The sequence below is a fragment of the Carcharhinus amblyrhynchos genome, chromosome 19, assembly GCF_965287045.1.
Source record: "Carcharhinus amblyrhynchos chromosome 19, sCarAmb.v2.hapA, whole genome shotgun sequence".
In the NCBI taxonomy this organism is placed as follows: Eukaryota; Metazoa; Chordata; class Chondrichthyes; order Carcharhiniformes; family Carcharhinidae; genus Carcharhinus; species Carcharhinus amblyrhynchos.
Window position 1 is genome coordinate 1,378,157 of NC_137342.1, and position 72,089 is coordinate 1,450,245.

The window sequence follows — 72,089 nt, forward strand, 5'->3', positions numbered from 1 at the left end:
AACTGAACGAGATAAGGACTTTACCGCTTTCTCATTTCATTAAGCTACTCTCATTGGCAGAATATCAGCCAAATGGCATTCACTGCTCGAACGTATTCCGAGAAACTTTGGAACTTATTGTGGATTACTTCCAATTTGCTGAACTCATGGAGATTAGGACTTTGCCACTTTCTCATTTCATTGTGATGCACGTATTGGCAGAATTTCAGCCAAATGCCATTCTCTACACGAAGGCATTCAGTGAATCTTCGGAACCTTCTGGGGATTTCTTCCAACTTGCTGAATTCATCGAGATAAGAACTTTACCTCTATCTCATTTCATTGAGATACACACATTGACAGCATATCAGCCAAATGGCACGCACCACTCGAAGGTATTCAGAGAAACTTTGGAACCGATTGTGGATTTCTTGCAACTTGCTGAACTCATGGAGATAAGGACTTTACCGTTTTCTCATTTCATTGAGATACACACATAGATAGAATATCAGCCCAATGGCATTCACTGCTCGACGGTATTGAGAGAAATTTGGAACCTATTGTGGATTTCCCCCAACTTGCTGATCTCACCGAGACAAACACTTTACGACATTCTCATTTCATTCAGATACACACACATTGGCAGAATATCAGCCCAATGGCATTCACTGCTCGAAGGTATTCGAAGAGAGTTTGTAACCTATTGTGGATTTCTTAGAACTTGCTGAACTCAATGAGATAAGGACTTTACCACTTTCTCATTTCATTGAGATAAACACATTGGCAGAATATCAGCCAAATGGCATTCACTGCTCGACGGTATTCAGAGAAAATTTGGAATCTACTGTGGATTTCTTCCCACTTGCTGTTCTCATGGAGATGCGGACTTTACCACTTTCTCATTTCATTGAGATACACACATAGATAGAACATCAGCCCAATGGCATTCACTGCTCGAAGGTATTCCGAGAAACTTTGTAACCTATTGTGGATTTCTTCCAATTTGCTGAACTCATCGAGATAAACAATGAACCAATTTCTCATTTCATTGAGATCCACACATTGGCAAATAATCAGCCAAATGGCATTCACTGCCCGAAGCAATTCAGAGAAACTTGGGAACCTATTGTGGATTTCCCCCAACTTGCTGAACTCACCGAGACAAACACTTTACCACTTTCTCATTTCATTGTGATACACACATTGGCAGAATATCAGACAAATGGCATTCACTGATCGGCGGTATTCAGAGGAAATTTGGAAACTATTGTGAATTTCTTCCCACTTGCTGAACTCAGGGAGATAAGGACTTTACCACTTTCTTATTTCATTGAGATACACACATAAACAGAATATCAGCCCAATGGCATTCACTGCTCTGCAGTATTCAGAGAAAAATTGGAAACTATTGTGGATTTCCTCCACCTTGCTGATCTCACCGAGACAAACACTTTACGGCATTCTCATTTCATTGAGATACACACATTGGCAGAATATCAGCCAAATGGCATTCACTGCTCGAAGGTAATCCGAGAAACTTTGGAACCGATTGTGGATTTCTTGCAAATTGCTGAACTCATGGAGATAAGGACTTTACCACTTTCTCATTTCATTGAGATACACACATAGACAGAAAATGAGCCCAATGGTATTTACTGCTCGAAGGTATTCGGAGAAACTTTGTAACCTATTGTGCATTTCTTCCAATTTGCTGAACTCATCGAGATAAACAATGAACCAATTTCTCATTTCATTGAGATACACACATTGGCAGAATGTCAGCCGAATGGCTTTCACTGCTCGAAGGTATTACGAAACTTTGGAACCTATTGTGGATTTCTTCCAATTTGCTGATCTGAAGCAGATAAGGACTTTACCACATTCTCATTTCATTGAGATACACACATAGAAAGAATATCAGCCCAATGGCATTCACTACACGAAGGCATTCAGTGAATCTTTGGAACCTACTGGGGATTTCTTCCAACGTGCTGAATTCATTGAGATAAGAACTTTACCTCTATCTCATTTCATTGAGATACACACATTGGCAGAACATCAGACAAATGGCATTGACTTCTCGAAGGTATTCCGAGAACCTTTGGAACCTATTGTGGATTTCTTCCAATTTGCTGAAGTCAACGAGATAAACACTTTACCACTTTCTCATTTCATTGTGACACACGCATTGGCAGAATGTCAGCCAAATGGCATTCACTACTCCAAGGCATTCAGCGAATCTTTGGAACCTATTGGGGATTTCTTACAACTTGCTGAACTGATTGAGATAAGGACTTTACCACTTTCTCATTTCATTGAGATAAACAAATTGGCAGAATAACAGCCAAATTGCATTCACTGCTCGTAGGTATTCAGAGAAACTTTGGAACCGACTGTGGATTTCTTCCAACTTGCTGAACCCATGGAGATAAGGACTTTACCACTTTCTCATTTCATGAGATTCACACATAGACAGAATATCAGCCCAATGGCATACACTGCTCGACGGTATTCAGAGAAAATTTGTAACCTATTGTGGATTTCTTCCAATTTGCTGAACTCATCGAGATAATCAATTAACCAATTTCTCATTTCATTGAGATACACACATTGGCAGAATATCAGCCGAATGTCATTCACTGCTCGAAGGTATTCAGAGAAACTTTGGAACCTACTGTGGATTTCTTCCAACTTGCTGAACTGAACGAGATAAGGACTTTACCGCTTTCTCATTTCATTAAGCTACTCTCATTGGCAGAATATCAGCCAAATGGCATTCACTGCTCGAACGTATTCCGAGAAACTTTGGAACTTATTGTGGATTACTTCCAATTTGCTGAACTCATGGAGATTAGGACTTTGCCACTTTCTCATTTCATTGTGATGCACGTATTGGCAGAATTTCAGCCAAATGCCATTCTCTACACGAAGGCATTCAGTGAATCTTCGGAACCTTCTGGGGATTTCTTCCAACTTGCTGAATTCATCGAGATAAGAACTTTACCTCTATCTCATTTCATTGAGATACACACATTGACAGCATATCAGCCAAATGGCACGCACCACTCGAAGGTATTCAGAGAAACTTTGGAACCGATTGTGGATTTCTTGCAACTTGCTGAACTCATGGAGATAAGGACTTTACCGTTTTCTCATTTCATTGAGATACACACATAGATAGAATATCAGCCCAATGGCATTCACTGCTCGACGGTATTGAGAGAAATTTGGAACCTATTGTGGATTTCCCCCAACTTGCTGATCTCACCGAGACAAACACTTTACGACATTCTCATTTCATTCAGATACACACACATTGGCAGAATATCAGCCCAATGGCATTCACTGCTCGAAGGTATTCGAAGAGAGTTTGTAACCTATTGTGGATTTCTTAGAACTTGCTGAACTCAATGAGATAAGGACTTTACCACTTTCTCATTTCATTGAGATAAACACATTGGCAGAATATCAGCCAAATGGCATTCACTGCTCGACGGTATTCAGAGAAAATTTGGAATCTACTGTGGATTTCTTCCCACTTGCTGTTCTCATGGAGATGCGGACTTTACCACTTTCTCATTTCATTGAGATACACACATAGATAGAACATCAGCCCAATGGCATTCACTGCTCGAAGGTATTCCGAGAAACTTTGTAACCTATTGTGGATTTCTTCCAATTTGCTGAACTCATCGAGATAAACAATGAACCAATTTCTCATTTCATTGAGATCCACACATTGGCAAATAATCAGCCAAATGGCATTCACTGCCCGAAGCCATTCAGAGAAACTTGGGAACCTATTGTGGATTTCCCCCAACTTGCTGAACTCACCGAGACAAACACTTTACCACTTTCTCATTTCATTGTGATACACACATTGGCAGAATATCAGACAAATGGCATTCACTGATCGGCGGTATTCAGAGGAAATTTGGAAACTATTGTGAATTTCTTCCCACTTGCTGAACTCAGGGAGATAAGGACTTTACCACTTTCTTATTTCATTGAGATACACACATAAACAGAATATCAGCCCAATGGCATTCACTGCTCTGCAGTATTCAGAGAAAAATTGGAAACTATTGTGGATTTCCTCCACCTTGCTGATCTCACCGAGACAAACACTTTACGGCATTCTCATTTCATTGAGATACACACATTGGCAGAATATCAGCCAAATGGCATTCACTGCTCGAAGCTAATCCGAGAAACTTTGGAACCTATTGTGGATTTCTTCCAATTTGCTGAACTGAACGAAATGAGGACTTTACCACTTTCTCATTTCATTGTGATACACACATTGGCAGAATATCAGCCAAATGGCATTCACTACACGAAGGCATTCAGTGAATCTTTGGAACCCATTGGGGATTTCTTACAACTTGCTGACCTCAACGAGATAAGGACTTTACCACTTACTCATTTCACTGAGATAAACACATTGGCAGAATATCAGCAAATTTGCATTCACTGCACGAAGCAATTCAGAGAAACCTTGGAACCTACTGTGGATTTCCCCAACTTGCTGAACTCATGGACATAAGGACTTTACCACTTTCTCATTTCATTGAGATACACACATAGACAGAATATCAGCCCAATGGCATTCACTGCTCGAAGGTATTCGGAGAAACTTTCTAACCTATTGTGGATTTCTTAGAACTTGCTGAACTCAATGAGATAAGGACTTTACCACTTTCTCATTTCATTGAGATAAACACATCGGCAGATTATCAGCCAAATGGCATTCACTGCTCGACGGTATTCAGAGAAAATTTGGAATCTATTGTGGATTTCTTCCCACTTGCTGTACTCATGGAGATGCGGACTTTACCATTTTCTCATTTCATTGAGATACACACATTGACAGCATATCAGCCAAATGGCACTCACCACTCGAAGGCATTCAGAGAAACTTTGGAACCGATTGTGGATTTCTTGCAAATTGCTGAACTCATGGAGATAAGGACATAACCACTTTCTCGTTTCATTGAGATACACACATAGACAGAATATGAGCCCAATGGTATTTACTGCTCGAAGGTATTCGGAGAAACTTTGTAACCTATTGTGCATTTCTTCCAATTTGCTGAACTCATCGAGATAAACAATGAACCAATTTCTCATTTCATTCAGATACACACATTGGCAGAATATCAGCCGAATGGCTTTCACTGCTCGAAGGTATGACGAAACTTTGGAACCTATTGTGGATTTCTTCCAATTTGCTGATCTGAAGCAGATAAGGACGTTACCACATTCTCATTTCATTGAGATACACACATGGAAAGAATATCAGCCCAATGGCATTCACTACACGAAGGCATTCAGTGAATCTTTGGAACCTACTGGGGATTTCTTCCAACTTGCTGAATTCATTGAGATAAGAACTTTTCCTCTATCTCATTTCATTGAGATACACACATTGGCAGAACATCAGACAAATGGCTTTCACTGCTCGAAGGTATTCCGAGAACCTTTGGAACTTATTGTGGATTACTTCCAATTTGCTGAACTCATGGAGATAAGGACTTTACCACTTTCTCATTTCATTGTGATGCACGTATTGGCAGAATTTCAGCCAAATGCCATTCTCTACACGAAGGCATTCAGTGAATCTTTGGAACCTACTGGGGATTTCTTCCAACTTGCTGAATTCATCGAGATAAGAACTTTACCTCTATCTCATTTCATTGTGATACACACATTGGCAGAATATCAGCCAAATGGCATTCACTGCTCGACGGTATTCAGAGAAAATTTGGAATCTACTGTGGATTTCTTCCCACTTGCTGTTCTCATGGAGATGCCGACTTTACCATTTTCTCATTTCATTGAGATACACACATTGACAGCATATCAGCCAAATGGCACTCACCACTCGAAGGTATTCAGAGAAACTTTGGAACCGATTGTGGATTTCTTGCAACTTGCTGAACTCATGGAGATAAGGACTTTACCGTTTTCTCATTTCATTGAGATACACACATAGATAGAATATCAGCCCAATGGCATTCACTGCTCGACGGTATTGAGAGAAATTTGGAACCTATTGTGGATTTCCCCCAACTTGCTGATCTCACCGAGACAAACACTATACGACATTCTCATTGCATTGAGATACACACATTGGCAGAATATCAGCCAAGTGGCATTCACTGCTCCAAGGTATTCCGAGAAACTTTGGAACCCATTGTGGATTTCTGGCAAATTGCTGAACTCATGGAGATAAGGACTTTACCACTTTCTCATTTCATTGAGTTACACACATAGACAGAATATCAGCCCAATGGCGTTCACTGCTCGATGGTATTCAAAGAGATTTTGTAACCTATTGTGGATTTCTTAGAACTTGCTGAACTCAATGAGATAAGGACTTTACCACTTTCTCATTTCATTGAGATAAACAAATTGGCAGAATAACAACCAAATTGCATTCACTGCTCGAAGGTATTCCGAGAAACTTTGTAACCTATTGTGGATTTCTTCCAATTTGCTGAACTCATCGAGATAAACAATGAACCAATTTCTCATTTCATTGAGATACACACATTGGCAGATAATCAGCCAAATGGCATTCACTGCCCGAAGCAATTCAGAGAAACCTGGGAACCTATTGTGGATTTCCCCCAACTTGCTGAACTCACCGAGACAAACACTTTACCACTTTCTCATTTCATTGAGATACACACATTGGCAGAATATCAGACAAATGGCATTCAGTGATCGGCGGTATTCAGAGGAAATTTGGAAACTATTGTGGATTTCTTCCCACTTGCTGAACTCAGGGAGATAAGGACTTTACCACTTTCTCATTTCATTGAGATACACACATAAACAGAATATCAGCCCAATGGCATTCACTGCTCTGCAGTATTCAGAGAAAAATTGGAAACTATTGTGGATTTCCTCCACCTTGCTGATCTCACCGAGACAAACACTTTACGGCATTCTCATTTCATTGAGATACACACATTGGCAGAATATCAGCCAAATGGCATTCACTGCTCGAAGCTAATCCGAGAAACTTTGGAACCTATTGTGGATTTCTTCCAATTTGCTGAACTGAACGAAATGAGGACTTTACCACTTTCTCATTTCATTGTGATACACACATTGGCAGAATATCAGCCAAATGGCATTCACTACACGAAGGCATTCAGTGAATCTTTGGAACCCATTGGGGATTTCTTACAACTTGCTGACCTCAACGAGATAAGGACTTTACCACTTACTCATTTCACTGAGATAAACACATTGACAGAATATCAGCCAAGTTGCATTCACTGCACGAAGCAATTCAGAGAAACCTTGGAACCTACTGTGGATTTCCCCCAACCTGCTGAACTCATGGAGATAAGGACTTTACCACTTTCTCATTTCATTGAGATACACACATAGACAGAATATCAGCCCAATGGCATTCACTGCTCGAAGGTATTCGGAGAAACTTTCTAACCTATTGTGGATTTCTTAGAACTTGCTGAACTCAATGAGATAAGGACTTTACCACTTTCTCATTTCATTGAGATAAACACATTGGCAGAATATCAGCCAAATGGCATTCACTGCTCGACGGTATTCAGAGAAAATTTGGAATCTATTGTGGATTTCTTCCCACTTGCTGTACTCATGGAGATGCGGACTTTACCATTTTCTCATTTCATTGAGATACACACATTGACAGCATATCAGCCAAATGGCACTCGCCACTCGAAGGCATTCAGAGAAACTTTGGAACCGATTGTGGATTTCTTGCAAATTGCTGAACTCATGGAGATAAGGACATAACCACTTTCTCGTTTCATTGAGGTACACACATAGACAGAATATGAGCCCAATGGTATTTACTGCTCGAAGGTATTCGGAGAAACTTTGTAACCTATTGTGCATTTCTTCCAATTTGCTGAACTCATCGAGATAAACAATGAACCAATTTCTCATTTCATTCAGATACACACATTGGCAGAATATCAGCCGAATGGCTTTCACTGCTCGAAGGTATTACGAAACTTTGGAACCTATTGTGGATTTCTTCCAATTTGCTGATCTGAAGCAGATAAGGACTTTACCACTTTCTCATTTCATTGAGATACACACATAGAAAGAATATCAGCCCAATGGCATTCACTACACGAAGGCATTCAGTGAATCTTTGGAACCTACTGGGGATTTCTTCCAACTTGCTGAATTCATTGAGATAAGGACTTTACCTCTATCTCATTTCATTGAGATACACACATTGGCAGAACATCAGACAAATGGCATTCACTGCTCGAAGGTATTCCGAGAACCTTTGGAACTTATTGTGGATTACTTCCAATTTGCTGAACTCATGGAGATAAGGACTTTACCACTTTCTCATTTCATTGTGATGCACGTAATGGCAGAATTTCAGCCAAATGCCATTCTCTACACGAAGGCATTCAGTGAATCTTTGGAACCTACTGGGGATTTCTTCCAACTTGCTGAATTCATCGAGATAAGAACTTTACCTCTATCTCATTTCATTGTGATACACACATTGGCAGAATATCAGCCAAATGGCATTCACTGCTCGACGGTATTCAGAGAAAATTTGGAATCTACTGTGGATTTCTTCCCACTTGCTGTTCTCATGGAGATGCGGACTTTACCATTTTCTCATTTCATTGAGATACACACATTGACAGCATATCAGCCAAATGGCACTCACCACTCGAAGGTATTCAGAGAAACTTTGGAACCGACTGTGGATTTCTTCCAACTTGCTGAACCCATGGAGATAAGGACTTTACCACTTTCTCATTTCATGAGATTCACACATAGACAGAATATCAGCCCAATGGCATACACTGCTCGACGGTATTCAGAGAAAATTTGTAACCTATTGTGGATTTCTTCCAATTTGCTGAACTCATCGAGATAATCAATTAACCAATTTCTCATTTCATTGAGATACACACATTGGCAGAATATCAGCCGAATGTCATTCACTGCTCGAAGGTATTCAGAGAAACTTTGGAACCGATTGTGGATTTCTTGCAACTTGCTGAACTCATGGAGATAAGGACTTTACCGTTTTCTCATTTCATTGAGATACACACATAGATAGAATATCAGCCCAATGGCATTCACTGCTCGACGGTATTGAGAGAAATTTGGAACCTATTGTGGATTTCCCCCAACTTGCTGATCTCACCGAGACAAACAGTATACGACATTCTCATTGCATTGAGATACACACATTGGCAGAATATCAGCCAAGTGGCATTCACTGCTCGAAGGTATTCCGAGAAACTTTGGAACCCATTGGGGATTTCTGGCAAATTGCTGAACTCATGGAGATAAGGACTTTACCACTTTCTCATTTCATTGAGTTACACACATAGACAGAATATCAGCCCAATGGCGTTCACTGCTCGATGGTATTCAAAGAGAATTTGTAACCTATTGTGGATTTCTTAGAACTTGCTGAACTCAATGAGATAAGGACTTTACCACTTTCTCATTTCATTGAGATAAACAAATTGGCAGAATAACAGCCAAATTGCATTCACTGCTCGAAGGTATTCCGAGAAACTTTGGAACTTATTGCGGATTTCTTCCAGCTTGCTGAATTCACCGAGATAAACAATGAACAAATTTGTCATTTCATTGAGATACACACATTGGCAGAACATCAGCCGAATGGCTTTCACTGCTCGAAGTTATTACGAAACTTTTGAACCTATTGTGGATTTCTTCCAATTTGCTGATCTGAAGCAGATAAGGACTTTACCACTTTCTCATTTCATTGAGATAAACACATTGGCAGAATATCAGCCAAATGGCATTCACTGCTCGACGGTATTGAGAGAAAATTTGGAATCTACTGTGGATTTCTTCCAACTTGCTGAACTCATGGAGATGCGGACTTTACCATTTTCTCATTTCATTGAGATACACACATTGACAGCATATCAGCCAAATGGCACTCACCACTCGAAGGCATTCAGAGAAACTTTGGAACCGATTGTGGATTTCTTGCAAATTGCTGAACTCATGGAGATAAGGACTTTACCACTTTCTCATTTCATTGAGATACACACATAGACAGAATATGAGCCCAATGGTATTTACTGCTCGAAGGTATTCGGAGAAACTTTGTAACCTATTGTGGATTTCTTCCAATTTGCGGAACTCATCGAGGTAAACAATGAACCAATTTCTCATTTCATTGAGATACACACATTGGCAGAATATCAGCCGAATGGCTGTCACTGCTCGAAGGTATTACGAAACTTTGGAACCTATTGTGGATTTCTTCCAATTTGCTGATCTGAAGCAGATAAGGACTTTACCACTTTCTCATTTCATTGAGATACACACATAGATAGAACATCAGCCCAATGGCATTCACTGCTCGAAGGTATTCCGAGAAACTTTGTAACCTATTGTGGATTTCTTCCAATTTGCTGAACTCATCGAGATAAACAATGAACCAATTTCTCATTTCATTGAGATACACACATTGGCAGATAATCAGCCAAATGGCATTCACTGCCCGAAGCAATTCAGAGAAACCTGGGAACCTATTGTGGATTTCCCCCAACTTGCTGAACTCACCGAGACAAACACTTTACCACTTTCTCATTTCATTGAGATACACACATTGGCAGAATATCAGACATATGGCATTCACTGATCGGCGGTATTCAGAGGAAATTTGGGAACTATTGTGAATTTCTTCCCACTTGCTGAACTCAGGGAGATAAGGACTTTACCACTTTCTCATTTCATTGAGATACACACATAAACAGAATATCAGCCCAATGGCATTCACTGCTCTGCAGTATTCAGAGAAAAATTGGAAACTATTGTGGATTTCCTCCACCTTGCTGATCTCACCGAGACAAACACTTTACGGCATTCTCATTTCATTGAGATACACACATTGGCAGAATATCAGCCAAATGGCATTCACTGCTCGAAGGTAATCCGAGAAACTTTGGAACCGATTGTGGATTTCTTGCAAATTGCTGAACTCATGGAGATAAGGACTTTACCACTTTCTCATTTCATTGAGATACACACATAGACAGAATATGAGCCCAATGGTATTTACTGCTCGAAGGTATTCGGAGAAACTTTGTAACCTATTGTGCATTTCTTCCAATTTGCTGAACTCATCGAGATAAACAATGAACCAATTTCTCATTTCATTGAGATACACACATTGGCAGAATGTCAGCCGAATGGCTTTCACTGCTCGAAGGTATTACGAAACTTTGGAACCTATTGTGGATTTCTTCCAATTTGCTGATCTGAAGCAGATAAGGACTTTACCACATTCTCATTTCATTGAGATACACACATAGAAAGAATATCAGCCCAATGGCATTCACTACACGAAGGCATTCAGTGAATCTTTGGAACCTACTGGGGATTTCTTCCAACGTGCTGAATTCATTGAGATAAGAACTTTACCTCTATCTCATTTCATTGAGATACACACATTGGCAGAACATCAGACAAATGGCATTGACTTCTCGAAGGTATTCCGAGAACCTTTGGAACCTATTGTGGATTTCTTCCAATTTGCTGAAGTCAACGAGATAAACACTTTACCACTTTCTCATTTCATTGTGACACACGCATTGGCAGAATGTCAGCCAAATGGCATTCACTACTCCAAGGCATTCAGCGAATCTTTGGAACCTATTGGGGATTTCTTACAACTTGCTGAACTGATTGAGATAAGGACTTTACCACTTTCTCATTTCATTGAGATAAACAAATTGGCAGAATAACAGCCAAATTGCATTCACTGCTCGTAGGTATTCAGAGAAACTTTGGAACCGACTGTGGATTTCTTCCAACTTGCTGAACCCATGGAGATAAGGACTTTACCACTTTCTCATTTCATGAGATTCACACATAGACAGAATATCAGCCCAATGGCATACACTGCTCGACGGTATTCAGAGAAAATTTGTAACCTATTGTGGATTTCTTCCAATTTGCTGAACTCATCGAGATAATCAATTAACCAATTTCTCATTTCATTGAGATACACACATTGGCAGAATATCAGCCGAATGTCATTCACTGCTCGAAGGTATTCAGAGAAACTTTGGAACCTACTGTGGATTTCTTCCAACTTGCTGAACTGAACGAGATAAGGACTTTACCGCTTTCTCATTTCATTAAGCTACTCTCATTGGCAGAATATCAGCCAAATGGCATTCACTGCTCGAACGTATTCCGAGAAACTTTGGAACTTATTGTGGATTACTTCCAATTTGCTGAACTCATGGAGATTAGGACTTTGCCACTTTCTCATTTCATTGTGATGCACGTATTGGCAGAATTTCAGCCAAATGCCATTCTCTACACGAAGGCATTCAGTGAATCTTCGGAACCTTCTGGGGATTTCTTCCAACTTGCTGAATTCATCGAGATAAGAACTTTACCTCTATCTCATTTCATTGAGATACACACATTGACAGCATATCAGCCAAATGGCACGCACCACTCGAAGGTATTCAGAGAAACTTTGGAACCGATTGTGGATTTCTTGCAACTTGCTGAACTCATGGAGATAAGGACTTTACCGTTTTCTCATTTCATTGAGATACACACATAGATAGAATATCAGCCCAATGGCATTCACTGCTCGACGGTATTGAGAGAAATTTGGAACCTATTGTGGATTTCCCCCAACTTGCTGATCTCACCGAGACAAACACTTTACGACATTCTCATTTCATTCAGATACACACACATTGGCAGAATATCAGCCCAATGGCATTCACTGCTCGAAGGTATTCGAAGAGAGTTTGTAACCTATTGTGGATTTCTTAGAACTTGCTGAACTCAATGAGATAAGGACTTTACCACTTTCTCATTTCATTGAGATAAACACATTGGCAGAATATCAGCCAAATGGCATTCACTGCTCGACGGTATTCAGAGAAAATTTGGAATCTACTGTGGATTTCTTCCCACTTGCTGTTCTCATGGAGATGCGGACTTTACCACTTTCTCATTTCATTGAGATACACACATAGATAGAACATCAGCCCAATGGCATTCACTGCTCGAAGGTATTCCGAGAAACTTTGTAACCTATTGTGGATTTCTTCCAATTTGCTGAACTCATCGAGATAAACAATGAACCAATTTCTCATTTCATTGAGATCCACACATTGGCAAATAATCAGCCAAATGGCATTCACTGCCCGAAGCAATTCAGAGAAACTTGGGAACCTATTGTGGATTTCCCCCAACTTGCTGAACTCACCGAGACAAACACTTTACCACTTTCTCATTTCATTGTGATACACACATTGGCAGAATATCAGACAAATGGCATTCACTGATCGGCGGTATTCAGAGGAAATTTGGAAACTATTGTGAATTTCTTCCCACTTGCTGAACTCAGGGAGATAAGGACTTTACCACTTTCTTATTTCATTGAGATACACACATAAACAGAATATCAGCCCAATGGCATTCACTGCTCTGCAGTATTCAGAGAAAAATTGGAAACTATTGTGGATTTCCTCCACCTTGCTGATCTCACCGAGACAAACACTTTACGGCATTCTCATTTCATTGAGATACACACATTGGCAGAATATCAGCCAAATGGCATTCACTGCTCGAAGGTAATCCGAGAAACTTTGGAACCGATTGTGGATTTCTTGCAAATTGCTGAACTCATGGAGATAAGGACTTTACCACTTTCTCATTTCATTGAGATACACACATAGACAGAAAATGAGCCCAATGGTATTTACTGCTCGAAGGTATTCGGAGAAACTTTGTAACCTATTGTGCATTTCTTCCAATTTGCTGAACTCATCGAGATAAACAATGAACCAATTTCTCATTTCATTGAGATACACACATTGGCAGAATGTCAGCCGAATGGCTTTCACTGCTCGAAGGTATTACGAAACTTTGGAACCTATTGTGGATTTCTTCCAATTTGCTGATCTGAAGCAGATAAGGACTTTACCACATTCTCATTTCATTGAGATACACACATAGAAAGAATATCAGCCCAATGGCATTCACTACACGAAGGCATTCAGTGAATCTTTGGAACCTACTGGGGATTTCTTCCAACGTGCTGAATTCATTGAGATAAGAACTTTACCTCTATCTCATTTCATTGAGATACACACATTGGCAGAACATCAGACAAATGGCATTGACTTCTCGAAGGTATTCCGAGAACCTTTGGAACCTATTGTGGATTTCTTCCAATTTGCTGAAGTCAACGAGATAAACACTTTACCACTTTCTCATTTCATTGTGACACACGCATTGGCAGAATGTCAGCCAAATGGCATTCACTACTCCAAGGCATTCAGCGAATCTTTGGAACCTATTGGGGATTTCTTACAACTTGCTGAACTGATTGAGATAAGGACTTTACCACTTTCTCATTTCATTGAGATAAACAAATTGGCAGAATAACAGCCAAATTGCATTCACTGCTCGTAGGTATTCAGAGAAACTTTGGAACCGACTGTGGATTTCTTCCAACTTGCTGAACCCATGGAGATAAGGACTTTACCACTTTCTCATTTCATGAGATTCACACATAGACAGAATATCAGCCCAATGGCATACACTGCTCGACGGTATTCAGAGAAAATTTGTAACCTATTGTGGATTTCTTCCAATTTGCTGAACTCATCGAGATAATCAATTAACCAATTTCTCATTTCATTGAGATACACACATTGGCAGAATATCAGCCGAATGTCATTCACTGCTCGAAGGTATTCAGAGAAACTTTGGAACCTACTGTGGATTTCTTCCAACTTGCTGAACTGAACGAGATAAGGACTTTACCGCTTTCTCATTTCATTAAGCTACTCTCATTGGCAGAATATCAGCCAAATGGCATTCACTGCTCGAACGTATTCCGAGAAACTTTGGAACTTATTGTGGATTACTTCCAATTTGCTGAACTCATGGAGATTAGGACTTTGCCACTTTCTCATTTCATTGTGATGCACGTATTGGCAGAATTTCAGCCAAATGCCATTCTCTACACGAAGGCATTCAGTGAATCTTCGGAACCTTCTGGGGATTTCTTCCAACTTGCTGAATTCATCGAGATAAGAACTTTACCTCTATCTCATTTCATTGAGATACACACATTGACAGCATATCAGCCAAATGGCACGCACCACTCGAAGGTATTCAGAGAAACTTTGGAACCGATTGTGGATTTCTTGCAACTTGCTGAACTCATGGAGATAAGGACTTTACCGTTTTCTCATTTCATTGAGATACACACATAGATAGAATATCAGCCCAATGGCATTCACTGCTCGACGGTATTGAGAGAAATTTGGAACCTATTGTGGATTTCCCCCAACTTGCTGATCTCACCGAGACAAACACTTTACGACATTCTCATTTCATTCAGATACACACACATTGGCAGAATATCAGCCCAATGGCATTCACTGCTCGAAGGTATTCGAAGAGAGTTTGTAACCTATTGTGGATTTCTTAGAACTTGCTGAACTCAATGAGATAAGGACTTTACCACTTTCTCATTTCATTGAGATAAACACATTGGCAGAATATCAGCCAAATGGCATTCACTGCTCGACGGTATTCAGAGAAAATTTGGAATCTACTGTGGATTTCTTCCCACTTGCTGTTCTCATGGAGATGCGGACTTTACCACTTTCTCATTTCATTGAGATACACACATAGATAGAACATCAGCCCAATGGCATTCACTGCTCGAAGGTATTCCGAGAAACTTTGTAACCTATTGTGGATTTCTTCCAATTTGCTGAACTCATCGAGATAAACAATGAACCAATTTCTCATTTCATTGAGATCCACACATTGGCAAATAATCAGCCAAATGGCATTCACTGCCCGAAGCAATTCAGAGAAACTTGGGAACCTATTGTGGATTTCCCCCAACTTGCTGAACTCACCGAGACAAACACTTTACCACTTTCTCATTTCATTGTGATACACACATTGGCAGAATATCAGACAAATGGCATTCACTGATCGGCGGTATTCAGAGGAAATTTGGAAACTATTGTGAATTTCTTCCCACTTGCTGAACTCAGGGAGATAAGGACTTTACCACTTTCTTATTTCATTGAGATACACACATAAACAGAATATCAGCCCAATGGCATTCACTGCTCTGCAGTATTCAGAGAAAAATTGGAAACTATTGTGGATTTCCTCCACCTTGCTGATCTCACCGAGACAAACACTTTACGGCATTCTCATTTCATTGAGATACACACATTGGCAGAATATCAGCCAAATGGCATTCACTGCTCGAAGCTAATCCGAGAAACTTTGGAACCTATTGTGGATTTCTTCCAATTTGCTGAACTGAACGAAATGAGGACTTTACCACTTTCTCATTTCATTGTGATACACACATTGGCAGAATATCAGCCAAATGGCATTCACTACACGAAGGCATTCAGTGAATCTTTGGAACCCATTGGGGATTTCTTACAACTTGCTGACCTCAACGAGATAAGGACTTTACCACTTACTCATTTCACTGAGATAAACACATTGGCAGAATATCAGCAAATTTGCATTCACTGCACGAAGCAATTCAGAGAAACCTTGGAACCTACTGTGGATTTCCCCAACTTGCTGAACTCATGGACATAAGGACTTTACCACTTTCTCATTTCATTGAGATACACACATAGACAGAATATCAGCCCAATGGCATTCACTGCTCGAAGGTATTCGGAGAAACTTTCTAACCTATTGTGGATTTCTTAGAACTTGCTGAACTCAATGAGATAAGGACTTTACCACTTTCTCATTTCATTGAGATAAACACATCGGCAGATTATCAGCCAAATGGCATTCACTGCTCGACGGTATTCAGAGAAAATTTGGAATCTATTGTGGATTTCTTCCCACTTGCTGTACTCATGGAGATGCGGACTTTACCATTTTCTCATTTCATTGAGATACACACATTGACAGCATATCAGCCAAATGGCACTCACCACTCGAAGGCATTCAGAGAAACTTTGGAACCGATTGTGGATTTCTTGCAAATTGCTGAACTCATGGAGATAAGGACATAACCACTTTCTCGTTTCATTGAGATACACACATAGACAGAATATGAGCCCAATGGTATTTACTGCTCGAAGGTATTCGGAGAAACTTTGTAACCTATTGTGCATTTCTTCCAATTTGCTGAACTCATCGAGATAAACAATGAACCAATTTCTCATTTCATTCAGATACACACATTGGCAGAATATCAGCCGAATGGCTTTCACTGCTCGAAGGTATGACGAAACTTTGGAACCTATTGTGGATTTCTTCCAATTTGCTGATCTGAAGCAGATAAGGACGTTACCACATTCTCATTTCATTGAGATACACACATGGAAAGAATATCAGCCCAATGGCATTCACTACACGAAGGCATTCAGTGAATCTTTGGAACCTACTGGGGATTTCTTCCAACTTGCTGAATTCATTGAGATAAGAACTTTTCCTCTATCTCATTTCATTGAGATACACACATTGGCAGAACATCAGACAAATGGCTTTCACTGCTCGAAGGTATTCCGAGAACCTTTGGAACTTATTGTGGATTACTTCCAATTTGCTGAACTCATGGAGATAAGGACTTTACCACTTTCTCATTTCATTGTGATGCACGTATTGGCAGAATTTCAGCCAAATGCCATTCTCTACACGAAGGCATTCAGTGAATCTTTGGAACCTACTGGGGATTTCTTCCAACTTGCTGAATTCATCGAGATAAGAACTTTACCTCTATCTCATTTCATTGTGATACACACATTGGCAGAATATCAGCCAAATGGCATTCACTGCTCGACGGTATTCAGAGAAAATTTGAAATCTACTGTGGATTTCTTCCCACTTGCTGTTCTCATGGAGATGCCGACTTTACCATTTTCTCATTTCATTGAGATACACACATTGACAGCATATCAGCCAAATGGCACTCACCACTCGAAGGTATTCAGAGAAACTTTGGAACCGATTGTGGATTTCTTGCAACTTGCTGAACTCATGGAGATAAGGACTTTACCGTTTTCTCATTTCATTGAGATACACACATAGATAGAATATCAGCCCAATGGCATTCACTGCTCGACGGTATTGAGAGAAATTTGGAACCTATTGTGGATTTCCCCCAACTTGCTGATCTCACCGAGACAAACACTATACGACATTCTCATTGCATTGAGATACACACATTGGCAGAATATCAGCCAAGTGGCATTCACTGCTCCAAGGTATTCCGAGAAACTTTGGAACCCATTGTGGATTTCTGGCAAATTGCTGAACTCATGGAGATAAGGACTTTACCACTTTCTCATTTCATTGAGTTACACACATAGACAGAATATCAGCCCAATGGCGTTCACTGCTCGATGGTATTCAAAGAGATTTTGTAACCTATTGTGGATTTCTTAGAACTTGCTGAACTCAATGAGATAAGGACTTTACCACTTTCTCATTTCATTGAGATAAACAAATTGGCAGAATAACAGCCAAATTGCATTCACTGCTCGAAGGTATTCCGAGAAACTTTGTAACCTATTGTGGATTTCTTCCAATTTGCTGAACTCATCGAGATAAACAATGAACCAATTTCTCATTTCATTGAGATACACACATTGGCAGATAATCAGCCAAATGGCATTCACTGCCCGAAGCAATTCAGAGAAACCTGGGAACCTATTGTGGATTTCCCCCAACTTGCTGAACTCACCGAGACAAACACTTTACCACTTTCTCATTTCATTGAGATACACACATTGGCAGAATATCAGACAAATGGCATTCACTGATCGGCGGTATTCAGAGGAAATTTGGAAACTATTGTGGATTTCTTCCCACTTGCTGAACTCAGGGAGATAAGGACTTTACCACTTTCTCATTTCATTGAGATACACACATAAACAGAATATCAGCCCAATGGCATTCACTGCTCTGCAGTATTCAGAGAAAAATTGGAAACTATTGTGGATTTCCTCCACCTTGCTGATCTCACCGAGACAAACACTTTACGGCATTCTCATTTCATTGAGATACACACATTGGCAGAATATCAGCCAAATGGCATTCACTGCTCGAAGCTAATCCGAGAAACTTTGGAACCTATTGTGGATTTCTTCCAATTTGCTGAACTGAACGAAATGAGGACTTTACCACTTTCTCATTTCATTGTGATACACACATTGGCAGAATATCAGCCAAATGGCATTCACTACACGAAGGCATTCAGTGAATCTTTGGAACCCATTGGGGATTTCTTACAACTTGCTGACCTCAACGAGATAAGGACTTTACCACTTACTCATTTCACTGAGATAAACACATTGACAGAATATCAGCCAAGTTGCATTCACTGCACGAAGCAATTCAGAGAAACCTTGGAACCTACTGTGGATTTCCCCCAACCTGCTGAACTCATGGAGATAAGGACTTTACCACTTTCTCATTTCATTGAGATACACACATAGACAGAATATCAGCCCAATGGCATTCACTGCTCGAAGGTATTCGGAGAAACTTTCTAACCTATTGTGGATTTCTTAGAACTTGCTGAACTCAATGAGATAAGGACTTTACCACTTTCTCATTTCATTGAGATAAACACATTGGCAGAATATCAGCCAAATGGCATTCACTGCTCGACGGTATTCAGAGAAAATTTGGAATCTATTGTGGATTTCTTCCCACTTGCTGTACTCATGGAGATGCGGACTTTACCATTTTCTCATTTCATTGAGATACACACATTGACAGCATATCAGCCAAATGGCACTCACCACTCGAAGGCATTCAGAGAAACTTTGGAACCGATTGTGGATTTCTTGCAAATTGCTGAACTCATGGAGATAAGGACATAACCACTTTCTCGTTTCATTGAGGTACACACATAGACAGAATATGAGCCCAATGGTATTTACTGCTCGAAGGTATTCGGAGAAACTTTGTAACCTATTGTGCATTTCTTCCAATTTGCTGAACTCATCGAGATAAACAATGAACCAATTTCTCATTTCATTCAGATACACACATTGGCAGAATATCAGCCGAATGGCTTTCACTGCTCGAAGGTATTACGAAACTTTGGAACCTATTGTGGATTTCTTCCAATTTGCTGATCTGAAGCAGATAAGGACTTTACCACTTTCTCATTTCATTGAGATACACACATAGAAAGAATATCAGCCCAATGGCATTCACTACACGAAGGCATTCAGTGAATCTTTGGAACCTACTGGGGATTTCTTCCAACTTGCTGAATTCATTGAGATAAGGACTTTACCTCTATCTCATTTCATTGAGATACACACATTGGCAGAACATCAGACAAATGGCATTCACTGCTCGAAGGTATTCCGAGAACCTTTGGAACTTATTGTGGATTACTTCCAATTTGCTGAACTCATGGAGATAAGGACTTTACCACTTTCTCATTTCATTGTGATGCACGTAATGGCAGAATTTCAGCCAAATGCCATTCTCTACACGAAGGCATTCAGTGAATCTTTGGAACCTACTGGGGATTTCTTCCAACTTGCTGAATTCATCGAGATAAGAACTTTACCTCTATCTCATTTCATTGTGATACACACATTGGCAGAATATCAGCCAAATGGCATTCACTGCTCGACGGTATTCAGAGAAAATTTGGAATCTACTGTGGATTTCTTCCCACTTGCTGTTCTCATGGAGATGCGGACTTTACCATTTTCTCATTTCATTGAGATACACACATTGACAGCATATCAGCCAAATGGCACTCACCACTCGAAGGTATTCAGAGAAACTTTGGAACCGACTGTGGATTTCTTCCAACTTGCTGAACCCATGGAGATAAGGACTTTACCACTTTCTCATTTCATGAGATTCACACATAGACAGAATATCAGCCCAATGGCATACACTGCTCGACGGTATTCAGAGAAAATTTGTAACCTATTGTGGATTTCTTCCAATTTGCTGAACTCATCGAGATAATCAATTAACCAATTTCTCATTTCATTGAGATACACACATTGGCAGAATATCAGCCGAATGTCATTCACTGCTCGAAGGTATTCAGAGAAAATTTGGAACCTACTGTGGATTTCTTCCAACTTGCTGAACTGAACGAGATAAGGACTTTACCGCTTTCTCATTTCATTAAGCTACTCTCATTGGCAGAATATCAGCCAAATGGCATTCACTGCTCGAACGTATTCCGAGAAACTTTGGAACTTATTGTGGATTACTTCCAATTTGCTGAACTCATGGAGATAAGGACTTTGCCACTTTCTCATTTCATTGTGATGCACGTATTGGCAGAATTTCAGCCAAATGCCATTCTCGACACGAAGGCATTCAGTGAATCTTTGGAACCTACTGGGGATTTCTTCCAACTTGCTGAATTCATCGAGATAAGAACTTTACCTCTATCTCATTTCATTGTGATACACACATTGGCAGAATATCAGCCAAATGGCATTCACTGCTCGACGGTATTCAGAGAAAATTTGGAATCTACTGTGGATTTCTTCCCACTTGCTGTTCTCATGGAGATGCCGACTTTACCATTTTCTCATTTCATTGAGATACACACATTGACAGCATATCAGCCAAATGGCACTCACCACTCGAAGGTATTCAGAGAAACTTTGGAACCGATTGTGGATTTCTTGCAACTTGCTGAACTCATGGAGATAAGGACTTTACCGTTTTCTCATTTCATTGAGATACACACATAGATAGAATATCAGCCCAATGGCATTCACTGCTCGACGGTATTGAGAGAAATTTGGAACCTATTGTGGATTTCCCCCAACTTGCTGATCTCACCGAGACAAACACTAGACGACATTCTCATTGCATTGAGATACACACATTGGCAGAATATCAGCCAAGTGGCATTCACTGCTCCAAGGTATTCCGAGAAACTTTGGATCCCATTTTGGATTTCTGGCAAATTGCTGAACTCATGGAGATAAGGACTTTACCACTTTCTCATTTCATTGAGTTACACACATAGACAGAATATCAGCCCAATGGCGTTCACTGCTCGATGGTATTCAAAGAGATTTTGTAACCTATTGTGGATTTCTTAGAACTTGCTGAACTCAATGAGATAAGGACTTTACCACTTTCTCATTTCATTGAGATAAACAAATTGGCAGAATAACAGCCAAATTGCATTCACTGCTCGAAGGTATTCCGAGAAACTTTGTAACCTATTGTGGATTTCTTCCAATTTGCTGAACTCATCGAGATAAACAATGAACCAATTTCTCATTTCATTGAGATACACACATTGGCAGATAATCAGCCAAATGGCATTCACTGCCCGAAGCAATTCAGAGAAACCTGGGAACCTATTGTGGATTTCCCCCAACTTGCTGAACTCACCGAGACAAACACTTTACCACTTTCTCATTTCATTGAGATACACACATTGGCAGAATATCGGACAAATGGCATTCAGTGATCGGCGGTATTCAGAGGAAATTTGGAAACTATTGTGGATTTCTTCCCACTTGCTGAACTCAGGGAGATAAGGACTTTACCACTTTCTCATTTCATTGAGATACACACATAAACAGAATATCAGCCCAATGGCATTCACTGCTCTGCAGTATTCAGAGAAAAATTGGAAACTATTGTGGATTTCCTCCACCTTGCTGATCTCACCGAGACAAACACTTTACGGCATTCTCATTTCATTGAGATACACACATTGGCAGAATATCAGCCAAATGGCATTCACTGCTCGAAGCTAATCCGAGAAACTTTGGAACCTATTGTGGATTTCTTCCAATTTGCTGAACTGAACGAAATGAGGACTTTACCACTTTCTCATTTCACTGTGATACACACATTGGCAGAATATCAGCCAAATGGCATTCACTACACGAAGGCATTCAGTGAATCTTTGGAACCTACTGGGGATTTCTTCCAACTTGCTGAATTCATCGAGATAAGAACTTTACCTCTATCTCATTTCATTGTGATACACACATTGGCAGAATATCAGCCAAATGGCATTCACTGCTCGACGGTATTCAGAGAAAATTTGGAATCTACTGTGGATTTCTTCCCACTTGCTGTTCTCATGGAGATGCCGACTTTACCATTTTCTCATTTCATTGAGATACACACATTGACAGCATATCAGCCAAATGGCACTCACCACTCGAAGGTATTCAGAGAAACTTTGGAACCGATTGTGGATTTCTTGCAACTTGCTGAACTCATGGAGATAAGGACTTTACCGTTTTCTCATTTCATTGAGATACACACATAGATAGAATATCAGCCCAATGGCATTCACTGCTCGACGGTATTGAGAGAAATTTGGAACCTATTGTGGATTTCCCCCAACTTGCTGATCTCACCGAGACAAACACTATACGACATTCTCATTGCATTGAGATACACACATTGGCAGAATATCAGCCAAGTGGCATTCACTGCTCCAAGGTATTCCGAGAAACTTTGGAACCCATTGTGGATTTCTGGCAAATTGCTGAACTCATGGAGATAAGGACTTTACCACTTTCTCATTTCATTGAGTTACACACATAGACAGAATATCAGCCCAATGGCGTTCACTGCTCGATGGTATTCAAAGAGATTTTGTAACCTATTGTGGATTTCTTAGAACTTGCTGAACTCAATGAGATAAGGACTTTACCACTTTCTCATTTCATTGAGATAAACAAATTGGCAGAATAACAGCAAAGTTGCATTCACTGCACGAAGCAATTCAGAGAAACCTTGGAACCTACTGTGGATTTCCCCCAACTTGCTGAACTCATGGACATAAGGACTTTACCACTTTCTCATTTCATTGAGATACACACATAGACAGAATATCAGCCCAATGGCATTCACTGCTCGAAGGTATTCGGAGAAACTTTCTAACCTATTGTGGATTTCTTAGAACTTGCTGAACTCAATGAGATAAGGACTTTACCACTTTCTCATTTCATTGAGATAAACACATCGGCAGATTATCAGCCAAATGGCATTCACTGCTCGACGGTATTCAGAGAAAATTTGGAATCTATTGTGGATTTCTTCCCACTTGCTGTACTCATGGAGATGCGGACTTTACCATTTTCTCATTTCATTGAGATACACACATTGACAGCATATCAGCCAAATGGCACTCACCACTCGAAGGCATTCAGAGAAACTTTGGAACCGATTGTGGATTTCTTGCAAATTGCTGAACTCATGGAGATAAGGACATAACCACTTTCTCGTTTCATTGAGATACACACATAGACAGAATATGAGCCCAATGGTATTTACTGCTCGAAGGTATTCGGAGTAACTTTGTAACCTATTGTGCATTTCTTCCAATTTGCTGAACTCATCGAGATAAACAATGAACCAATTTCTCATTTCATTCAGATACACACATTGGCAGAATATCAGCCGAATGGCTTTCACTGCTCGAAGGTATGACGAAACTTTGGAACCTATTGTGGATTTCTTCCAATTTGCTGATCTGAAGCAGATAAGGACGTTACCACATTCTCATTTCATTGAGATACACACATAGAAAGAATATCAGCCCAATGGCATTCACTACACGAAGGCATTCAGTGAATCTTTGGAACCTACTGGGGATTTCTTCCAACTTGCTGAATTCATTGAGAGAAGAACTTTTCCTCTATCTCATTTCATTGAGATACACACATTGGCAGAACATCAGACAAATGGCATTCACTGCTCGAAGGTATTCCGAGAACCTTTGGAACTTATTGTGGATTACTTCCAATTTGCTGAACTCATGGAGATAAGGACTTTACCACTTTCTCATTTCATTGTGATGCACGTATTGGCAGAATTTCAGCCAAATGCCATTCTCGACACGAAGGCATTCAGTGAATCTTTGGAACCTACTGGGGATTTCTTCCAACTTGCAGAATTCATCGAGATAAGAACTTTACCTCTATCTCATTTCATTGTGATACACACATTGGCAGAATATCAGCCAAATGGCATTCACTGCTCGACGGTATTCAGAGAAAATTTGGAATCTACTGTGGATTTCTTCCCACTTGCTGTTCTCATGGAGATGCCGACTTTACCATTTTCTCATTTCATTGAGATACACACATTGACAGCATATCAGCCAAATGGCACTCACCACTCGAAGGTATTCAGAGAAACTTTGGAACCGATTGTGGATTTCTTGCAACTTGCTGAACTCATGGAGATAAGGACTTTACCGTTTTCTCATTTCATTGAGATACACACATAGATAGAATATCAGCCCAATGGCATTCACTGCTCGACGGTATTGAGAGAAATTTGGAACCTATTGTGGATTTCCCCCAACTTGCTGATCTCACCGAGACAAACACTATACGACATTCTCATTGCATTGAGATACACACATTGGCAGAATATCAGCCAAGTGGCATTCACTGCTCGAAGGTATTCCGAGAAACTTTGGAACCCATTGTGGATTTCTGGCAAATTGCTGAACTCATGGAGATAAGGACTTTACCACTTTCTCATTTCATTGAGTTACACACATAGACAGAATATCAGCCCAATGGCGTTCACTGCTCGATGGTATTCAAAGAGATTTTGTAACCTATTGTGGATTTCTTAGAACTTGCTGAACTCAATGAGATAAGGACTTTACCACTTTCTCATTTCATTGAGATAAACAAATTGGCAGAATAACAGCCAAATTGCATTCACTGCTCGAAGGTATTCCGAGAAACTTTGTAACCTATTGTGGATTTCTTCCAATTTGCTGAACTCATCGAGATAAACAATGAACCAATTTCTCATTTCATTGAGATACACACATTGGCAGATAATCAGCCAAATGGCATTCACTGCCCGAAGCAATTCAGAGAAACCTGGGAACCTATTGTGGATTTCCCCCAACTTGCTGAACTCACCGAGACAAACACTTTACCACTTTCTCATTTCATTGAGATACACACATTGGCAGAATATCGGACAAATGGCATTCAGTGATCGGCGGTATTCAGAGGAAATTTGGAAACTATTGTGGATTTCTTCCCACTTGCTGAACTCAGGGAGATAAGGACTTTACCACTTTCTCATTTCATTGAGATACACACATAAACAGAATATCAGCCCAATGGCATTCACTGCTCTGCAGTATTCAGAGAAAAATTGGAAACTATTGTGGATTTCCTCCACCTTGCTGATCTCACCGAGACAAACACTTTACGGCATTCTCATTTCATTGAGATACACACATTGGCAGAATATCAGCCAAATGGCATTCACTGCTCGAAGCAAATCCGAGAAACTTTGGAACCTATTGTGGATTTCTTCCAATTTGCTGAACTGAACGAAATGAGGACTTTACCACTTTCTCATTTCATTGTGATACACACATTGGCAGAATATCAGCCAAATGGCATTCACTACACGAAGGCATTCAGTGAATCTTTGGAACCCATTGGGGATTTCTTACAACTTGCTGACCTCAACGAGATAAGGACTTTACCACTTACTCATTTCACTGAGATAAACACATTGGAAGAATATCAGCAAAGTTGCATTCACTGCACGAAGCAATTCAGAGAAACCTTGGAACCTACTGTGGATTTCCCCCAACTTGCTGAACTCATGGACATAAGGACTTTACCACTTTCTCATTTCATTGAGATACACACATAGACAGAATATCAGCCCAATGGCATTCACTGCTCGAAGGTATTCGGAGAAACTTTCTAACCTATTGTGGATTTCTTAGAACTTGCTGAACTCAATGAGATAAGGACTTTACCACTTTCTCATTTCATTGAGATAAACACATCGGCAGATTATCAGCCAAATGGCATTCACTGCTCGACGGTATTCAGAGAAAATTTGGAATCTATTGTGGATTTCTTCCCACTTGCTGTACTCATGGAGATGCGGACTTTACCATTTTCTCATTTCATTGAGATACACACATTGACAGCATATCAGCCAAATGGCACTCACCACTCGAAGGCATTCAGAGAAACTTTGGAACCGATTGTGGATTTCTTGCAAATTGCTGAACTCATGGAGATAAGGACATAACCACTTTCTCGTTTCATTGAGATACACACATAGACAGAATATGAGCCCAATGGTATTTACTGCTCGAAGGTATTCGGAGAAACTTTGTAACCTATTGTGCATTTCTTCCAATTTGCTGAAGTCATCGAGATAAACAATGAACCAATTTCTCATTTCATTGAGATACACACATTGGCAGAATGTCAGGCTTTCACTGCTCGAAGGTATTACGAAACTTTGGAACCTATTGTGGATTTCTTCCAATTTGCTGATCTGAAGCAGATAAGGACTTTACCACATTCTCATTTCATTGAGATACACACATAGAAAGAATATCAGCCCAATGGCATTCACTACACGAAGGCATTCAGTGAATCTTTGGAACCTACTGGGGATTTCTTCCAACGTGCTGAATTCATTGAGATAAGAACTTTACCTCTATCTCATTTCATTGAGATACACACATTGGCAGAACATCAGACAAATGGCATTGACTTCTCGAAGGTATTCCGAGAACCTTTGGAACCTATTGTGGATTTCTTCCAATTTGCTGAAGTCAACGAGATAAACACTTTACCACTTTCTCATTTCATTGTGACACACGCATTGGCAGAATGTCAGCCAAATGGCATTCACTACTCCAAGGCATTCAGCGAATCTTTGGAACCTATTGGGGATTTCTTACAACTTGCTGAACTGATTGAGATAAGGACTTTACCACTTTCTCATTTCATTGAGATAAACAAATTGGCAGAATAACAGCCAAATTGCATTCACTGCTCGAAGGTATTCAGAGAAACTTTGGAACCGACTGTGGATTTCTTCCAACTTGCTGAACCCATGGAGATAAGGACTTTACCACTTTCTCATTTCATGAGATTCACACATAGACAGAATATCAGCCCAATGGCATACACTGCTCGACGGTATTCAGAGAAAATTTGTAACCTATTGTGGATTTCTTCCAATTTGCTGAACTCATCGAGATAATCAATTAACCAATTTCTCATTTCATTGAGATACACACATTGGCAGAATATCAGCCGAATGTCATTCACTGCTCGAAGGTATTCAGAGAAACTTTGGAACCTACTGTGGATTTCTTCCAACTTGCTGAACTGAACGAGATAAGGACTTTACCGCTTTCTCATTTCATTAAGCTACTCTCATTGGCAGAATATCAGCCAAATGGCATTCACTGCTCGAACGTATTCCGAGAAACTTTGGAACTTATTGTGGATTACTTCCAATTTGCTGAACTCATGGAGATTAGGACTTTGCCACTTTCTCATTTCATTGTGATGCACGTATTGGCAGAATATCAGCCAAATGGCATTCACTACACGAAGGCATTCAGTGAATCTTTGGAACCTTCTGGGGATTTCTTCCAACTTGCTGACCTCAACGAGATAAGGACTTTACCACTTACTCATTTCACTGAGATAAACACATTGGCAGAATATCAGCCAAGTTGCATTCACTGCACGAAGCAATTCAGAGAAACCTTGGAACCTACTGTGGATTTCCCCCAACTTGCTGAACTCATGGACATAAGGACTTTACCACTTTCTCATTTCATTGAGATACACACATAGACAGAATATCAGCCCAATGGCATTCACTGCTCGAAGGTATTCGGAGAAACTTTCTAACCTATTGTGGATTTCTTAGAACTTGCTGAACTCAATGAGATAAGGACTTTACCACTTTCTCATTTCATTGAGATAAACACATCGGCAGATTATCAGCCAAATGGCATTCACTGCTCGACGGTATTCAGAGAAAATTTGGAATCTATTGTGGATTTCTTCCCACTTGCTGTACTCATGGAGATGCGGACTTTACCATTTTCTCATTTCATTGAGATACACACATTGACAGCATATCAGCCAAATGGCACTCACCACTCGAAGGCATTCAGAGAAACTTTGGAACCGATTGTGGATTTCTTGCAAATTGCTGAACTCATGGAGATAAGGACATAACCACTTTCTCGTTTCATTGAGATACACACATAGACAGAATATGAGCCCAATGGTATTTACTGCTCGAAGGTATTCGGAGAAACTTTGTAACCTATTGTGCATTTCTTCCAATTTGCTGAACTCATCGAGATAAACAATGAACCAATTTCTCATTTCATTCAGATACACACATTGGCAGAATATCAGCCGAATGGCTTTCACTGCTCGAAGGTATGACGAAACTTTGGAACCTATTGTGGATTTCTTCCAATTTGCTGATCTGAAGCAGATAAGGACGTTACCACATTCTCATTTCATTGAGATACACACATAGAAAGAATATCAGCCCAATGGCATTCACTACACGAAGGCATTCAGTGAATCTTTGGAACCTACTGGGGATTTCTTCCAACTTGCTGAATTCATTGAGAGAAGAACTTTTCCTCTATCTCATTTCATTGAGATACACACATTGGCAGAACATCAGACAAATGGCATTCACTGCTCGAAGGTATTCCGAGAACCTTTGGAACTTATTGTGGATTACTTCCAATTTGCTGAACTCATGGAGATAAGGACTTTACCACTTTCTCATTTCATTGTGATGCACGTATTGGCAGAATTTCAGCCAAATGCCATTCTCGACACGAAGGCATTCAGTGAATCTTTGGAACCTACTGGGGATTTCTTCCAACTTGCTGAATTCATCGAGATAAGAACTTTACCTCTATCTCATTTCATTGTGATACACACATTGGCAGAATATCAGCCAAATGGCATTCACTGCTCGACGGTATTCAGAGAAAATTTGGAAACTATTGTGAATTTCTTCCCACTTGCTGAACTCAGGGAGATAAGGACTTTACCACTTTCTTATTTCATTGAGATACACACATAAACAGAATATCAGCCCAATGGCATTCACTGCTCTGCAGTATTCAGAGAAAAATTGGAAACTATTGTGGATTTCCTCCACCTTGCTGATCTCACCGAGACAAACACTTTACGGCATTCTCATTTCATTGAGATACACACATTGGCAGAATATCAGCCAAATGGCATTCACTGCTCGAAGCTAATCCGAGAAACTTTGGAACCTATTGTGGATTTCTTCCAATTTGCTGAACTGAACGAAATGAGGACTTTACCACTTTCTCATTTCATTGTGATACACACATTGGCAGAATATCAGCCAAATGGCATTCACTACACGAAGGCATTCAGTGAAACTTTGGAACCCATTGGGGATTTCTTACAACTTGCTGACCTCAACGAGATAAGGACTTTACCACTTACTCATTTCACTGAGATAAACACATTGGCAGAATATCAGCAAATTTGCATTCACTGCACGAAGCAATTCAGAGAAACCTTGGAACCTACTGTGGATTTCCCCAACTTGCTGAACTCATGGACATAAGGACTTTACCACTTTCTCATTTCATTGAGATACACACATAGACAGAATATCAGCCCAATGGCATTCACTGCTCGAAGGTATTCGGAGAAACTTTCTAACCTATTGTGGATTTCTTAGAACTTGCTGAACTCAATGAGATAAGGACTTTACCACTTTCTCATTTCATTGAGATAAACACATCGGCAGATTATCAGCCAAATGGCATTCACTGCTCGACGGTATTCAGAGAAAATTTGGAATCTATTGTGGATTTCTTCCCACTTGCTGTACTCATGGAGATGCGGACTTTACCATTTTCTCATTTCATTGAGATACACACATTGACAGCATATCAGCCAAATGGCACTCACCACTCGAAGGCATTCAGAGAAACTTTGGAACCGATTGTGGATTTCTTGCAAATTGCTGAACTCATGGAGATAAGGACATAACCACTTTCTCGTTTCATTGAGATACACACATAGACAGAATATGAGCCCAATGGTATTTACTGCTCGAAGGTATTCGGAGAAACTTTGTAACCTATTGTGCATTTCTTCCAATTTGCTGAACTCATCGAGATAAACAATGAACCAATTTCTCATTTCATTCAGATACACACATTGGCAGAATATCAGCCGAATGGCTTTCACTGCTCGAAGGTATGACGAAACTTTGGAACCTATTGTGGATTTCTTCCAATTTGCTGATCTGAAGCAGATAAGGACGTTACCACATTCTCATTTCATTGAGATACACACATGGAAAGAATATCAGCCCAATGGCATTCACTACACGAAGGCATTCAGTGAATCTTTGGAACCTACTGGGGATTTCTTCCAACTTGCTGAATTCATTGAGATAAGAACTTTTCCTCTATCTCATTTCATTGAGATACACACATTGGCAGAACATCAGACAAATGGCTTTCACTGCTCGAAGGTATTCCGAGAACCTTTGGAACTTATTGTGGATTACTTCCAATTTGCTGAACTCATGGAGATAAGGACTTTACCACTTTCTCATTTCATTGTGATGCACGTATTGGCAGAATTTCAGCCAAATGCCATTCTCTACACGAAGGCATTCAGTGAATCTTTGGAACCTACTGGGGATTTCTTCCAACTTGCTGAATTCATCGAGATAAGAACTTTACCTCTATCTCATTTCATTGTGATACACACATTGGCAGAATATCAGCCAAATGGCATTCACTGCTCGACGGTATTCAGAGAAAATTTGAAATCTACTGTGGATTTCTTCCCACTTGCTGTTCTCATGGAGATGCCGACTTTACCATTTTCTCATTTCATTGAGATACACACATTGACAGCATATCAGCCAAATGGCACTCACCACTCGAAGGTATTCAGAGAAACTTTGGAACCGATTGTGGATTTCTTGCAACTTGCTGAACTCATGGAGATAAGGACTTTACCGTTTTCTCATTTCATTGAGATACACACATAGATAGAATATCAGCCCAATGGCATTCACTGCTCGACGGTATTGAGAGAAATTTGGAACCTATTGTGGATTTCCCCCAACTTGCTGATCTCACCGAGACAAACACTATACGACATTCTCATTGCATTGAGATACACACATTGGCAGAATATCAGCCAAGTGGCATTCACTGCTCCAAGGTATTCCGAGAAACTTTGGAACCCATTGTGGATTTCTGGCAAATTGCTGAACTCATGGAGATAAGGACTTTACCACTTTCTCATTTCATTGAGTTACACACATAGACAGAATATCAGCCCAATGGCGTTCACTGCTCGATGGTATTCAAAGAGATTTTGTAACCTATTGTGGATTTCTTAGAACTTGCTGAACTCAATGAGATAAGGACTTTACCACTTTCTCATTTCATTGAGATAAACAAATTGGCAGAATAACAGCCAAATTGCATTCACTGCTCGAAGGTATTCCGAGAAACTTTGTAACCTATTGTGGATTTCTTCCAATTTGCTGAACTCATCGAGATAAACAATGAACCAATTTCTCATTTCATTGAGATACACACATTGGCAGATAATCAGCCAAATGGCATTCACTGCCCGAAGCAATTCAGAGAAACCTGGGAACCTATTGTGGATTTCCCCCAACTTGCTGAACTCACCGAGACAAACACTTTACCACTTTCTCATTTCATTGAGATACACACATTGGCAGAATATCAGACAAATGGCATTCACTGATCGGCGGTATTCAGAGGAAATTTGGAAACTATTGTGGATTTCTTCCCACTTGCTGAACTCAGGGAGATAAGGACTTTACCACTTTCTCATTTCATTGAGATACACACATAAACAGAATATCAGCCCAATGGCATTCACTGCTCTGCAGTATTCAGAGAAAAATTGGAAACTATTGTGGATTTCCTCCACCTTGCTGATCTCACCGAGACAAACACTTTACGGCATTCTCATTTCATTGAGATACACACATTGGCAGAATATCAGCCAAATGGCATTCACTGCTCGAAGGTAATCCGAGAAACTTTGGAACCTATTGTGGATTTCTTCCAATTTGCTGAACTGAACGAAATGAGGACTTTACCACTTTCTCATTTCATTGTGATACACACATTGGCAGAATATCAGCCAAATGGCATTCACTACACGAAGGCATTCAGTGAATCTTTGGAACCCATTGGGGATTTCTTACAACTTGCTGACCTCAACGAGATAAGGACTTTACCACTTACTCATTTCACTGAGATAAACACATTGACAGAATATCAGCCAAGTTGCATTCACTGCACGAAGCAATTCAGAGAAACCTTGGAACCTACTGTGGATTTCCCCCAACCTGCTGAACTCATGGAGATAAGGACTTTACCACTTTCTCATTTCATTGAGATACACACATAGACAGAATATCAGCCCAATGGCATTCACTGCTCGAAGGTATTCGGAGAAACTTTCTAACCTATTGTGGATTTCTTAGAACTTGCTGAACTCAATGAGATAAGGACTTTACCACTTTCTCATTTCATTGAGATAAACACATTGGCAGAATATCAGCCAAATGGCATTCACTGCTCGACGGTATTCAGAGAAAATTTGGAATCTATTGTGGATTTCTTCCCACTTGCTGTACTCATGGAGATGCGGACTTTACCATTTTCTCATTTCATTGAGATACACACATTGACAGCATATCAGCCAAATGGCACTCACCACTCGAAGGCATTCAGAGAAACTTTGGAACCGATTGTGGATTTCTTGCAAATTGCTGAACTCATGGAGATAAGGACATAACCACTTTCTCGTTTCATTGAGGTACACACATAGACAGAATATGAGCCCAATGGTATTTACTGCTCGAAGGTATTCGGAGAAACTTTGTAACCTATTGTGCATTTCTTCCAATTTGCTGAACTCATCGAGATAAACAATGAACCAATTTCTCATTTCATTCAGATACACACATTGGCAGAATATCAGCCGAATGGCTTTCACTGCTCGAAGGTATTACGAAACTTTGGAACCTATTGTGGATTTCTTCCAATTTGCTGATCTGAAGCAGATAAGGACTTTACCACTTTCTCATTTCATTGAGATACACACATAGAAAGAATATCAGCCCAATGGCATTCACTACACGAAGGCATTCAGTGAATCTTTGGAACCTACTGGGGATTTCTTCCAACTTGCTGAATTCATTGAGATAAGGACTTTACCTCTATCTCATTTCATTGAGATACACACATTGGCAGAACATCAGACAAATGGCATTCACTGCTCGAAGGTATTCCGAGAACCTTTGGAACTTATTGTGGATTACTTCCAATTTGCTGAACTCATGGAGATAAGGACTTTACCACTTTCTCATTTCATTGTGATGCACGTAATGGCAGAATTTCAGCCAAATGCCATTCTCTACACGAAGGCATTCAGTGAATCTTTGGAACCTACTGGGGATTTCTTCCAACTTGCTGAATTCATCGAGATAAGAACTTTACCTCTATCTCATTTCATTGTGATACACACATTGGCAGAATATCAGCCAAATGGCATTCACTGCTCGACGGTATTCAGAGAAAATTTGGAATCTACTGTGGATTTCTTCCCACTTGCTGTTCTCATGGAGATGCGGACTTTACCATTTTCTCATTTCATTGAGATACACACATTGACAGCATATCAGCCAAATGGCACTCACCACTCGAAGGTATTCAGAGAAACTTTGGAACCGACTGTGGATTTCTTCCAACTTGCTGAACCCATGGAGATAAGGACTTTACCACTTTCTCATTTCATGAGATTCACACATAGACAGAATATCAGCCCAATGGCATACACTGCTCGACGGTATTCAGAGAAAATTTGTAACCTATTGTGGATTTCTTCCAATTTGCTGAACTCATCGAGATAATCAATTAACCAATTTCTCATTTCATTGAGATACACACATTGGCAGAATATCAGCCGAATGTCATTCACTGCTCGAAGGTATTCAGAGAAAATTTGGAACCTACTGTGGATTTCTTCCAACTTGCTGAACTGAACGAGATAAGGACTTTACCGCTTTCTCATTTCATTAAGCTACTCTCATTGGCAGAATATCAGCCAAATGGCATTCACTGCTCGAACGTATTCCGAGAAACTTTGGAACTTATTGTGGATTACTTCCAATTTGCTGAACTCATGGAGATAAGGACTTTGCCACTTTCTCATTTCATTGTGATGCACGTATTGGCAGAATTTCAGCCAAATGCCATTCTCGACACGAAGGCATTCAGTGAATCTTTGGAACCTACTGGGGATTTCTTCCAACTTGCTGAATTCATCGAGATAAGAACTTTACCTCTATCTCATTTCATTGTGATACACACATTGGCAGAATATCAGCCAAATGGCATTCACTGCTCGACGGTATTCAGAGAAAATTTGGAATCTACTGTGGATTTCTTCCCACTTGCTGTTCTCATGGAGATGCCGACTTTACCATTTTCTCATTTCATTGAGATACACACATTGACAGCATATCAGCCAAATGGCACTCACCACTCGAAGGTATTCAGAGAAACTTTGGAACCGATTGTGGATTTCTTGCAACTTGCTGAACTCATGGAGATAAGGACTTTACCGTTTTCTCATTTCATTGAGATACACACATAGATAGAATATCAGCCCAATGGCATTCACTGCTCGACGGTATTGAGAGAAATTTGGAACCTATTGTGGATTTCCCCCAACTTGCTGATCTCACCGAGACAAACACTATACGACATTCTCATTGCATTGAGATACACACATTGGCAGAATATCAGCCAAGTGGCATTCACTGCTCCAAGGTATTCCGAGAAACTTTGGATCCCATTTTGGATTTCTGGCAAATTGCTGAACTCATGGAGATAAGGACTTTACCACTTTCTCATTTCATTGAGTTACACACATAGACAGAATATCAGCCCAATGGCGTTCACTGCTCGATGGTATTCAAAGAGATTTTGTAACCTATTGTGGATTTCTTAGAACTTGCTGAACTCAATGAGATAAGGACTTTACCACTTTCTCATTTCATTGAGATAAACAAATTGGCAGAATAACAGCCAAATTGCATTCACTGCTCGAAGGTATTCCGAGAAACTTTGTAACCTATTGTGGATTTCTTCCAATTTGCTGAACTCATCGAGATAAACAATGAACCAATTTCTCATTTCATTGAGATACACACATTGGCAGATAATCAGCCAAATGGCATTCACTGCCCGAAGCAATTCAGAGAAACCTGGGAACCTATTGTGGATTTCCCCCAACTTGCTGAACTCACCGAGACAAACACTTTACCACTTTCTCATTTCATTGAGATACACACATTGGCAGAATATCGGACAAATGGCATTCAGTGATCGGCGGTATTCAGAGGAAATTTGGAAACTATTGTGGATTTCTTCCCACTTGCTGAACTCAGGGAGATAAGGACTTTACCACTTTCTCATTTCATTGAGATACACACATAAACAGAATATCAGCCCAATGGCATTCACTGCTCTGCAGTATTCAGAGAAAAATTGGAAACTATTGTGGATTTCCTCCACCTTGCTGATCTCACCGAGACAAACACTTTACGGCATTCTCATTTCATTGAGATACACACATTGGCAGAATATCAGCCAAATGGCATTCACTGCTCGAAGCTAATCCGAGAAACTTTGGAACCTATTGTGGATTTCTTCCAATTTGCTGAACTGAACGAAATGAGGACTTTACCACTTTCTCATTTCACTGTGATACACACATTGGCAGAATATCAGCCAAATGGCATTCACTACACGAAGGCATTCAGTGAATCTTTGGAACCTACTGGGGATTTCTTCCAACTTGCTGAATTCATCGAGATAAGAACTTTACCTCTATCTCATTTCATTGTGATACACACATTGGCAGAATATCAGCCAAATGGCATTCACTGCTCGACGGTATTCAGAGAAAATTTGGAATCTACTGTGGATTTCTTCCCACTTGCTGTTCTCATGGAGATGCCGACTTTACCATTTTCTCATTTCATTGAGATACACACATTGACAGCATATCAGCCAAATGGCACTCACCACTCGAAGGTATTCAGAGAAACTTTGGAACCGATTGTGGATTTCTTGCAACTTGCTGAACTCATGGAGATAAGGACTTTACCGTTTTCTCATTTCATTGAGATACACACATAGATAGAATATCAGCCCAATGGCATTCACTGCTCGACGGTATTGAGAGAAATTTGGAACCTATTGTGGATTTCCCCCAACTTGCTGATCTCACCGAGACAAACACTATACGACATTCTCATTGCATTGAGATACACACATTGGCAGAATATCAGCCAAGTGGCATTCACTGCTCCAAGGTATTCCGAGAAACTTTGGAACCCATTGTGGATTTCTGGCAAATTGCTGAACTCATGGAGATAAGGACTTTACCACTTTCTCATTTCATTGAGTTACACACATAGACAGAATATCAGCCCAATGGCGTTCACTGCTCGATGGTATTCAAAGAGATTTTGTAACCTATTGTGGATTTCTTAGAACTTGCTGAACTCAATGAGATAAGGACTTTACCACTTTCTCATTTCATTGAGATAAACAAATTGGCAGAATAACAGCAAAGTTGCATTCACTGCACGAAGCAATTCAGAGAAACCTTGGAACCTACTGTGGATTTCCCCCAACTTGCTGAACTCATGGACATAAGGACTTTACCACTTTCTCATTTCATTGAGATACACACATAGACAGAATATCAGCCCAATGGCATTCACTGCTCGAAGGTATTCGGAGAAACTTTCTAACCTATTGTGGATTTCTTAGAACTTGCTGAACTCAATGAGATAAGGACTTTACCACTTTCTCATTTCATTGAGATAAACACATCGGCAGATTATCAGCCAAATGGCATTCACTGCTCGACGGTATTCAGAGAAAATTTGGAATCTATTGTGGATTTCTTCCCACTTGCTGTACTCATGGAGATGCGGACTTTACCATTTTCTCATTTCATTGAGATACACACATTGACAGCATATCAGCCAAATGGCACTCACCACTCGAAGGCATTCAGAGAAACTTTGGAACCGATTGTGGATTTCTTGCAAATTGCTGAACTCATGGAGATAAGGACATAACCACTTTCTCGTTTCATTGAGATACACACATAGACAGAATATGAGCCCAATGGTATTTACTGCTCGAAGGTATTCGGAGTAACTTTGTAACCTATTGTGCATTTCTTCCAATTTGCTGAACTCATCGAGATAAACAATGAACCAATTTCTCATTTCATTCAGATACACACATTGGCAGAATATCAGCCGAATGGCTTTCACTGCTCGAAGGTATGACGAAACTTTGGAACCTATTGTGGATTTCTTCCAATTTGCTGATCTGAAGCAGATAAGGACGTTACCACATTCTCATTTCATTGAGATACACACATAGAAAGAATATCAGCCCAATGGCATTCACTACACGAAGGCATTCAGTGAATCTTTGGAACCTACTGGGGATTTCTTCCAACTTGCTGAATTCATTGAGAGAAGAACTTTTCCTCTATCTCATTTCATTGAGATACACACATTGGCAGAACATCAGACAAATGGCATTCACTGCTCGAAGGTATTCCGAGAACCTTTGGAACTTATTGTGGATTACTTCCAATTTGCTGAACTCATGGAGATAAGGACTTTACCACTTTCTCATTTCATTGTGATGCACGTATTGGCAGAATTTCAGCCAAATGCCATTCTCGACACGAAGGCATTCAGTGAATCTTTGGAACCTACTGGGGATTTCTTCCAACTTGCTGAATTCATCGAGATAAGAACTTTACCTCTATCTCATTTCATTGTGATACACACATTGGCAGAATATCAGCCAAATGGCATTCACTGCTCGACGGTATTCAGAGAAAATTTGGAATCTACTGTGGATTTCTTCCCACTTGCTGTTCTCATGGAGATGCCGACTTTACCATTTTCTCATTTCATTGAGATACACACATTGACAGCATATCAGCCAAATGGCACTCACCACTCGAAGGTATTCAGAGAAACTTTGGAACCGATTGTGGATTTCTTGCAACTTGCTGAACTCATGGAGATAAGGACTTTACCGTTTTCTCATTTCATTGAGATACACACATAGATAGAATATCAGCCCAATGGCATTCACTGCTCGACGGTATTGAGAGAAATTTGGAACCTATTGTGGATTTCCCCCAACTTGCTGATCTCACCGAGACAAACACTATACGACATTCTCATTGCATTGAGATACACACATTGGCAGAATATCAGCCAAGTGGCATTCACTGCTCGAAGGTATTCCGAGAAACTTTGGAACCCATTGTGGATTTCTGGCAAATTGCTGAACTCATGGAGATAAGGACTTTACCACTTTCTCATTTCATTGAGTTACACACATAGACAGAATATCAGCCCAATGGCGTTCACTGCTCGATGGTATTCAAAGAGATTTTGTAACCTATTGTGGATTTCTTAGAACTTGCTGAACTCAATGAGATAAGGACTTTACCACTTTCTCATTTCATTGAGATAAACAAATTGGCAGAATAACAGCCAAATTGCATTCACTGCTCGAAGGTATTCCGAGAAACTTTGTAACCTATTGTGGATTTCTTCCAATTTGCTGAACTCATCGAGATAAACAATGAACCAATTTCTCATTTCATTGAGATACACACATTGGCAGATAATCAGCCAAATGGCATTCACTGCCCGAAGCAATTCAGAGAAACCTGGGAACCTATTGTGGATTTCCCCCAACTTGCTGAACTCACCGAGACAAACACTTTACCACTTTCTCATTTCATTGAGATACACACATTGGCAGAATATCGGACAAATGGCATTCAGTGATCGGCGGTATTCAGAGGAAATTTGGAAACTATTGTGGATTTCTTCCCACTTGCTGAACTCAGGGAGATAAGGACTTTACCACTTTCTCATTTCATTGAGATACACACATAAACAGAATATCAGCCCAATGGCATTCACTGCTCTGCAGTATTCAGAGAAAAATTGGAAACTATTGTGGATTTCCTCCACCTTGCTGATCTCACCGAGACAAACACTTTACGGCATTCTCATTTCATTGAGATACACACATTGGCAGAATATCAGCCAAATGGCATTCACTGCTCGAAGCAAATCCGAGAAACTTTGGAACCTATTGTGGATTTCTTCCAATTTGCTGAACTGAACGAAATGAGGACTTTACCACTTTCTCATTTCATTGTGATACACACATTGGCAGAATATCAGCCAAATGGCATTCACTACACGAAGGCATTCAGTGAATCTTTGGAACCCATTGGGGATTTCTTACAACTTGCTGACCTCAACGAGATAAGGACTTTACCACTTACTCATTTCACTGAGATAAACACATTGGAAGAATATCAGCAAAGTTGCATTCACTGCACGAAGCAATTCAGAGAAACCTTGGAACCTACTGTGGATTTCCCCCAACTTGCTGAACTCATGGACATAAGGACTTTACCACTTTCTCATTTCATTGAGATACACACATAGACAGAATATCAGCCCAATGGCATTCACTGCTCGAAGGTATTCGGAGAAACTTTCTAACCTATTGTGGATTTCTTAGAACTTGCTGAACTCAATGAGATAAGGACTTTACCACTTTCTCATTTCATTGAGATAAACACATCGGCAGATTATCAGCCAAATGGCATTCACTGCTCGACGGTATTCAGAGAAAATTTGGAATCTATTGTGGATTTCTTCCCACTTGCTGTACTCATGGAGATGCGGACTTTACCATTTTCTCATTTCATTGAGATACACACATTGACAGCATATCAGCCAAATGGCACTCACCACTCGAAGGCATTCAGAGAAACTTTGGAACCGATTGTGGATTTCTTGCAAATTGCTGAACTCATGGAGATAAGGACATAACCACTTTCTCGTTTCATTGAGATACACACATAGACAGAATATGAGCCCAATGGTATTTACTGCTCGAAGGTATTCGGAGAAACTTTGTAACCTATTGTGCATTTCTTCCAATTTGCTGAAGTCATCGAGATAAACAATGAACCAATTTCTCATTTCATTGAGATACACACATTGGCAGAATGTCAGGCTTTCACTGCTCGAAGGTATTACGAAACTTTGGAACCTATTGTGGATTTCTTCCAATTTGCTGATCTGAAGCAGATAAGGACTTTACCACATTCTCATTTCATTGAGATACACACATAGAAAGAATATCAGCCCAATGGCATTCACTACACGAAGGCATTCAGTGAATCTTTGGAACCTACTGGGGATTTCTTCCAACGTGCTGAATTCATTGAGATAAGAACTTTACCTCTATCTCATTTCATTGAGATACACACATTGGCAGAACATCAGACAAATGGCATTGACTTCTCGAAGGTATTCCGAGAACCTTTGGAACCTATTGTGGATTTCTTCCAATTTGCTGAAGTCAACGAGATAAACACTTTACCACTTTCTCATTTCATTGTGACACACGCATTGGCAGAATGTCAGCCAAATGGCATTCACTACTCCAAGGCATTCAGCGAATCTTTGGAACCTATTGGGGATTTCTTACAACTTGCTGAACTGATTGAGATAAGGACTTTACCACTTTCTCATTTCATTGAGATAAACAAATTGGCAGAATAACAGCCAAATTGCATTCACTGCTCGAAGGTATTCAGAGAAACTTTGGAACCGACTGTGGATTTCTTCCAACTTGCTGAACCCATGGAGATAAGGACTTTACCACTTTCTCATTTCATGAGATTCACACATAGACAGAATATCAGCCCAATGGCATACACTGCTCGACGGTATTCAGAGAAAATTTGTAACCTATTGTGGATTTCTTCCAATTTGCTGAACTCATCGAGATAATCAATTAACCAATTTCTCATTTCATTGAGATACACACATTGGCAGAATATCAGCCGAATGTCATTCACTGCTCGAAGGTATTCAGAGAAACTTTGGAACCTACTGTGGATTTCTTCCAACTTGCTGAACTGAACGAGATAAGGACTTTACCGCTTTCTCATTTCATTAAGCTACTCTCATTGGCAGAATATCAGCCAAATGGCATTCACTGCTCGAACGTACTCCGAGAAACTTTGGAACTTATTGTGGATTACTTCCAATTTGCTGAACTCATGGAGATTAGGACTTTGCCACTTTCTCATTTCATTGTGATGCACGTATTGGCAGAATATCAGCCAAATGGCATTCACTACACGAAGGCATTCAGTGAATCTTTGGAACCTTCTGGGGATTTCTTCCAACTTGCTGACCTCAACGAGATAAGGACTTTACCACTTACTCATTTCACTGAGATAAACACATTGGCAGAATATCAGCCAAGTTGCATTCACTGCACGAAGCAATTCAGAGAAACCTTGGAACCTACTGTGGATTTCCCCCAACTTGCTGAACTCATGGACATAAGGACTTTACCACTTTCTCATTTCATTGAGATACACACATAGACAGAATATCAGCCCAATGGCATTCACTGCTCGAAGGTATTCGGAGAAACTTTCTAACCTATTGTGGATTTCTTAGAACTTGCTGAACTCAATGAGATAAGGACTTTACCACTTTCTCATTTCATTGAGATAAACACATCGGCAGATTATCAGCCAAATGGCATTCACTGCTCGACGGTATTCAGAGAAAATTTGGAATCTATTGTGGATTTCTTCCCACTTGCTGTACTCATGGAGATGCGGACTTTACCATTTTCTCATTTCATTGAGATACACACATTGACAGCATATCAGCCAAATGGCACTCACCACTCGAAGGCATTCAGAGAAACTTTGGAACCGATTGTGGATTTCTTGCAAATTGCTGAACTCATGGAGATAAGGACATAACCACTTTCTCGTTTCATTGAGATACACACATAGACAGAATATGAGCCCAATGGTATTTACTGCTCGAAGGTATTCGGAGAAACTTTGTAACCTATTGTGCATTTCTTCCAATTTGCTGAACTCATCGAGATAAACAATGAACCAATTTCTCATTTCATTCAGATACACACATTGGCAGAATATCAGCCGAATGGCTTTCACTGCTCGAAGGTATGACGAAACTTTGGAACCTATTGTGGATTTCTTCCAATTTGCTGATCTGAAGCAGATAAGGACGTTACCACATTCTCATTTCATTGAGATACACACATAGAAAGAATATCAGCCCAATGGCATTCACTACACGAAGGCATTCAGTGAATCTTTGGAACCTACTGGGGATTTCTTCCAACTTGCTGAATTCATTGAGAGAAGAACTTTTCCTCTATCTCATTTCATTGAGATACACACATTGGCAGAACATCAGACAAATGGCATTCACTGCTCGAAGGTATTCCGAGAACCTTTGGAACTTATTGTGGATTACTTCCAATTTGCTGAACTCATGGAGATAAGGACTTTACCACTTTCTCATTTCATTGTGATGCACGTATTGGCAGAATTTCAGCCAAATGCCATTCTCGACACGAAGGCATTCAGTGAATCTTTGGAACCTACTGGGGATTTCTTCCAACTTGCTGAATTCATCGAGATAAGAACTTTACCTCTATCTCATTTCATTGTGATACACACATTGGCAGAATATCAGCCAAATGGCATTCACTGCTCGACGGTATTCAGAGAAAATTTGGAATCTACTGTGGATTTCTTCCCACTTGCTGTTCTCAAGGAGATGCCGACTTTACCATTTTCTCATTTCATTGAGATACACACATTGACAGCATATCAGCCAAATGGCACTCACCACTCGAAGGTATTCAGAGAAACTTTGGAACCGATTGTGGATTTCTTGCAACTTGCTGAACTCATGGAGATAAGGACTTTACCGTTTTCTCATTTCATTGAGATACACACATAGATAGAATATCAGCCCAATGGCATTCACTGCTCGACGGTATTGAGAGAAATTTGGAACCTATTGTGGATTTCCACCAACTTGCTGATCTCACCGAGACAAACACTATACGACATTCTCATTGCATTGAGATACACACATTGGCAGAATATCAGCCAAGTGGCATTCACTGCTCCAAGGTATTCCGAGAAACTTTGGAACCCATTTTGGATTTCTGGCAAATTGCTGAACTCATGGAGATAAGGACTTTACCACTTTCTCATTTCATTGAGTTACACACATAGACAGAATATCAGCCCAATGGCGTTCACTGCTCGATGGTATTCAAAGAGATTTTGTAACCTATTGTGGATTTCTTAGAACTTGCTGAACTCAATGAGATAAGGACTTTACCACTTTCTCATTTCATTGAGATAAACAAATTGGCAGAATAACAGCCAAATTGCATTCACTGCTCGAAGGTATTCCGAGAAACTTTGTAACCTATTGTGGATTTCTTCCAATTTGCTGAACTCATCGAGATAAACAATGAACCAATTTCTCATTTCATTGAGATACACACATTGGCAGATAATCAGCCAAATGGCATTCACTGCCCGAAGCAATTCAGAGAAACCTGGGAACCTATTGTGGATTTCCCCCAACTTGCTGAACTCACCGAGACAAACACTTTACCACTTTCTCATTTCATTGAGATACACACATTGGCAGAATATCGGACAAATGGCATTCAGTGATCGGCGGTATTCAGAGGAAATTTGGAAACTATTGTGGATTTCTTCCCACTTGCTGAACTCAGGGAGATAAGGACTTTACCACTTTCTCATTTCATTGAGATACACACATAAACAGAATATCAGCCCAATGGCATTCACTGCTCTGCAGTATTCAGAGAAAAATTGGAAACTATTGTGGATTTCCTCCACCTTGCTGATCTCACCGAGACAAACACTTTACGGCATTCTCATTTCATTGAGATACACACATTGGCAGAATATCAGCCAAATGGCATTCACTGCTCGAAGCTAATCCGAGAAACTTTGGAACCTATTGTGGATTTCTTCCAATTTGCTGAACTGAACGAAATGAGGACTTTACCACTTTCTCATTTCACTGTGATACACACATCGGCAGAATATCAGCCAAATGGCATTCACTACACGAAGGCATTCAGTGAATCTTTGGAACCTACTGGGGATTTCTTCCAACTTGCTGAATTCATCGAGATAAGAACTTTACCTCTATCTCATTTCATTGTGATACACACATTGGCAGAATATCAGCCAAATGGCATTCACTGCTCGACGGTATTCAGAGAAAATTTGGAATCTACTGTGGATTTCTTCCCACTTGCTGTTCTCATGGAGATGCCGACTTTACCATTTTCTCATTTCATTGAGATACACACATTGACAGCATATCAGCCAAATGGCACTCACCACTCGAAGGTATTCAGAGAAACTTTGGAACCGATTGTGGATTTCTTGCAACTTGCTGAACTCATGGAGATAAGGACTTTACCGTTTTCTCATTTCATTGAGATACACACATAGATAGAATATCAGCCCAATGGCATTCACTGCTCGACGGTATTGAGAGAAATTTGGAACCTATTGTGGATTTCCCCCAACTTGCTGATCTCACCGAGACAAACAGTATACGACATTCTCATTGCATTGAGATACACACATTGGCAGAATATCAGCCAAGTGGCATTCACTGCTCCAAGGTATTCCGAGAAACTTTGGAACCCATTGTGGATTTCTGGCAAATTGCTGAACTCATGGAGATAAGGACTTTACCACTTTCTCATTTCATTGAGTTACACACATAGACAGAATATCAGCCCAATGGCGTTCACTGCTCGATGGTATTCAAAGAGATTTTGTAACCTATTGTGGATTTCTTAGAACTTGCTGAACTCAATGAGATAAGGACTTTACCACTTTCTCATTTCATTGAGATAAACAAATTGGCAGAATAACAGCCAAATTGCATTCACTGCTCGAAGGTATTCCGAGAAACTTTGTAACCTATTGTGGATTTCTTCCAATTTGCTGAACTCATCGAGATAAACAATGAACCAATTTCTCATTTCATTGAGATACACACATTGGCAGATAATCAGCCAAATGGCATTCACTGCCCGAAGCAATTCAGAGAAACCTGGGAACCTATTGTGGATTTCCCCCAACTTGCTGAACTCACCGAGACAAACACTTTACCACTTTCTCATTTCATTGAGATACACACATTGGCAGAATATCGGACAAATGGCATTCAGTGATCGGCGGTATTCAGAGGAAATTTGGAAACTATTGTGGATTTCTTCCCACTTGCTGAACTCAGGGAGATAAGGACTTTACCACTTTCTCATTTCATTCAGATACACACATAAACAGAATATCAGCCCAATGGCATTCACTGCTCCGCAGTATTCAGAGAAAAATTGGAAACTATTGTGGATTTCCTCCACCTTGCTGATCTCACCGAGACAAACACTTTACGGCATTCTCATTTCATTGAGATACACACATTGGCAGAATATCAGCCAAATGGCATTCACTGCTCGAAGCTAATCCGAGAAACTTTGGAACCTATTGTGGATTTCTTCCAATTTGCTGAACTGAACGAAATGAGGACTTTACCACTTTCTCATTTCATTGTGATACACACATTGGCAGAATATCAGCCAAATGGCATTCACTACACGAAGGCATTCAGTGAATCTTTGGAACCCATTGGGGATTTCTTCCAACTTGCTGACCTCAACGAGATAAGGACTTTACCACTTACTCATTTCACTGAGATAAACACATTGGCAGAATATCAGCAAAGTTGCATTCACTGCACGAAGCAATTCAGAGAAACCTTGGAACCTACTGTGGATTTCCCCCAACTTGCTGAACTCATGGACATAAGGACTTTACCACTTTCTCATTTCATTGAGATACACACATAGACAGAATATCAGCCCAATGGCATTCACTGCTCGAAGGTATTCGGAGAAACTTTCTAACCTATTGTGGATTTCTTAGAACTTGCTGAACTCAATGAGATAAGGACTTTACCACTTTCTCATTTCATTGAGATAAACACATCGGCAGATTATCAGCCAAATGGCATTCACTGCTCGACGGTATTCAGAGAAAATTTGGAATCTATTGTGGATTTCTTCCCACTTGCTGTACTCATGGAGATGCGGACTTTACCATTTTCTCATTTCATTGAGATACACACATTGACAGCATATCAGCCAAATGGCACTCACCACTCGAAGGCATTCAGAGAAACTTTGGAACCGATTGTGGATTTCTTGCAAATTGCTGAACTCATGGAGATAAGGACATAACCACTTTCTCGTTTCATTGAGATACACACATAGACAGAATATGAGCCCAATGGTATTTACTGCTCGAAGGTATTCGGAGAAACTTTGTAACCTATGATGCATTTCTTCCAATTTGCTGAACTCATCGAGATAAACAATGAACCAATTTCTCATTTCATTGAGATACACACATTGGCAGAATGTCAGGCTTTCACTGCTCGAAGGTATTACGAAACTTTGGAACCTATTGTGGATTTCTTCCAATTTGCTGATCTGAAGCAGATAAGGACTTTACCACATTCTCATTTCATTGAGATACACACATAGAAAGAATATCAGCCCAATGGCATTCACTACACGAAGGCATTCAGTGAATCTTTGGAACCTACTGGGGATTTCTTCCAACGTGCTGAATTCATTGAGATAAGAACTTTACCTCTATCTCATTTCATTGAGATACACACATTGGCAGAACATCAGACAAATGGCATTGACTTCTCGAAGTTATTCCGAGAACCTTTGGAACCTATTGTGGATTTCTTCCAATTTGCTGAAGTCAACGAGATAAACACTTTACCACTTTCTCATTTCATTGTGACACACGCATTGGCAGAATGTCAGCCAAATGGCATTCACTACTCCAAGGCATTCAGCGAATCTTTGGAACCTATTGGGGATTTCTTACAACTTGCTGAACTGATTGAGATAAGGACTTTACCACTTTCTCATTTCATTGAGATAAACAAATTGGCAGAATAACAGCCAAATTGCATTCACTGCTCGAAGGTATTCAGAGAAACTTTGGAACCGACTGTGGATTTCTTCCAACTTGCTGAACCCATGGAGATAAGGACTTTACCACTTTCTCATTTCATGAGATTCACACATAGACAGAATATCAGCCCAATGGCATACACTGCTCGACGGTATTCAGAGAAAATTTGTAACCTATTGTGGATTTCTTCCAATTTGCTGAACTCATCGAGATAATCAATTAACCAATTTCTCATTTCATTGAGATACACACATTGGCAGAATATCAGCCGAATGTCATTCACTGCTCGAAGGTATTCAGAGAAACTTTGGAACCTACTGTGGATTTCTTCCAACTTGCTGAACTGAACGAGATAAGGACTTTACCGCTTTCTCATTTCATTAAGCTACTCTCATTGGCAGAATATCAGCCAAATGGCATTCACTGCTCGAACGTACTCCGAGAAACTTTGGAACTTATTGTGGATTACTTCCAATTTGCTGAACTCATGGAGATTAGGACTTTGCCACTTTCTCATTTCATTGTGATGCACGTATTGGCAGAATATCAGCCAAATGGCATTCACTACACGAAGGCATTCAGTGAATCTTTGGAACCTTCTGGGGATTTCTTCCAACTTGCTGACCTCAACGAGATAAGGACTTTACCACTTACTCATTTCACTGAGATAAACACATTGGCAGAATATCAGCCAAGTTGCATTCACTGCACGAAGCAATTCAGAGAAACCTTGGAACCTACTGTGGATTTCCCCCAACTTGCTGAACTCATGGACATAAGGACTTTACCACTTTCTCATTTCATTGAGATACACACATAGACAGAATATCAGCCCAATGGCATTCACTGCTCGAAGGTATTCGGAGAAACTTTCTAACCTATTGTGGATTTCTTAGAACTTGCTGAACTCAATGAGATAAGGACTTTACCACTTTCTCATTTCATTGAGATAAACACATCGGCAGATTATCAGCCAAATGGCATTCACTGCTCGACGGTATTCAGAGAAAATTTGGAATCTATTGTGGATTTCTTCCCACTTGCTGTACTCATGGAGATGCGGACTTTACCATTTTCTCATTTCATTGAGATACACACATTGACAGCATATCAGCCAAATGGCACTCACCACTCGAAGGCATTCAGAGAAACTTTGGAACCGATTGTGGATTTCTTGCAAATTGCTGAACTCATGGAGATAAGGACATAACCACTTTCTCGTTTCATTGAGATACACACATAGACAGAATATGAGCCCAATGGTATTTACTGCTCGAAGGTATTCGGAGAAACTTTGTAACCTATTGTGCATTTCTTCCAATTTGCTGAACTCATCGAGATAAACAATGAACCAATTTCTCATTTCATTCAGATACACACATTGGCAGAATATCAGCCGAATGGCTTTCACTGCTCGAAGGTATGACGAAACTTTGGAACCTATTGTGGATTTCTTCCAATTTGCTGATCTGAAGCAGATAAGGACGTTACCACATTCTCATTTCATTGAGATACACACATAGAAAGAATATCAGCCCAATGGCATTCACTACACGAAGGCATTCAGTGAATCTTTGGAACCTACTGGGGATTTCTTCCAACTTGCTGAATTCATTGAGAGAAGAACTTTTCCTCTATCTCATTTCATTGAGATACACACATTGGCAGAACATCAGACAAATGGCATTCACTGCTCGAAGGTATTCCGAGAACCTTTGGAACTTATTGTGGATTACTTCCAATTTGCTGAACTCATGGAGATAAGGACTTTACCACTTTCTCATTTCATTGTGATGCACGTATTGGCAGAATTTCAGCCAAATGCCATTCTCGACACGAAGGCATTCAGTGAATCTTTGGAACCTACTGGGGATTTCTTCCAACTTGCTGAATTCATCGAGATAAGAACTTTACCTCTATCTCATTTCATTGTGATACACACATTGGCAGAATATCAGCCAAATGGCATTCACTGCTCGACGGTATTCAGAGAAAATTTGGAATCTACTGTGGATTTCTTCCCACTTGCTGTTCTCAAGGAGATGCCGACTTTACCATTTTCTCATTTCATTGAGATACACACATTGACAGCATATCAGCCAAATGGCACTCACCACTCGAAGGTATTCAGAGAAACTTTGGAACCGATTGTGGATTTCTTGCAACTTGCTGAACTCATGGAGATAAGGACTTTACCGTTTTCTCATTTCATTGAGATACACACATAGATAGAATATCAGCCCAATGGCATTCACTGCTCGACGGTATTGAGAGAAATTTGGAACCTATTGTGGATTTCCACCAACTTGCTGATCTCACCGAGACAAACACTATACGACATTCTCATTGCATTGAGATACACACATTGGCAGAATATCAGCCAAGTGGCATTCACTGCTCCAAGGTATTCCGAGAAACTTTGGAACCCATTTTGGATTTCTGGCAAATTGCTGAACTCATGGAGATAAGGACTTTACCACTTTCTCATTTCATTGAGTTACACACATAGACAGAATATCAGCCCAATGGCGTTCACTGCTCGATGGTATTCAAAGAGATTTTGTAACCTATTGTGGATTTCTTAGAACTTGCTGAACTCAATGAGATAAGGACTTTACCACTTTCTCATTTCATTGAGATAAACAAATTGGCAGAATAACAGCCAAATTGCATTCACTGCTCGAAGGTATTCCGAGAAACTTTGTAACCTATTGTGGATTTCTTCCAATTTGCTGAACTCATCGAGATAAACAATGAACCAATTTCTCATTTCATTGAGATACACACATTGGCAGATAATCAGCCAAATGGCATTCACTGCCCGAAGCAATTCAGAGAAACCTGGGAACCTATTGTGGATTTCCCCCAACTTGCTGAACTCACCGAGACAAACACTTTACCACTTTCTCATTTCATTGAGATACACACATTGGCAGAATATCGGACAAATGGCATTCAGTGATCGGCGGTATTCAGAGGAAATTTGGAAACTATTGTGGATTTCTTCCCACTTGCTGAACTCAGGGAGATAAGGACTTTACCACTTTCTCATTTCATTGAGATACACACATAAACAGAATATCAGCCCAATGGCATTCACTGCTCTGCAGTATTCAGAGAAAAATTGGAAACTATTGTGGATTTCCTCCACCTTGCTGATCTCACCGAGACAAACACTTTACGGCATTCTCATTTCATTGAGATACACACATTGGCAGAATATCAGCCAAATGGCATTCACTGCTCGAAGCTAATCCGAGAAACTTTGGAACCTATTGTGGATTTCTTCCAATTTGCTGAACTGAACGAAATGAGGACTTTACCACTTTCTCATTTCACTGTGATACACACATTGGCAGAATATCAGCCAAATGGCATTCACTACACGAAGGCATTCAGTGAATCTTTGGAACCTACTGGGGATTTCTTCCAACTTGCTGAATTCATCGAGATAAGAACTTTACCTCTATCTCATTTCATTGTGATACACACATTGGCAGAATATCAGCCAAATGGCATTCACTGCTCGACGGTATTCAGAGAAAATTTGGAATCTACTGTGGATTTCTTCCCACTTGCTGTTCTCATGGAGATGCCGACTTTACCATTTTCTCATTTCATTGAGATACACACATTGACAGCATATCAGCCAAATGGCACTCACCACTCGAAGGTATTCAGAGAAACTTTGGAACCGATTGTGGATTTCTTGCAACTTGCTGAACTCATGGAGATAAGGACTTTACCGTTTTCTCATTTCATTGAGATACACACATAGATAGAATATCAGCCCAATGGCATTCACTGCTCGACGGTATTGAGAGAAATTTGGAACCTATTGTGGATTTCCCCCAACTTGCTGATCTCACCGAGACAAACACTATACGACATTCTCATTGCATTGAGATACACACATTGGCAGAATATCAGCCAAGTGGCATTCACTGCTCCAAGGTATTCCGAGAAACTTTGGAACCCATTGTGGATTTCTGGCAAATTGCTGAACTCATGGAGATAAGGACTTTACCACTTTCTCATTTCATTGAGTTACACACATAGACAGAATATCAGCCCAATGGCGTTCACTGCTCGATGGTATTCAAAGAGATTTTGTAACCTATTGTGGATTTCTTAGAACTTGCTGAACTCAATGAGATAAGGACTTTACCACTTTCTCATTTCATTGAGATAAACAAATTGGCAGAATAACAGCCAAATTGCATTCACTGCTCGAAGGTATTCCGAGAAACTTTGTAACCTATTGTGGATTTCTTCCAATTTGCTGAACTCATCGAGATAAACAATGAACCAATTTCTCATTTCATTGAGATACACACATTGGCAGATAATCAGCCAAATGGCATTCACTGCCCGAAGCAATTCAGAGAAACCTGGGAACCTATTGTGGATTTCCCCCAACTTGCTGAACTCACCGAGACAAACACTTTACCACTTTCTCATTTCATTGAGATACACACATTGGCAGAATATCGGACAAATGGCATTCAGTGATCGGCGGTATTCAGAGGAAATTTGGAAACTATTGTGGATTTCTTCCCACTTGCTGAACTCAGGGAGATAAGGACTTTACCACTTTCTCATTTCATTCAGATACACACATAAACAGAATATCAGCCCAATGGCATTCACTGCTCTGCAGTATTCAGAGAAAAATTGGAAACTATTGTGGATTTCCTCCACCTTGCTGATCTCACCGAGACAAACACTTTACGGCATTCTCATTTCATTGAGATACACACATTGGCAGAATATCAGCCAAATGGCATTCACTGCTCGAAGCTAATCCGAGAAACTTTGGAACCTATTGTGGATTTCTTCCAATTTGCTGAACTGAACGAAATGAGGACTTTACCACTTTCTCATTTCATTGTGATACACACATTGGCAGAATATCAGCCAAATGGCATTCACTACACGAAGGCATTCAGTGAATCTTTGGAACCCATTGGGGATTTCTTCCAACTTGCTGACCTCAACGAGATAAGGACTTTACCACTTACTCATTTCACTGAGATAAACACATTGGCAGAATATCAGCAAAGTTGCATTCACTGCACGAAGCAATTCAGAGAAACCTTGGAACCTACTGTGGATTTCCCCCAACTTGCTGAACTCATGGACATAAGGACTTTACCACTTTCTCATTTCATTGAGATACACACATAGACAGAATATCAGCCCAATGGCATTCACTGCTCGAAGGTATTCGGAGAAACTTTCTAACCTATTGTGGATTTCTTAGAACTTGCTGAACTCAATGAGATAAGGACTTTACCACTTTCTCATTTCATTGAGATAAACACATCGGCAGATTATCAGCCAAATGGCATTCACTGCTCGACGGTATTCAGAGAAAATTTGGAATCTATTGTGGATTTCTTCCCACTTGCTGTACTCATGGAGATGCGGACTTTACCATTTTCTCATTTCATTGAGATACACACATTGACAGCATATCAGCCAAATGGCACTCACCACTCGAAGGCATTCAGAGAAACTTTGGAACCGATTGTGGATTTCTTGCAAATTGCTGAACTCATGGAGATAAGGACATAACCACTTTCTCGTTTCATTGAGATACACACATAGACAGAATATGAGCCCAATGGTATTTACTGCTCGAAGGTATTCGGAGAAACTTTGTAACCTATGATGCATTTCTTCCAATTTGCTGAACTCATCGAGATAAACAATGAACCAATTTCTCATTTCATTGAGATACACACATTGGCAGAATGTCAGGCTTTCACTGCTCGAAGGTATTACGAAACTTTGGAACCTATTGTGGATTTCTTCCAATTTGCTGATCTGAAGCAGATAAGGACTTTACCACATTCTCATTTCATTGAGATACACACATAGAAAGAATATCAACCCAATGGCATTCACTACACGAAGGCATTCAGTGAATCTTTGGAACCTACTGGGGATTTCTTCCAACGTGCTGAATTCATTGAGATAAGAACTTTACCTCTATCTCATTTCATTGAGATACACACATTGGCAGAACATCAGACAAATGGCATTGACTTCTCGAAGGTATTCCGAGAACCTTTGGAACCTATTGTGGATTTCTTCCAATTTGCTGAAGTCAACGAGATAAACACTTTACCACTTTCTCATTTCATTGTGACACACGCATTGGCAGAATGTCAGCCAAAAGGCATTCACTACTCCAAGGCATTCAGCGAATCTTTGGAACCTATTGGGGATTTCTTACAACTTGCTGAACTGATTGAGATAAGGACTTTACCACTTTCTCATTTCATTGAGATAAACAAATTGGCAGAATAACAGCCAAATTGCATTCACTGCTCGAAGGTATTCAGAGAAACTTTGGAACCGACTGTGGATTTCTTCCAACTTGCTGAACCCATGGAGATAAGGACTTTACCACTTTCTCATTTCATGAGATTCACACATAGACAGAATATCAGCCCAATGGCATACACTGCTCGACGGTATTCAGAGAAAATTTGTAACCTATTGTGGATTTCTTCCAATTTGCTGAACTCATCGAGATAATCAATTAACCAATTTCTCATTTCATTGAGATACACACATTGGCAGAATATCAGCCGAATGTCATTCACTGCTCGAAGGTATTCAGAGAAACTTTGGAACCTACTGTGGATTTCTTCCAACTTGCTGAACTGAACGAGATAAGGACTTTACCGCTTTCTCATTTCATTAAGCTACTCTCATTGGCAGAATATCAGCCAAATGGCATTCACTGCTCGAACGTATTCCGAGAAACTTTGGAACTTATTGTGGATTACTTCCAATTTGCTGAACTCATGGAGATTAGGACTTTGCCACTTTCTCATTTCATTGTGATGCACGTATTGGCAGAATATCAGCCAAATGGCATTCACTACACGAAGGCATTCAGTGAATCTTTGGAACCTTCTGGGGATTTCTTCCAACTTGCTGACCTCAACGAGATAAGGACTTTACCACTTACTCATTTCACTGAGATAAACACATTGGCAGAATATCAGCAAAGTTGCATTCACTGCACGAAGCAATTCAGAGAAACCTTGGAACCTACTGTGGATTTCCCCCAACTTGCTGAACTCATGGACATAAGGACTTTACCACTTTCTCATTTCATTGAGATACACACATAGACAGAATATCAGCCCAATGGCATTCACTGCTCGAAGGTATTCGGAGAAACTTTCTAACCTATTGTGGATTTCTTAGAACTTGCTGAACTCAATGAGATAAGGACTTTACCACTTTCTCATTTCATTGAGATAAACACATCGGCAGATTATCAGCCAAATGGCATTCACTGCTGGACGGTATTCAGAGAAAATTTGGAATCTATTGTGGATTTCTTCCCACTTGCTGTACTCATGGAGATGCGGACTTTACCATTTTCTCATTTCATTGAGATACACACATTGACAGCATATCAGCCAAATGGCACTCACCACTCGAAGGCATTCAGAGAAACTTTGGAACCGATTGTGGATTTCTTGCAAATTGCTGAACTCATGGAGATAAGGACATAACCACTTTCTCGTTTCATTGAGATACACACATAGACAGAATATGAGCCCAATGGTATTTACTGCTCGAAGGTATTCGGAGTAACTTTGTAACCTATTGTGCATTTCTTCCAATTTGCTGAACTCATCGAGATAAACAATGAACCAATTTCTCATTTCATTCAGATACACACATTGGCAGAATATCAGCCGAATGGCTTTCACTGCTCGAAGGTATGACGAAACTTTGGAACCTATTGTGGATTTCTTCCAATTTGCTGATCTGAAGCAGATAAGGACGTTACCACATTCTCATTTCATTGAGATACACACATAGAAAGAATATCAGCCCAATGGCATTCACTACACGAAGGCATTCAGTGAATCTTTGGAACCTACTGGGGATTTCTTCCAACTTGCTGAATTCATTGAGAGAAGAACTTTTCCTCTATCTCATTTCATTGAGATACACACATTGGCAGAACATCAGACAAATGGCATTCACTGCTCGAAGGTATTCCGAGAACCTTTGGAACTTATTGTGGATTACTTCCAATTTGCTGAACTCATGGAGATAAGGACTTTACCACTTTCTCATTTCATTGTGATGCACGTATTGGCAGAATTTCAGCCAAATGCCATTCTCGACACGAAGGCATTCAGTGAATCTTTGGAACCTACTGGGGATTTCTTCCAACTTGCTGAATTCATCGAGATAAGAACTTTACCTCTATCTCATTTCATTGTGATACACACATTGGCAGAATATCAGCCAAATGGCATTCACTGCTCGACGGTATTCAGAGAAAATTTGGAATCTACTGTGGATTTCTTCCCACTTGCTGTTCTCATGGAGATGCCGACTTTACCATTTTCTCATTTCATTGAGATACACACATTGACAGCATATCAGCCAAATGGCACTCACCACTCGAAGGTATTCAGAGAAACTTTGGAACCGATTGTGGATTTCTTGCAACTTGCTGAACTCATGGAGATAAGGACTTTACCGTTTTCTCATTTCATTGAGATACACACATAGATAGAATATCAGCCCAATGGCATTCACTGCTCGACGGTATTGAGAGAAATTTGGAACCTATTGTGGATTTCCCCCAACTTGCTGATCTCACCGAGACAAACAGTATACGACATTCTCATTGCATTGAGATACACACATTGGCAGAATATCAGCCAAGTGGCATTCACTGCTCCAAGGTATTCCGAGAAACTTTGGAACCCATTGTGGATTTCTGGCAAATTGCTGAACTCATGGAGATAAGGACTTTACCACTTTCTCATTTCATTGAGTTACACACATAGACAGAATATCAGCCCAATGGCGTTCACTGCTCGATGGTATTCAAAGAGATTTTGTAACCTATTGTGGATTTCTTAGAACTTGCTGAACTCAATGAGATAAGGACTTTACCACTTTCTCATTTCATTGAGATAAACAAATTGGCAGAATAACAGCCAAATTGCATTCACTGCTCGAAGGTATTCCGAGAAACTTTGTAACCTATTGTGGATTTCTTCCAATTTGCTGAACTCATCGAGATAAACAATGAACTAATTTCTCATTTCATTGAGATACACACATTGGCAGATAATCAGCCAAATGGCATTCACTGCCCGAAGCAATTCAGAGAAACCTGGGAACCTATTGTGGATTTCCCCCAACTTGCTGAACTCACCGAGACAAACACTTTACCACTTTCTCATTTCATTGAGATACACACATTGGCAGAATATCGGACAAATGGCATTCAGTGATCGGCGGTATTCAGAGGAAATTTGGAAACTATTGTGGATTTCTTCCCACTTGCTGAACTCAGGGAGATAAGGACTTTACCACTTTCTCATTTCATTGAGATACACACATAAACAGAATATCAGCCCAATGGCATTCACTGCTCTGCAGTATTCAGAGAAAAATTGGAAACTATTGTGGATTTCCTCCACCTTGCTGATCTCACCGAGACAAACACTTTACGGCATTCTCATTTCATTGAGATACACACATTGGCAGAATATCAGCCAAATGGCATTCACTGCTCGAAGCTAATCCGAGAAACTTTGGAACCTATTGTGGATTTCTTCCAATTTGCTGAACTGAACGAAATGAGGACTTTACCACTTTCTCATTTCATTGTGATACACACATTGGCAGAATATCAGCCAAATGGCATTCACTACACGAAGGCATTCAGTGAATCTTTGGAACCCATTGGGGATTTCTTACAACTTGCTGACCTCAACGAGATAAGGACTTTACCACTTACTCATTTCACTGAGATAAACACATTGGAAGAATATCAGCCAAGTTGCATTCACTGCACGAAGCAATTCAGAGAAACCTTGGAACCTACTGTGGATTTCCCCCAACTTGCTGAACTCATGGACATAAGGACTTTACCACTTTCTCATTTCATTGAGATACACACATAGACAGAATATCAGCCCAATGGCATTCACTGCTCGAAGGTATTCGGAGAAACTTTCTAACCTATTGTGGATTTCTTAGAACTTGCTGAACTCAATGAGATAAGGACTTTACCACTTTCTCATTTCATTGAGATAAACACATCGGCAGATTATCAGCCAAATGGCATTCACTGCTCGACGGTATTCAGAGAAAATTTGGAATCTATTGTGGATTTCTTCCCACTTGCTGTACTCATGGAGATGCGGACTTTACCATTTTCTCATTTCATTGAGATACACACATTGACAGCATATCAGCCAAATGGCACTCACCACTCGAAGGCATTCAGAGAAACTTTGGAACCGATTGTGGATTTCTTGCAAATTGCTGAACTCATGGAGATAAGGACATAACCACTTTCTCGTTTCATTGAGATACACACATAGACAGAATATGAGCCCAATGGTATTTACTGCTCGAAGGTATTCGGAGAAACTTTGTAACCTATTGTGCATTTCTTCCAATTTGCTGAAGTCATCGAGATAAACAATGAACCAATTTCTCATTTCATTGAGATACACACATTGGCAGAATGTCAGGCTTTCACTGCTCGAAGGTATTACGAAACTTTGGAACCTATTGTGGATTTCTTCCAATTTGCTGATCTGAAGCAGATAAGGACGTTACCACATTCTCATTTCATTGAGATACACACATAGAAAGAATATCAGCCCAATGGCATTCACTACACGAAGGCATTCAGTGAATCTTTGGAACCTACTGGGGATTTCTTCCAACGTGCTGAATTCATTGAGATAAGAACTTTACCTCTATCTCATTTCATTGAGATACACACATTGGCAGAACATCAGACAAATGGCATTGACTTCTCGAAGGTATTCCGAGAACCTATGGAACCTATTGTGGATTTCTTCCAATTTGCTGAAGTCAACGAGATAAACACTTTACCACTTTCTCATTTCATTGTGACACACGCATTGGCAGAATGTCAGCCAAATGGCATTCACTACTCCAAGGCATTCAGCGAATCTTTGGAACCTATTGGGGATTTCTTACAACTTGCTGAACTGATTGAGATAAGGACTTTACCACTTTCTCATTTCATTGAGATAAACAAATTGGCAGAATAACAGCCAAATTGCATTCACTGCTCGAAGGTATTCAGAGAAACTTTGGAACCGACTGTGGATTTCTTCCAACTTGCTGAACCCATGGAGATAAGGACTTTACCACTTTCTCATTTCATGAGATTCACACATAGACAGAATATCAGCCCAATGGCATACACTGCTCGACGGTATTCAGAGAAAATTTGTAACCTATTGTGGATTTCTTCCAATTTGCTGAACTCATCGAGATAATCAATTAACCAATTTCTCATTTCATTGAGATACACACATTGGCAGAATATCAGCCGAATGTCATTCACTGCTCGAAGGTATTCAGAGAAACTTTGGAACCTACTGTGGATTTCTTCCAACTTGCTGAACTGAACGAGATAAGGACTTTACCGCTTTCTCATTTCATTAAGCTACTCTCATTGGCAGAATATCAGCCAAATGGCATTCACTGCTCGAACGTATTCCGAGAAACTTTGGAACTTATTGTGGATTACTTCCAATTTGCTGAACTCATGGAGATTAGGACTTTGCCACTTTCTCATTTCATTGTGATGCACGTATTGGCAGAATATCAGCCAAATGGCATTCACTACACGAAGGCATTCAGTGAATCTTTGGAACCTTCTGGGGATTTCTTCCAACTTGCTGACCTCAACGAGATAAGGACTTTACCACTTACTCATTTCACTGAGATAAACACATTGGCAGAATATCAGCCAAGTTGCATTCACTGCACGAAGCAATTCAGAGAAACCTTGGAACCTACTGTGGATTTCCCCCAACTTGCTGAACTCATGGACTTAAGGACTTTACCACTTTCTCATTTCATTGAGATACACACATAGACAGAATATCAGCCCAATGGCATTCACTGCTCGAAGGTATTCGGAGAAACTTTCTAACCTATTGTGGATTTCTTAGAACTTGCTGAACTCAATGAGATAAGGACTTTACCACTTTCTCATTTCATTGAGATAAACACATCGGCAGATTATCAGCCAAATGGCATTCACTGCTCGACGGTATTCAGAGAAAATTTGGAATCTATTGTGGATTTCTTCCCACTTGCTGTACTCATGGAGATGCGGACTTTACCATTTTCTCATTTCATTGAGATACACACATTGACAGCATATCAGCCAAATGGCACTCACCACTCGAAGGCATTCAGAGAAACTTTGGAACCGATTGTGGATTTCTTGCAAATTGCTGAACTCATGGAGATAAGGACATAACCACTTTCTCGTTTCATTGAGATACACACATAGACAGAATATGAGCCCAATGGTATTTACTGCTCGAAGGTATTCGGAGAAACTTTGTAACCTATTGTGCATTTCTTCCAATTTGCTGAACTCATCGAGATAAACAATGAACCAATTTCTCATTTCATTCAGATACACACATTGGCAGAATATCAGCCGAATGGCTTTCACTGCTCGAAGGTATGACGAAACTTTGGAACCTATTGTGGATTTCTTCCAATTTGCTGATCTGAAGCAGATAAGGACGTTACCACATTCTCATTTCATTGAGATACACACATAGAAAGAATATCAGCCCAATGGCATTCACTACACGAAGGCATTCAGTGAATCTTTGGAACCTACTGGGGATTTCTTCCAACTTGCTGAATTCATTGAGAGAAGAACTTTTCCTCTATCTCATTTCATTGAGATACACACATTGGCAGAACATCAGACAAATGGCATTCACTGCTCGAAGGTATTCCGAGAACCTTTGGAACTTATTGTGGATTACTTCCAATTTGCTGAACTCATGGAGATAAGGACTTTACCACTTTCTCATTTCATTGTGATGCACGTATTGGCAGAATTTCAGCCAAATGCCATTCTCGACACGAAGGCATTCAGTGAATCTTTGGAACCTACTGGGGATTTCTTCCAACTTGCTGAATTCATCGAGATAAGAACTTTACCTCTATCTCATTTCATTGTGATACACACATTGGCAGAATATCAGCCAAATGGCATTCACTGCTCGACGGTATTCAGAGAAAATTTGGAATCTACTGTGGATTTCTTCCCACTTGCTGTTCTCATGGAGATGCGGACTTTACCATTTTCTCATTTCATTGAGATACACACATTGACAGCATATCAGCCAAATGGCACTCACCACTCGAAGGTATTCAGAGAAACTTTGGAACCGATTGTGGATTTCTTGCAACTTGCTGAACTCATGGAGATAAGGACTTTACCGTTTTCTCATTTCATTGAGATACACACATAGATAGAATATCAGCCCAATGGCATTCACTGCTCGACGGTATTGAGAGAAATTTGGAACCTATTGTGGATTTCCACCAACTTGCTGATCTCACCGAGACAAACACTATACGACATTCTCATTGCATTGAGATACACACATTGGCAGAATATCAGCCAAGTGGCATTCACTGCTCGAAGGTATTCCGAGAAACTTTGGAACCCATTTTGGATTTCTGGCAAATTGCTGAACTCATGGAGATAAGGACTTTACCACTTTCTCATTTCATTGAGTTACACACATAGACAGAATATCAGCCCAATGGCGTTCACTGCTCGATGGTATTCAAAGAGATTTTGTAACCTATTGTGGATTTCTTAGAACTTGCTGAACTCAATGAGATAAGGACTTTACCACTTTCTCATTTCATTGAGATAAACAAATTGGCAGAATAACAGCCAAATTGCATTCACTGCTCGAAGGTATTCCGAGAAACTTTGTAACCTATTGTGGATTTCTTCCAATTTGCTGAACTCATCGAGATAAACAATGAACCAATTTCTCATTTCATTGAGATACACACATTGGCAGATAATCAGCCAAATGGCATTCACTGCCCGAAGCAATTCAGAGAAACCTGGGAACCTATTGTGGATTTCCCCCAACTTGCTGAACTCACCGAGACAAACACTTTACCACTTTCTCATTTCATTGAGATACACACATTGGCAGAATATCGGACAAATGGCATTCAGTGATCGGCGGTATTCAGAGGAAATTTGGAAACTATTGTGGCTTTCTTCCCACTTGCTGAACTCAGGGAGATAAGGACTTTACCACTTTCTCATTTCATTGAGATACACACATAAACAGAATATCAGCCCAATGGCATTCACTGCTCTGCAGTATTCAGAGAAAAATTGGAAACTATTGTGGATTTCCTCCACCTTGCTGATCTCACCGAGACAAACACTTTACGGCATTCTCATTTCATTGAGATACACACATTGGCAGAATATCAGCCAAATGGCATTCACTGCTCGAAGCTAATCCGAGAAACTTTGGAACCTATTGTGGATTTCTTCCAATTTGCTGAACTGAACGAAATGAGGACTTTACCACTTTCTCATTTCACTGTGATACACACATTGGCAGAATATCAGCCAAATGGCATTCACTACACGAAGGCATTCAGTGAATCTTTGGAACCTACTGGGGATTTCTTCCAACTTGCTGAATTCATCGAGATAAGAACTTTACCTCTATCTCATTTCATTGTGATACACACATTGGCAGAATATCAGCCAAATGGCATTCACTGCTCGACGGTATTCAGAGAAAATTTGGAATCTACTGTGGATTTCTTCCCACTTGCTGTTCTCATGGAGATGCCGACTTTACCATTTTCTCATTTCATTGAGATACACACATTGACAGCATATCAGCCAAATGGCACTCACCACTCGAAGGTATTCAGAGAAACTTTGGAACCGATTGTGGATTTCTTGCAACTTGCTGAACTCATGGAGATAAGGACTTTACCGTTTTCTCATTTCATTGAGATACACACATAGATAGAATATCAGCCCAATGGCATTCACTGCTCGACGGTATTGAGAGAAATTTGGAACCTATTGTGGATTTCCCCCAACTTGCTGATCTCACCGAGACAAACAGTATACGACATTCTCATTGCATTGAGATACACACATTGGCAGAATATCAGCCAAGTGGCATTCACTGCTCCAAGGTATTCCGAGAAACTTTGGAACCCATTGTGGATTTCTGGCAAATTGCTGAACTCATGGAGATAAGGACTTTACCACTTTCTCACTTCATTGAGTTACACACATAGACAGAATATCAGCCCAATGGCGTTCACTGCTCGATGGTATTCAAAGAGATTTTGTAACCTATTGTGGATTTCTTAGAACTTGCTGAACTCAATGAGATAAGGACTTTACCACTTTCTCATTTCATTGAGATAAACAAATTGGCAGAATAACAGCCAAATTGCATTCACTGCTCGAAGGTATTCCGAGAAACTTTGTAACCTATTGTGGATTTCTTCCAATTTGCTGAACTCATCGAGATAAACAATGAACCAATTTCTCATTTCATTGAGATACACACATTGGCAGATAATCAGCCAAATGGCATTCACTGCCCGAAGCAATTCAGAGAAACCTGGGAACCTATTGTGGATTTCCCCCAACTTGCTGAACTCACCGAGACAAACACTTTACCACTTTCTCATTTCATTGAGATACACACATTGGCAGAATATCGGACAAATGGCATTCAGTGATCGGCGGTATTCAGAGGAAATTTGGAAACTATTGTGGATTTCTTCCCACTTGCTGAACTCAGGGAGATAAGGACTTTACCACTTTCTCATTTCATTGAGATACACACATAAACAGAATATCAGCCCAATGGCATTCACTGCTCTGCAGTATTCAGAGAAAAATTGGAAACTATTGTGGATTTCCTCCACCTTGCTGATCTCACCGAGACAAACACTTTACGGCATTCTCATTTCATTGAGATACACACATTGGCAGAATATCAGCCAAATGGCATTCACTGCTCGAAGCTAATCCGAGAAACTTTGGAACCTATTGTGGATTTCTTCCAATTTGCTGAACTGAACGAAATGAGGACTTTACCACTTTCTCATTTCATTGTGATACACACATTGGCAGAATATCAGCCAAATGGCATTCACTACACGAAGGCATTCAGTGAATCTTTGGAACCCATTGGGGATTTCTTCCAACTTGCTGACCTCAACGAGATAAGGACTTTACCACTTACTCATTTCACTGAGATAAACACATTGGCAGAATATCAGCAAAGTTGCATTCACTGCACGAAGCAATTCAGAGAAACCTTGGAACCTACTGTGGATTTCCCCCAACTTGCTGAACTCATGGACATAAGGACTTTACCACTTTCTCATTTCATTGAGATACACACATAGACAGAATATCAGCCCAATGGCATTCACTGCTCGAAGGTATTCGGAGAAACTTTCTAACCTATTGTGGATTTCTTAGAACTTGCTGAACTCAATGAGATAAGGACTTTACCACTTTCTCATTTCATTGAGATAAACACATCGGCAGATTATCAGCCAAATGGCATTCACTGCTCGACGGTATTCAGAGAAAATTTGGAATCTATTGTGGATTTCTTCCCATTTGCTGTACTCATGGAGATGCGGACTTTACCATTTTCTCATTTCATTGAGATACACACATTGACAGCATATCAGCCAAATGGCACTCACCACTCGAAGGCATTCAGAGAAACTTTGGAACCGATTGTGGATTTCTTGCAAATTGCTGAACTCATGGAGATAAGGACATAACCACTTTCTCGTTTCATTGAGATACACACATAGACAGAATATGAGCCCAATGGTATTTACTGCTCGAAGGTATTCGGAGAAACTTTGTAACCTATTGTGCATTTCTTCCAATTTGCTGAAGTCATCGAGATAAACAATGAACCAATTTCTCATTTCATTGAGATACACACATTGGCAGAATGTCAGGCTTTCACTGCTCGAAGGTATTACGAAACTTTGGAACCTATTGTGGATTTCTTCCAATTTGCTGATCTGAAGCAGATAAGGACGTTACCACATTCTCATTTCATTGAGATACACACATAGAAAGAATATCAGCCCAATGGCATTCACTACACGAAGGCATTCAGTGAATCTTTGGAACCTACTGGGGATTTCTTCCAACTTGCTGAATTCATTGAGATAAGAACTTTTCCTCTATCTCATTTCATTGAGATACACACATTGGCAGAACATCAGACAAATGGCATTCACTGCTCGAAGGTATTCCGAGAACCTTTGGAACTTATTGTGGATTACTTCCAATTTGCTGAACTCATGGAGATAAGGACTTTACCACTTTCTCATTTCATTGTGATGCACGTATTGGCAGAATTTCAGCCAAATGCCATTCTCTACACGAAGGCATTCAGTGAATCTTTGGAACCTACTGGGGATTTCTTCCAACTTGCTGAATTCATCGAGATAAGAACTTTACCTCTATCTCATTTCATTGTGATACACACATTGGCAGAATATCAGCCAAATGGCATTCACTGCTCGACGGTATTCAGAGAAAATTTGGAATCTACTGTGGATTTCTTCCCACTTGCTGTTCTCATGGAGATGCCGACTTTACCATTTTCTCATTTCATTGAGATACACACATTGACAGCATATCAGCCAAATGGCACTCACCACTCGAAGGTATTCAGAGAAACTTTGGAACCGATTGTGGATTTCTTGCAACTTGCTGAACTCATGGAGATAAGGACTTTACCGTTTTCTCATTTCATTGAGATACACACATAGATAGAATATCAGCCCAATGGCATTCACTGCTCGACGGTATTGAGAGAAATTTGGAACCTATTGTGGATTTCCCCCAACTTGCTGATCTCACCGAGACAAACACTAGACGACATTCTCATTGCATTGAGATACACACATTGGCAGAATATCAGCCAAGTGGCATTCACTGCTCGAAGGTATTCCGAGAAACTTTGGAACCCATTGTGGATTTCTGGCAAATTGCTGAACTCATGGAGATAAGGACTTTACCACTTTCTCATTTCATTGAGTTACACACATAGACAGGATATCAGCCCAATGGCGTTCACTGCTCGATGGTATTCAAAGAGATTTTGTAACCTATTGTGGATTTCTTAGAACTTGCTGAACTCAATGAGATAAGGACTTTACCACTTTCTCATTTCATTGAGATAAACAAATTGGCAGAATAACAGCCAAATTGCATTCACTGCTCGAAGGTATTCCGAGAAACTTTGTAACCTATTGTGGATTTCTTCCAATTTGCTGAACTCATCGAGATAAACAATGAACCAATTTCTCATTTCATTGAGATACACACATTGGCAGATAATCAGCCAAATGGCATTCACTGCCCGAAGCAATTCAGAGAAACCTGGGAACCTATTGTGGATTTCCCCCAACTTGCTGAACTCACCGAGACAAACACTTTACCACTTTCTCATTTCATTGAGATACACACATTGGCAGAATATCGGACAAATGGCATTCAGTGATCGGCGGTATTCAGAGGAAATTTGGAAACTATTGTGGATTTCTTCCCACTTGCTGAACTCAGGGAGATAAGGACTTTACCACTTTCTCATTTCATTGAGATACACACATAAACAGAATATCAGCCCAATGGCATTCACTGCTCTGCAGTATTCAGAGAAAAATTGGAAACTATTGTGGATTTCCTCCACCTTGCTGATCTCACCGAGACAAACACTTTACGGCATTCTCATTTCATTGAGATACACACATTGGCAGAATATCAGCCAAATGGCATTCACTGCTCGAAGCTAATCCGAGAAACTTTGGAACCTATTGTGGATTTCTTCCAATTTGCTGAACTGAACGAAATGAGGACTTTACCACTTTCTCATTTCATTGTGATACACACATTGGCAGAATATCAGCCAAATGGCATTCACTACACGAAGGCATTCAGTGAATCTTTGGAACCCATTGGGGATTTCTTACAACTTGCTGACCTCAACGAGATAAGGACTTTACCACTTACTCATTTCACTGAGATAAACACATTGACAGAATATCAGCCAAGTTGCATTCACTGCACGAAGCAATTCAGAGAAACCTTGGAACCTACTGTGGATTTCCCCCAACTTGCTGAACTCATGGAGATAAGGACTTTACCACTTTCTCATTTCATTGAGATACACACATAGACAGAATATCAGCCCAATGGCATTCACTGCTCGAAGGTATTCGGAGAAACTTTCTAACCTATTGTGGATTTCTTAGAACTTGCTGAACTCAATGAGATAAGGACTTTACCACTTTCTCATTTCATTGAGATAAACACATTGGCAGAATATCAGCCAAATGGCATTCACTGCTCGACGGTATTCAGAGAAAATTTGGAATCTATTGTGGATTTCTTCCCACTTGCTGTACTCATGGAGATGCGGACTTCACCATTTTCTCATTTCATTGAGATACACACATTGACAGCATATCAGCCAAATGGCACTCACCACTCGAAGGCATTCAGAGAAACTTTGGAACCGATTGTGGATTTCTTGCAAATTGCTGAACTCATGGAGATAAGGACATAACCACTTTCTCGTTTCATTGAGATACACACATAGACAGAATATGAGCCCAATGGTATTTACTGCTCGAAGGTATTCGGAGAAACTTTGTAACCTCTTGTGCATTTCTTCCAATTTGCTGAACTCATCGAGATAAACAATGAACCAATTTCTCATTTCATTCAGATACACACATTGGCAGAATATCAGCCGAATGGCTTTCACTGCTCGAAGGTATTACGAAACTTTGGAACCTATTGTGGATTTCTTCCAATTTGCTGATCTGAAGCAGATAAGGACTTTACCTCTTTCTCATTTCATTGAGATACACACATAGAAAGAATATCAGCCCAATGGCATTCACTACACGAAGGCATTCAGTGAATCTTTGGAACCTACTGGGGATTTCTTCCAACTTGCTGAACTCATGGAGATAAGGACTTTACCACTTTCTCATTTCATTGAGTTACACACATAGACAGAATATCAGCCCAAAGGCATTCACTGCTCGAAGGTATTCGAAGAGACTTTGTAACCTATTGTGGATTTCTTAGAACTTGCTGAACTCAATGAGATAAGGACTTTACCACTTTCTCATTTCATTGAGATAAACACATTGGCAGAATATCAGCCAAATGGCATTCACTGCTCGACGGTATTCAGAGAAAATTTGGAATCTACTGTGGATTTCTTCCCACTTGCTGTTCTCATGGAGATGCGGACTTTACCATTTTCTCATTTCATTGAGATACACACATTGACAGCATATCAGCCAAATGGCACTCACCACTCGAAGGCATTCAGGGAAACTTTGGAACCGGTTGTGGATTTCTTCCAATTTGCTGATCTGAAGCAGATAAGTTCTTTACCACTTTCTCATTTCATTGAGATACACACAGATAGAACATCAGCCCAATGGCATTCACTGCTCGAAGGTATTCGGAGAAACTTTGTAACCTATTGTGGATTTCTTCCAATTTGCTGAACTCATCGAGATAAACAATGAACCAATTTCTCATTTCATTGAGATACACACATTGGCAGATAATCAGCCAAATGGCATTCACTGCCCGAAGCAATTCAGAGAAAGCTGGGAACCTATTGTGGATTTCCCCCAACTTGCTGAACTCACCGAGACAAACACTTTACGACTTTCTCATTTCATTGAGATACACACATTGGCAGAATATCAGACAAATGGCATTCACTGATCGGCGGTATTCAGAGGAAATTTGGAAACTATTGTGAATTTCTTCCCACTTCCTGAACTCAGGGAGATAAGGACTTTACCACTTTCTCATTTCATTGAGATACACACATAAACAGAATATCAGCCCAATGGCATTCACTGCTCTGCAGTATTCAGAGAAAAATTGGAAACTATTGTGGATTTCCTCCACCTTGCTGATCTCACCGAGACTAACACTTTACGGCATTCTCATTTCATTGAGATACACACATTGGCAGAATATCAGCCAAATGGCATTCACTGCTCGAAGGTAATCCGAGAAACTTTGGAACCTATTGTGGATTTCTTCCAATTTGCTGAACTGAACGAAATGAGGACTTTACCACTTTCTCATTTCACTGTGATACACACATTGGCAGAATATCAGCCAAATGGCATTCACTACACGAAGGCATTCAGTGAATCTTTGGAACCCATTGGGGATTTCTTACAACTTGCTGACCTCAACGAGATAAGGACTTTACCACTTACTCATTTCACTGAGATAAACACATTGGCAGAATATCAGCCAAGTTGCATTCACTGCACGAAGCAATTCAGAGAAACCTTGGAACCTACTGTGGATTTCCCCCAACTTGCTGAACTCATGGACATAAGGACTTTATCACTTTCTCATTTCATTGAGATACACACATAGGCAGAATATTAGCCCAATGGTATTTACTGCTCGAAGGTATTCGGAGAAACTTTGTAACCTATTGTGCATTTCTTCCAATTTGCTGAACTCATCGAGAAAAACAATGAACCAATTTCTCATTTCATTGAGATACACACATTGGCAGAATATCAGCCGAATGGCTTTCACTGCTCGAAGGTATTACGAAACTTTGGAACCTATTGTGGATTTCTTCCAACTTGCTGATCTGAAGCAGATAAGGACTTTACCACTTTCTCATTTCATTGAGATACACACATAGATAGAACATCAGCCCAATGGCATTCACTGCTCGAAGGTATTCCGAGAAACTTTTTAACCTATTGTGGAATTCTTCCAATTTGCTGAACTCATCGAGATAAACAATGAACCAATTTCTCATTTCATTGAGATACCCACATTGGCAGATAATCAGCCAAATGGCATTCACTGCCCGAAGCAATTCAGAGAAACCTGGGAACCTATTGTGGATTTCACCCAACTTGCTGAACTCACCGAGACAAACACTTTACGACTTTCTCATTTCATTGTGATACACACATTGGCAGAATATCAGACAAATGGCATTCACTGATCGGCGGTATTCAGAGGAAATTTGGAAACTATTGTGAATTTCTTCCCACTTGCTGAACTCAGGGAGATAAGGACTTTACCACTTTCTCATTTCATTGAGATACACACATAAACAGAATATCAGCCCAATGGCATTCACTGCTCTGCAGTAGTCAGAGAAAAATTGGAAACTATTGTGGATTTCCACCACCTCGCTGATCTCACCGAGACAAACACTTTACGGCATTCTCATTTCATTGAGATACACACATTGGCAGAATATCAGCCAAATGGCATTCACTGCTCGAAGCTAATCCGAGAAACTTTGGAACCTATTGTGGATTTCTTCCAATTTGCTGAACTGAACGAAATGAGGACTTTACCACTTTCTCATTTCATTGTGATACACACATTGGCAGAATATCAGCCAAATGGCATTCACTACACGAAGGCATTCAGTGAATCTTTGGAACCCATTGGGGATTTCTTACAACTTGCTGACCTCAACGAGATAAGGACTTTACCACTTACTCATTTCACTGAGATAAACACATTGGCAGAATATCAGCCAAGTTGCAGTCACTGCACGAAGCAATTCAGAGAAACCTTGGAACCTACTGTGGATTTCCCCCAACTTGCTGAACTCATGGACATAAGGACTTTACCACTTTCTCATTTCATTGAGATACACACATAGACAGAATATCAGCCCAATGGCATTCACTGCTCGAAGGTATTCGGAGAAACTTTCTAACCTATTGTGGATTTCTTAGAACTTGCTGAACTCAATGAGATAAGGACTTTACCATTTTCTCATTTCATTGAGATACACACATTGACAGCATATCAGCCAAATGGCACTCACTGCTCGACGGTACCAGAGAAAATTTGGAATCTATTGTGGATTTCTTCCCACTTGCTGTTCTCATGGAGATGCGGACTTTACCATTTTCTCATTTCATTGAGATACACACATTGACAGCATATCAGCCAAATGGCACTCACCACTCGAAGGTATTCAGAGAAACTTTGGAACCGATTGTGGATTTCTTGCAAATTGCTGAACTCATGGACATAAGGACTTTACCACTTTCTCATTTCATTGAGATACACACATAGACAGAATATGAGCCCAATGGTATTTACTGCTCGAAGGTATTCGGAGAAACTTTGTAACCTATTGTGCATTTCTTCCAATTTGCTGAACTCATCGAGATAAACAATGAACCAATTTCTCATTTCATTGAGATACACACATTGGCAGAATATCAGCCGAATGGCTTTCACTGCTCGAAGGTATTACGAAACTTTGGAACCTATTGTGGATTTCTTCCAACTTGCTGATCTGAAGCAGATAAGGACTTTACCACTTTCTCATTTCATTGAGATACACACATAGATAGAACATCAGCCCAATGGCATTCACTGCTCGAAGGTATTCCGAGAAACTTTGTAACCTATTGTGGATTTCTTCCAATTTGCTGAACTCATCGAGATAAACAATGAACCAATTTCTCATTTCATTGAGATACACACATTGGCAGGTAATCAGCCAAATGGCATTCACTGCCCGAAGCAATTCAGAGAAACCTGGGAACCTATTGTGGATTTCCCCCAACTTGCTGAACTCACCGAGACAAACACTTTACGACTTTCTCATTTCATTGAGATACACACATTGGCAGAATATCAGACAAATGGCATTCACTGATCGGCGGTATTCAGAGGAAATTTGGAAACTATTGTGAATTTCTTCCCACTTGCTGAACTCAGGGAGATAAGGACTTTACCACTTTCTCATTTCATTGAGATACACACATAAACAGAATATCAGCCCAATGGCATTCACTGCTCTGCAGTATTCAGAGTAAAATTGGAAACTATTGTGGATTTCCTCCACCTTGCTGATCTCACCGAGACTAACACTTTACGGCATTCTCATTTCATTGAGATACACACATTGGCAGAATGTCAGCCAAATGGCATTCACTACTCCAAGGCATTCAGCGAATCTTTGGAACCTATTGGGGATTTCTTACAACTTGCTGAACTGATTGAGATAAGGACTTTACCACTTTCTCATTTCATTGAGATAAACAAATTGGCAGAATAACAGCCAAATTGCATTCACTGCTCGAAGGTATTCAGAGAAACTTTGGAACCGACTGTGGATTTCTTCCAACTTGCTGAACCCATGGAGATAAGGACTTTAC